This window comes from Podarcis melisellensis, assembly GCF_964234715.1.
Source record: "Podarcis melisellensis genome assembly, chromosome: 13".
NCBI lineage: Eukaryota > Metazoa > Chordata > Lepidosauria > Squamata > Lacertidae > Podarcis > Podarcis melisellensis.
This window is the reverse complement of record NC_138545.1, coordinates 12,014,310-12,086,398: the sequence shown is the minus strand read 5'-3', so window position 1 is coordinate 12,086,398 and position 72,089 is coordinate 12,014,310. Positions and strand designations below refer to the sequence as shown.

At 40.9% G+C, this 72,089-nt stretch overlaps 1 protein-coding gene and 1 long non-coding RNA gene across 2 annotated transcripts; both read left to right on the top strand.

Moving 5' to 3' along the window:
• Positions 1-36,084: 36,084 nt before the first annotated feature.
• Positions 36,085-36,984, top strand: LOC309354706 (vomeronasal type-2 receptor 26-like; the record flags this gene model as incomplete). The annotated part of the gene is made up of 1 exon (XM_081884971.1): positions 36,085-36,984. One exon carries the CDS (start codon positions 36,085-36,087, stop codon positions 36,982-36,984), a length of 900 nt encoding a protein of 299 aa, XP_081741097.1.
• A 4,834-nt stretch (positions 36,985-41,818) lies between these two features.
• LOC309355033 lies at positions 41,819-42,136 on the top strand. The gene is made up of 2 exons (XR_014162407.1): positions 41,819-41,885; positions 41,979-42,136. It is a non-coding gene; the product is annotated as an uncharacterized lncRNA (long non-coding RNA).
• The last annotated feature ends 29,953 nt before the right edge of the window (positions 42,137-72,089 follow it).

Genomic DNA, 72,089 nt, shown 5'->3' with positions numbered 1-72,089 from the left:
TGGCCACCCATCCCACCACCCACCACCCACCCCTGGCTCTGAGCCTTTTTCCATTGGCTGTTCCTTGGGGATTCCCCAGCTGACCCCTTCCACCACTCCTCTGCACATAGCCAGTCCATGACATTAATCTTATAGTCAAAATATGTAACTTCTCTTTCAGATCAGGCTCCATGCTTGAGGACTGGGGAGAGGCCAACATAACACTAACTATAAAAAAGGGATTCAGAGAAATCATGTAAATTACGTACTGGTTTGAGAGTGTCACCAAGTATAATGATATGATCCTGTTCTTGGTTTTTGCAAAATGTTAAAGTGGCTTACAATATAGTACCTCTCACCTGGAAGCTTCCCTTTCTTCTACCATTCTCTTAACCTTAACCTTTCCCTACCTGTCATTGAGTAGCCTTCCACCATCTATCTTAGGGTTGCCATATTTCAAAAAATAAAAACCACAGCACCCCAAAATTGTATGGCAACCCTAATCTTATCTGCTGCTTTCATGTAGATGTGGTTATTGGCTCCCAATGGCATCTCAGAAGGGAAGACACTGGAACAGTAACTGCATGTAAACTGCACACTTTATGAATGAGAATATTACCTTCCATGGTTCCCCATTCCAAGGACATGGCCACCCCCTGGCATCAGTTATTCTGTAGTTGTCTCTAGATGAGTACCTGAAGTGTAAGGCATGTGCCAGAGCATAGACAGCATTATAGATAGCATAACTGTGCCCCGTCATACTCATTGCAAAATAAGGAGCAGGAAGGCTGTCCAGCATCTCCTCTCCTGTACATGGGTTTGTGATGTCTGTTGGCTCCTTAGCGTTTGGAAATTTACAGCTGAATGCTTGTTCCCAGAAATCCTTGATAAAACCATCTTTATTTGTCCAAGAAGGACGTACATTCCGAAGAAACTCTTGGAAACCTTCTGGGTCACTGTAGCGAATTGCAAAGGATATAGCACCATGAAGCTCTTGTAAATCAATGCCAGCTATCTTTTGAATGCTAGATAATGTGAAGTCAATTTGGGCTGTTGTAATCCACACTTTTGCTGTAGATACCGTCTCCTGATATGCAGGATGCATTTCTTGAATTATTCTAGTTAATTCTATAGAAAATGGCAACCATAAAATAGAAGAAGTTTCTCCATATATAATAACTGCATCAGCTTTGCTCAGTGCAAAAGCTGGCAAAAGACTCCTTGTATCAGTACCAAACTTTCGTTCATCCAGGAAGTTATACAAATTTTCACGAATTCGTCTTATGAATGCTGAACAGATTTTATTCTGCAGAAGCATTGGCTCTATGGTCTGCAAAAAATGTCCTCCGCCTTCATCATCTATAGCCATCAGCCCTACCCATTTCCATCCAAAGTACAGAAGTAACTCAACAGTTCCTTGATACTGAAGGGCTTCATTGGGAACAATACGATAAAAGGAAGGGAACTTGATTTGATCATGCACTTCTTCTTGAAATGAACCATATGATATCTAAAACAAACAAATAAAAGTGCACCATTTCAGTGTGGGGGAGGAGCTCAGTGTCTCTACCTTACTAATGGGAAACTGCCTGGCATAACCTTCATCTAAGTCAACCATCCATCCATCCACACATGCATACCCAGAGATGCTGATGAGTTTGGTTGACTGGAGCCAGATGTAAATTTGCCCACCTAAAAATCTAACATCACTCACCCAGAAGACTTTACAGTGGTGCCCCGCAAGACGAATGCCTCACAAAATGAAAAACGCACAAGACGAAAGGGTTTTTCGTTTTTTGCGTCGCTTCGCAAGACAATTTTCCCTATGGGCTTGCTTCGCAAGACGAAACGTCTTGCGAGTTCTTGTGAGTTTGTTTCCTTTTTCTTTAAGCCGCTAAGCCGCTAAGCCGCTAATAGCCATGCTTCGCAAGACAAAAAAACTGCAAGACGAAGAGACTCACGGAACGGATTAATTTCGTCTTGCGAGGCACCACTGTATTTGGATCTGGTAACCATCTTTCCAAAATGAAATCCCCCTGTAAGAACAGGAGCATGAAACAGAAAGACATCAAATTTGACTCATTATCTAACCCAGGGGTAGTCAACCTTTTTATACCTACTGCCCACTAATGCATCTTTCTTGATGGTAAAATTTCCTTACTGCCCACTGCTCAACGGAAGGAGGATTCAGCTTGTGCCGTAGAAGCCCCTACCGCCCACCTAGAATCCTGAAACGCCCACTAATGGGTGGTAGGGACCAAGCTGACAAGCCCTGATCTAACCGGACAAAGATGCACAACAGCAAATCATCTAGTCCAAACCCTTGCAATGCAGGAATATTTTGCCCAACATGCGGCTTGAACCAATGACAGTCAAATTAACAGCCTCATGCTCCACCAACTGAGCCAACTTAGCAATCAACTACCTACTTCATTATGTTAGGTGACAAGATAATAATAAGGAAAAAAAAAGACTTTACTTTTTTGTGTCACCAAATTCCTAAACGAAAGGGGTAAATTCCCTTTGTTTTGATATTCAAACCCTACCTGTGGAATCCTGTATAGACCTAAGATGTCTGCCATTGCTGAGGAGGTCTCAGAGCTTAGTCCCCCAATGACTCCTATTACATTTTCCTGGATACCACATTTGTAGTTGGGTACAAAGTTATGTGAGTTAGACAGCAGGTTTTGGGTGTTGTGGTAGGTCATCCTTGAATCAGTATAGCTGTCATAGATGTGGAACCCCAGAGTGACGTTAGGCAATACCTTGGGATTCCCATTGATCTCTGCCACAGCAAACATCAGGGCTAGGATGTGCTGGTAGAACCTTGTCGTCATGCTGCAAATGAAGGGACTTTCATTGGAAAATTAAACAAAGTTATTTTAACACTGTTTTCATCTAGATATGAGAGCTGAAATTGCCCAAGTGTGAAGAGAGGACACAGCCAACAAAGTTAGTCATTAGCTAAATTCAGTTGGCAAGAAAACAACTGTGCTATGATTGTTAGAATTATATAATTCTGCATTTGGAGCTTCCTTCAACCAGAGTTTTAGTATCTCAGAGTACATCAATTGTGGAATTATCTATATAGATGGGATGGAATATTTCCTTGTATTTCACTGCCTTTGTTTGTAATATTTCATCCATTTCCCCCCCTTTAACACTATACAGTTTCAGCAATGAACATTAACTGTGCCACAAAAGTGTGATAATGAGTTTGGAATCACTGCTACTAAAAATGCACCAGTTTCACACATGTTTGTGTACCTTCAGCACCTTCCTTTAAAAAAATTGAAACCCAATTTTGAGTGGACATAGAACGGAATGCAGCCATCTAGCTCAGCATTTTCTACACAGATTACTTTCATGTTGCAGAGTGGGAGTCTTTGTCAGCCCTGCCAGTGGATGCCAATAATTTAAACTACAACCCTTTACATGAAAAGCATGTCCTGGAACACTTCCTTACTGCTGTTCCCTATAGGCAGACACAGACAGGACATACGTTCTGAATGGTGTGTGCATTGACCTCCACTCTGTGCATTTAACTTGACATATTTGGTGTTTCTAGCTAGTAATCTATTTAGGAATGAAAGCATGAACTTTATTTTTAATCTGGGATTTGTCTGATTCCCCCCCAATACACACACACACACACACACACACACACACACATTTCTTCCTGAAATGACTGCAGTAAACCAACAAAAAAGAGACAAAGAAATAACTGATGTGTCTGATTTCTCCAGATTTATGCTTTGTCTGATCTCTCCTGCTCTCTCATTCAGCTGATCTCTCTCCCTCTCTGCATGGTTTCTGCCTGAAAATGGCTGCTGTTGACCAGGAAAGAGCAAACAAGTGAGGAAGGAAGGAAGGAAGGAAGGAAGGAAGGAAGGAAGGAAGGAAGGAAGGGGGCAAGTGATGGCTGTTCAAATATCTGAATCTGCAGACTGTATAGAGAAGTTTGGACATAATTCTTTACATTCAAATCAGTGAATCTCCACTTAGAGAGTAGGCAGATAATGGGACCTTTTTCAAAGAAATCAAGGAAACCTGAATTCAAAGAAACATGCAGTCAACTGTACAAACATAAAGAGCCACTAACACATGCACACACCACAGTTTTATAGAAGGAAACAATTCCTTACAAAGGGTCCTGAATCAGTTCTGGGGAAGGTTGCTCCGTGAATAAAACTTTAGAGAAAACATAATGCATAAGAGTTGTCATCCCACCAATGAGAAGATCACCTGGCTCATACCAGTCATGTGGAACACGTACAGGTTTCTTTCTGCTGCAGCTAATACAATGCACTTTACACACCATGTTTGGAAGCAGAAGGAGAAAAATCACCATCCTAATAGTAACCTTCTGTCCACACATGAAATCTCCCATGTCTCTCAGTTTACCATATCATTAGAACTATTGACCTCATTTGAGCAAGATGACTTTATTAGCAGCTGACTCTGCCAACACACTACTCAAAGGGACTCCTATCCACCTTAACCTTAACCTCAACAATATCACGAAAGCATACCTTGAATGCCAATTAAACTACATAAATTTGAAAGGTGAGCTCTACACTGAAAGTGAGAATCTGGTCAAAATGACACAGCCCTAACTCTCTCTATTCCCTAATCTTAGCTGTCTATGGAACACTGGGGAACTTATAATCATTTCAGACTTTCCAGCTGAATGTTTTCCCCTTCTGTGAAGCCACTGGAGCTTTGGTCAATTGAATTGATTATACTAATTTAGATAATTGCAGGGGAAATAATAACTTCTGCAATGTTCTTGCCTGCTGAAAATTTGTTACAACACAGAGTTGGAAGGGAACTTCAAGGTTGCCCCTGGGTATGGGGGTTATTATTTTGTTTGTTATTATCTTAAGTGTTGTGTTTTATATTGCAAACTGCCCTGTGATCTTTGGATAAAGGGTGATATATAAATGTGATAAATAATAATAATTTTATACTTTTATAATATTTATTAATAGTCCAGCACCATTATGGGAATTCCGTAACCACAAAGTCCCCACAGATCCTGTGAACAAATTCTTTGTGATGAGAATTTGTGCAAGAACCTCTAACTTTGCTGCACTTCTCAAAGCTTGAACTTCTCAAATCTGAGAGCATATAATGCTACATTTTCTGCACTGGTTACTGGCATCTTTGAAGTGTTTCAGAGTGAAGCTGCCAGAACAGCATCTAAAACAAACAGGCAATGATTCTACAATCCAATAAAATAAAAAAAAGCAATTTGATTCATCTGCATATCTAGGAAAAGAACATAAATAAAGTTACAAACTATTCTATCAGTTATAACTTTTTTCGTATCAATTGCTCTCTGTTGTTCAGGTCAGGTCTCAGAAGAATGATGTAGCATTTGGGGGAAAAGATGCAACAAAGTAACCCAGCACTTGAAGCCAAGATAGAGAAGATCTCCACGGCCACCATGTATTTTCCTCTTGTGCTCAGGTAAGTTGGAACAAAAGTCAGCCAAACACTGCAAAAGACCAGCATGCTGAACGTGATGAACTTGGCTTCATTAAAAGTGTCTGGCAACTTTCTGGCTAGGAAGGCCATGGTAAAACTGACAATGGCCAGGAAGCCCATATAGCCCAAGACACAATAGAACATAGTAGCTGACCCTTCGTTACACAAAAAAACTATTTCTTCTGCCATTGAGTGCATGTCCAAATCTGGGGATGGTGGAGAGGTTGTCAGCCAGAGAGTGCAGATGCCCACCTGAATGGTGGAGGAGAAGAGAACTATGGAATAAGCCAATTTTTGTCCCAACCATTTCCTCATCCTGGATCCTGGTTTGGTGGCCATGAATGCCAAGACCACAGATATGGTTTTGGCCAAGATGCTAGAGAGCGCCACAGAGAAGATGATGCCAAAAGAAGTTTGTCGGAGAAGGCATGTTGCCTCATTAGGCATTCCAATGAACAGTAAGGAGCAGAGGAAAGATAAGAGGAGACAGATGAGGAGAATGTAGGTGAGGCTTCTATTATTGGCTTTGACTATGGCAGTGTCCTGGTGCTTGATGAAGACGCTAAGCACCAGAAGTGTAATCAGAGACAACAGAAGTGCAAAGGAAGTTGAAATAATTGTCAAAATGTCATCATATGCTAGGAAATTTGGAATCTTGAAAATGCATTGATCCTTGGCTTTGTTTGGATATTGATCTTCTGGACATCTGAGACAAGTTTCTTTGACTAAGAAAAGAAATGAATAAAAAACACTAAGTGTTAAGAACTGCCTCGCCAGGCATCTACCAAAACTAAGCATATTTCACAAGGGGAAAGGTAAACATTTTCTGACCAAGATGCTTGAAAAAATGCCATCCGTCATATTTTCAATTTACCTACGTTTCCCCAACCAAATTCTATACAGATTTTGCTATTGCATCATGACTAGAGCGATTACTAACAAAGTCCTGACAAGTGATATTTATCTTCCTTGTTTCCTGATAGTCCTATATACAGTACTTAAACTTTTACTGTTATTGTCACACTGCAGTTGTGACTGCAGTTGTGTGGCCACTAACAGATGTCACTAAGAAATACAGCATGACAACACTCTTAGAGGTTAGTGAGCAAGAGAGCAGTGTGTGTGTGGCTGAAGTTGCTGAGAGGGCAGGTAGTTGGGCAAAAGAAGCTGGCAAGTGAGTGGTGGTGGAGCCCATAGCAGTCAGGATGGGCAGTGAAGGCTGTCAAAAAAGTTGTGGGGGCAGGAGACCTCCAAACCTAACTGCTGTCTGTAGGAAAGGAGAGAGAAAAGTATTCACCACCCATCATATATATCCACTATAACTCCTTTCTGTTCAAAAGAGAGCTGATAGGGGAAATATTTCTGTATTTTGGATATCAACTCAGTCTTCTCGAATTCAGATTACCCGAGTTTGTGCTCCGGTAATCGTTTATTTTGCCTCAGCACTGCAATTCAGGAGTTTTGAGCGTATTGCATTATTGTCTTTTAAAATGATATTTATTTCTCTGATTGGTTAACCTTACAATTTTTTCTCTTTGGTAATCATTAACTATGCTTGCTTAATTAAATTGCCTAACTTTAGAAAATGAGACTCTTTCACGAGGCCTAAATATTCTGTTTTCTGAATACAGAGAGGAAGCCCTGCCTTCATTCCTCTCCACCGTGACAGTTGTTTCTAGGATAATTTAAGGTGCTGCTTTAAGCATTGAAGAAAATGTTAGATACGTAAAATGTATGCTTAAGATTTTACCCTGAGCAGAACAGATGTGGCATGGGGGTGTGTGTAGGTGTCACATTTTCTAAACAAGGGGAGATTTCCTAGAGAGGGCTGAAGCAAAAACTCCTCCTCTTCATTTTTACAGGTCACCTACACTAGGCGGAAACAGTTTCTGTTACTTTCATTTTTAAGCCATTGGATTTTCCCAGAAAAGTTTCCAAAGTTATTGCTTATTCAAAATCACACAGTTTCCCGAGTGTTGCAACTTCATTTTGGGGCATGAGTACAAATTCCTACCTTAACATGTTTTCTCTGTTATCTGTGATGCAATGACAATGGAAGGACATTCTATATCTTATGGCATCAAAGTTACATGGGAACTTTGTTATGTTAACTTGTGTCATTTGTTATTCTAGCAAGCTTCACCTTACTTTTTTTTAACAGAAAATAAGTGCTCATATCTATGTAAGCAGGAAGAACAAATATTATTGCTATCATTTCATAAAACGTACAAAGCTAATTAAAAGAAGCTTGCAGAAGAACTGGTCAGAGTTTACTGCAGTCAGTGGTATAGTTTGGTAAATCTTAGCATGACATCTCCTACCCTTCTCATTTGAGAACATCCCATCTGGACATGGAGCACAATCATAGCAGCAAAATTTCTCCCCCTCCTTCTTTTTCTTGCCATTACCAGGTTGGCATTCATCATTGTATACTGAAAGGGGTGGTACCTATCCAAGAAAGAAAGAAAGAAAGAAAGAAAGAAAGAAAGAAAGAAAGAAAGAAAGAAAGAAAGAAAAGTTTAGCAATAAAAATGTTCAGAGAATTCCTCTTACATCAGATGATCCTTCAGCACACAGTAATGTTGATGACATTGTTGCTGTGTACACCATACATTAAAAACATATATATATCACACCCACTCTATAGGATCCTGGAGACTATAGTTTCTTTAGGGTGCTGGGAATTGCAGCTCTGTGGGGAGTAAAGTAGAATTCTTTGGGAGAGTTATGTTGTTGGATGTGACTGGAGGCAACCTTATAATATTATGTGCATCAGGTTCAGGCCTGCTTTTGTAAATGAATGAACCTTAGCTATCCCTATGGATGGCATCTACAGTGAGGAAAACAGGGGGAGTGTGACCCTATTGATTCTCCTGGACCTCTCAGTGCCCTTCAGTACCATTGACCTTAGTGTCTTCCTAGATCCCCTCTGTGAACTGGGAGTTGGTCGCACTTCCTTCCAGTAGACTAATTGCCATTGGGGCAGAGAATAGCATTTGGAGATCACCTTTTGAACTCTTCACTCTTGCACAAAATAGAACAGGGCACCATTTTGTCTCCAGTGCTATTTTACTACCCACATGAAGCTGCTAGGGTTGGTCATTAGGGTTCATGAACCCAGTGTCCATCTAGTACGCTTTGGAGACATAGCTCAGTTTCTTGGTCTTATCTGATTCAGGAGTGCCTGCAGTAATGGGCTAGATTAAGGCTGGCAAAGTGAAACTGAATCCTGCGGGTAAGTGGTTTCCAGGTTTAGGAAATTTCCAAATTGTCTGTTCTGGAGTGGGTCACACTCCCTCTGAAGAATCAGGTATATGTGTGACATTTGTCCCATTAAACTTTAATTAGTTTAATGTAAATGCCCAGTGCACTTCCTTCTTTAAAAGTCTCACCACGGCAGAGGATTTCGCGCAGCAGCTAAGAAGGGCAGGAGAGGCAGCATCTTCCCAAAAAGGAGTCCTGGAGCATGCGGTTTGTAAATCAAAAATAAGGTTTATTTACAAAACACCAAAAAACAACCCTGGCGACGAACCACACATCTCAGCAAAACACACACCCAAAAGGGAGAAGGGGGAAGAACAAACAAACAGGGGGACTATTTATACAGACTCATGTTCCTGGAAGCCTAATGACCTCCAGCTGCTCAGTGATTAGAGCGTTTCTGCTACTCTTTTAACCCTTTGATAGCAACACCCCCTCTCGCTCGTAACACTGAGCTGTACCAACCTTAATACAAATTTAAACCTGAACAGAAACATTTATGAGATTGCGGACTCAAAGCTTTTGTAAAACCGTCTGCGAGATTTTCTTGGCTTGGACAATACTTTAGTTCAATTAAACCTTGTTTTACACTTTGGCATACATTTTGATAACGGATATCCAAGTGTTTTGTGTGCGCCTTGAATTGACCTGATTTAGCTAGTTTAATACAAGGTTGATTGTCTTCCCACACTCTGATAGGTAGGGAACATTCTCCAAACAATTCTTGTACCAGTTGCTTATAAAATTCCAGTTCTCTACATATATCTGATAATGCATTGAACTCAGATTCAGTTGAACTTAAAGCTATAAGTGATTGTTTTCTTGATCTCCAACCAATTAGTGCATTTCCAAATTTTATCGCCATTCCTGACACTGATTTTCTATCTGGTCCAGCATCTGCCCAACTGCTGTCGGCCCAACATTCAAGTTGTGTGCTGCCCTCTGCTGATAGTTTTAAGCGAAAGCTTTTGGTAGTTTGAAGATACCTTAAAACTCTTTTTACTCCTTGCCAAGCATGCATTGATGGTTTTTCAGCTTGTCTACACAGCATGTTGACAGCATATGTTATATCGGGCCGAGTCCACTGTGCAATGTGGAGTAGACTGCCTATCGCTGACTGGTAAACCCCGGGATTACAGAACTCTGCCTTTTGCTCAGTTTGAGCATCCTTTGTGTAACTTAACTCCATTGGGGTTTTAACACCAGCACAGTTGTTCATTTTAAACCTTTCCAGCAACTGCTGGATTTTAGCTTCTTGGCTAAGCCAATAGTTACCATTTTCATCTTGCTGAATTTTAACTCCTAGATAAACAGATACATTGCCTAGTGATTTTATCTGAAACCTTTCTCCAAGCTTTGTGGCAAATTGTTGTGCAAGTTTATCATCCTTTCCACTGTATAATAAATCGTCAACAAATATCAAAACTGCTTCTTGTTCACATCCCGAGCCTTTTAGATAAAGACACGCATCTGCTGCGCTCTTTCTGAACCCCATGCTCTCTAGAGCATCGTTTAAGCAGGAATTCCAATTACGGGCGGACTGTTTCAACCCATAAATGGATTTGTGTAGGCGCCAGACCTGGTTTGGCTTGTCTCCTTCAAAACCTGGTGGTGGTGTCATATAGACTTCCTCCTGTAAGTCTGCATTTAAATAAGCCACATTGACATCAAAATGAAACAGCTTATTACCCTTCTTAGCTGAAGAGGCTAGAAGCATTCTTAATGACTCCGATCTTGAAGTAGGGGCATAGATTTGAGAATAGTGAACACCTTTGCGCTGCGAAAACCCTTTTGCAACTAGCCGGGCTTTATATTGCAACTCTTCAGTAGTTGTGGGCTTTAAACGATATACCCATCGACAACCTACAGCTTGTTGCCCTTTCGGAAGCTCTGTACTTGTAAACACACCGAGAGACTTCATTGAAGCCATCTCTTTTTCCATTGCTTCCTGCCACTTTACGGCTTCTGAGCTTGGAAGCTGTTGTACTTCCATATAGCTTTCTGGCTCACACTGTGCCATATTTACGTATACACTTGTCACCTTAAACCGCTCTGGCGGCTTGCCCTTCGTGGCGCGTTTTGACCTGCGCAATTGCTCCTCTTGTGCCCCCTCTGACCGTTGGCTGTCAGAATCTGTCTCAGACTTTATGTCTGGACGTGCCTCTAGGGATAAAGACCTCCGTTTAGATACCTCCCTTGGGCTTGGTGTTGCAGGTGACCTGCTTTGCTTTTGCTGTCTGCTAGGCCTACTGACTGGCGAAGTTGGAGCACTCCTAGATTCTGGCTTTTCTACCTTAGGAGAAGAACCTCGTGCCTGATCAGAATCTGCATCTGAACCGTGTGCACCATCCCCTTCTGGCTCATCACTCTCTGGACTTTCTTTCTCAGCATGAATGCCTAAATCATCTCTCAAAATGTCAGGGTTAGCGTGTAAGTGAGTCCATCCGGACTGCTCACAAAAATCAGCGCTCCTACTGAGGACCACTCTTGTAGTATCCCCACCTGGGTCCACAAACCTCCAAGATTTGGCATGTGGTTCGTTCCCGCAAAAGATGAGTTTCCTAGGCCTTGGACTTCCCTTTTTCCTTAACGCTTTTGGGATAAGTACATAGGCTTGAGATCCAAACACCCGAAAGTAATTAACTTTGGGCTTCTTCCCATATAAAGCAAAATAAGGCGTAGTATCAATTACCGAATTATATACTCGGTTCAGAATATGAGTAGCCGCCTGCCAGGCTTCCGCCCAGTAACTCTGAGGAAGTTTAGCATCAAACAACATAGAGTTTGCCAACTCTTGCAGAACCCTATTTTTACGTTCGGCCACGCCTCCTTCTTGGGGGGAATAAGGTGTAGACAGACGATGCTTAATTCCCTTTTTCTTAAAGAAATTCTGCAACACAGACCCGGTAAATTCTGACCCTCTGTCTGTCTGAAAAGCAAGTACTCTAGTACCGAATTCAAGTTCTACCGCATGAACCCAATTTTTAACTGTTTCTGCAGTATCTGCTTTTGTTTTGAGAGGAAAAAACCATGTAACCTTTGTTTTGTCATTCGAGAGACACACTGCATACTTCGAACCTCCCATGCTAGCAACAGGCATTGGGCCACACAGGTCCATATGCACAAGTTGGAATACTTTGTCAGATTTCCTATCTGAACTGGGATAGCTGCATCTATGAACCTTCGCACTTTTGCATGCAGTACAATCCAAATACTTAGTACATTTGTTCAATTTGCACCCTTCTGATAATTCAGGTTGCCTTTTAACATACTGAAAATTAATATGCCCTAAACGGCGGTGCCATAAATGAACACAAGAATTATGGGTAGGCGTGTTCACACAACCAGCATGAACCTGTTCAACTTCATCTGGACTTGTCTCAAAATAATATAACCCATTTCTGCATTCCACCTGCAAAAGAGATACGTTATTCTTTGAAATAGTGCAAACCCCATTTTCAAACACAGTTTTAAACCCATTTCTATCAAGTTCTGACACAGACAAAATACACCCCTTCAGTCCCTTTAGCACGTAGGCATCAATTTCTGTTTGCAAACAATTCAAGAACACTGTGCCTACAGTCTCTAAGGAACGTTTAGTTGAATCTGCCATTGTCACAACTTTAGGGGTTTGCAAATGTCTGCAATTCTGCAAACGGACACTAGATGGCGCCACCAGGTGGTGAGATGCACCACTGTCGATCAACCAGCGTAGATTGCTGCCTTGGCCACGCCCTTGCATCAACGCCATTGCTGAAGCCATGTGCTGTGTGCTGTGGGAGTAGCCACGACCTCCTCCTCTTCTTCGACGTCCCCTGGAACTCCTTGTCTGGTAACTAGGGGTAACGGCCTTGTTGCTGTCTTGACCAGGTTCACGTGTGCAATTCCTGATTAGGTGGGAAGGGGAACCACAGCGAAAACAGTGTCTAGCTGCAAAAGCATTTACTGTGTGCTCAAACTCAGCATCAACACTCTTAGGCACAGCATAACTCCCCTTTAAAGACAAACCTCTTTCTCTTTGCCTTTTATCCTGTTCATCCGCAAGCCGAGAAGAAATGTATTCAAGGGTTAATTCAGTTGAAGGCATAGCTTCCAAAGTTAGAGCTAGAGTCTCATAGCTTTTATCAAGAGAAGACAACAATATGTATGACTGCTGCTCCATAGAGAAAGGAATGCCCAGCTGTCTTAGTTGATTAAAGGCAGACACCATTTTGGCAATATGTTCTTTCACACACGCTCCCGGTTGGAGACGTAAATCAAACAAACATCTTGTAGCATGGATCTTGGCCCCCGCAGTGTTTCTGGAATTTAACCGCTGCAGAACCGTCCAGACCTCATGCGTGTTCTTTAACTCAGAAACATAAGGCATTTGCTCTGGTCCCACTGCCAAAACTAGTAGACCTTGGGCTTTCCTGTCGCGTTTCTGTGAAGCTGCTGCTGCTGCTTTGGCTTCTGCAGACGCGTCTGCAGCTGCCTGTAAAGGCGGTGCTTCAGTACAGCTCCACAACTCTTTTGCTTGCAACCAAACCCTTACTCTAGCCTTCCAATCTTGCCAATTTTTCCCATTGAGTCGCGTAAACGGGACAGTAAAACTTTCCTGGGACTCTGCCATCCTCCCTGGGGCTTAGGAACGATACTCACACACCTGTAGACCGTCTCCCAGCTGCTGAGGTGGCTCCTTGAGGAATCAGACGTCTTCCAGCGAGTACAAACTGCGCAGTGCCTCTTTAAAACTTTTCTAGGCACGTTGCAGGACTCAAGCTGCTTTGGAGGCTTTCGTTGTCGGCAACCGCTTCTGTCTTCACTCCAGTCCTTGCATAAATCACTCTGAACTGCTCTCCTTATCTCCTTCTTGACGTACAAACATCCATAACCTGTCCCATTAAACTTTAATTAGTTTAATGTAAATGCCCAGTGCACTTCCTTCTTTAAAAGTCTCACCACGGCAGAGGATTTCGCGCAGCAGCTAAGAAGGGCAGGAGAGGCAGCATCTTCCCAAAAAGGAGTCCTGGAGCATGCGGTTTGTAAATCAAAAATAAGGTTTATTTACAAAACACCAAAAAACAACCCTGGCGACGAACCACACATCTCAGCAAAACACACACCCAAAAGGGAGAAGGGGGAAGAACAAACAAACAGGGGGACTATTTATACAGACTCATGTTCCTGGAAGCCTAATGACCTCCAGCTGCTCAGTGATTAGAGCGTTTCTGCTACTCTTTTAACCCTTTGATAGCAACAACATTTAGGCCCTTTTAGGCTAGGTGTGTCTTTAATTAACTTTGGCTCATGTGCCAGATCAAACCTTGTCTGGGTAAGAATAACTTGGGCATTGTGGTTTGTGTCCTTATAACCTCAAAGCTTGACTATTGCAATGCACTCTATGTAAGGCTGGCCTTAAGATTGGTCTAGAAGTCCCAGCTGGTGCAAGATACAACAGCTCAGGTGCTCCGTGGAGCAACTTATGATCCACATAGGACACTTCTGTTGAAACAGCTGCACTTCCTTCCAGTACGCTGCCGTGGCAAAATGAAGGTTGTGGATATGGCAGTAGCACACAAATCTGTATACAGATATGCCTGAGTGTATACCTAAGTCACTGAGAGACTTTCTTGGTTAGAACGTGGTTCTGGTAACACCAAGGTTGCAGGTTCAGTCCCCATATGAGACAGCTGCATATTCATTCATTGCAGGGTTTTGGACTAGATGATCCTCAGGGTCCCTTCCATCGCTGCAATTCTATGATTCTACTATTCTTCTCCTGAATCCTGCTCAGTGATTACAGTATGTTCACTTGGTTTAACAAGTCAGGTTGGCTTACGAAGGATCAGAGCCTTCAGCTGGCTTGTCCCCACTTTATGCAACTCTAACCGCATGTACACAAGGGAAGCCCGAAAGCTGCATACATACATTCCAGTGCCTGCTAACAATTGCCTTTTTTCCCTGTATTTTCTGCCACCTCTTAACACATTGTTCATGATGTTCCATATCAATATGTTTTGCAGCAATAGGAATTTGTGGTTCATGTTTTAACTTACTACGCACTTAATGTATTGCTTTTACTGCACAAAACTTAGATTCATTAGTTCACAGTAGTATATAATTTAATAATAATACTGACAACGATGATAATAAGGTCCAGCGCCGAGGGCCTTCTGGTGGTTCCCTCACTGCGAGAAACCAAGTTACAGGGAATCAGGCGGAGGGCTTTCTCGGTAGTGGCGCCCGCCCTGTGGAACACCCACCCTCCAGGTGTTAAAGAGAATAACAACTACCAGACTTCTAAGTAGTTGTTCTACTTAGAATTCTAAGACATCTGAAGGCAGCCCTGTTTAGGGAAGCTTTTAATGTTTAACAGACCACTGTGTTTTAATACTTTGTTGGAAGCCACCCAGAGTGGCTGGGGAAACCCAGCCAGATGGGCGGGGTATAAATAATAAATTATATTATTATTATTATTATTAGTAGTAGTAGTAGTAGTATAGCATAATGCATAAGTGAAAAGAATAAAAAATATCAAATACAAACCAAAGTGACATCCTGTGAACAACAAGTACAAATAAATCAAACCTTTGAAATAGTGCAGATCCTAGGTAAAGATAGCCATCGGTTCCAAATATTGCAAGACTAAAATGAACATTTTAGCAGCAACCTCAATAAAATGATCTCAGTTAAAAGCCATTTTGGTAACAACGGTTTTCAAAGAATTTTTGAAACAAGTAACAGTAAACACCAATGCAAACCCCTTAAAGGGTAATTTAATTGCATAGGGACCACTATTGAAAATGGTATGCCAACAGCTCCGAACATCCAAAGCTGATGAACTAATACATTCATATGGTTGAAGACAGTCCTTTCAATGGTGGCTCGTGTCTGTAGAAATGCTCACCTTCCACATATCCATTTACTTCATATATTTAACAAACATTTGTTTGTCAACACAGTGGGGTATTCCAGTGCATTTCAGATTTATACATTATATGAATGAATTCCTCCATCCTTTTATTTACATCTATTACCCTCCCAATTCATTGTAAGACCATGAATGCTGATACTTGAAACCTGAATCAAGCCTTTGTGCCATTCGACTCGGTCCTCAAAAATGGTCAGCTCTTTCCCAGGAGGATTGCGAGGATCCAGTGTGCCCACTTCCACTCTAACGTAGGATTTATTACGGAACGTGATCAAGTTTGTAATATCAAATCCAGCTGCCAATTCCCCGTGTTCGTTTAGTGTGATTAAATCTCCAGCACTATTATTGAATGAGATTCGCTGAAGAAATGAGTGAAGCTTGGTGGAGAGAGAAAGATAATTTTATAACATCGTAATATTAAAGGGAGGGGCTTAATGGGGGGGATGGGGAACCTGTGGACCAGAGAGCCAGTGTGGTGTAGTGGTTAAGAGCGGTAGACTTTTAATCTGGTGAACAGGGTTCACGTCTCCGCTCCTCCACATGCAGCTGCTGGGTGACCTTGGGCCAGTCACACTTCTCTGAAGTCTCTCAGCCCCACTCACCTCACAGAGTGTTTGTTGTGGGGGAGGAAGGGAAAGGAGATTGTTAGCCACTTTGAGACTCCTCAGGGTAGTGATAAAGTGGGATATCACATCCAAACTCCTCCTCCTCCTCCTCCTCTTTGGGGACTGCTAAAACTAGTTCCTTTTTAAATGGAATTTTCAATGATCTGGTTCTACACAAGGGTGGAACTAACTTCATCCTGTTCCATTTTAAAAAATCAATTCAGAAATTCAATGTATTTTTGTTCTCTGCAATGGGTTGTTGAGCAACCACAAGAAGAAATGGAATTAATTTCCTTGTGTTGTAAATTGTGGCATGCATTTAACTGCTTGCTGTGTGATGAGGCTTATTTCATTGAAGTCCTGCCAAATAATCCGAATCTGGTTGCACCGCACATAGAACTCAAAGGCTGTGCACAACATATATACCCCCTTTATTCTACCTCTCAGTGGTCCTGCTTACACCATTTGCATGAAGCATTCAATGTGTATATTTTTATTCTCTCTCTGCATGTACAATAAAGACCTCCATTTTAAAGCTGTATGTGTGCGTTTCAAGGTAAATCTGCCCCAAAGTGTTGCTGCCACTGTCAAAAGAAACTAATTCACAAGATTCGTAAAACATGGGTACGTAAAGCATGAGTCTACTGAGGAGTTTTATCAACAAGGAGTGAATTATGGTTGACAAAGGACAAGTGTGGTAGCAAATATAGGAAGAGCAAGAGAATCTCCAAAAGGAGAAACGAGGTTAAAAATATTGCTATTAAATGAGATCAGATAATGTTAAGGGAAGGAATTTGAGAATGAGAAAAGCAAGGAGTGTTCATATACTGTAAGAATTTAGTAGTCAATGTCATGTTTGCTACTGCATGTCACATCACTGTGACCCAGGGTTTGATTATTCATATTTGTCATTGAGGAAACACTACCTTCCAAGGTTCCACATTTCTAAAAGACAGGTTTCCCCAGGCATCCATTCCTTTATTGTTGGCTCTTTCTGAGTACATGATATGCAAAGCATGTGCCAGAGCATGAACAGCATTGTAGATACTGTAGCTGTGACCAGTCATGCTCATTTCAAAAAATGGTGCTGGAAGGCTCTCCAGCATCTCCTCTTCTGTACATGGAGAATGTCTGAAGAATGTAGACACACCTGCAGAATTTGAAACAGAACAACTGAATGCTTCTGCCCAGAAATCGTTGATAAAACCATCTCCATCTGCCTCGGAAGGATTTATTGTCTGAAGAAATGCCCGGAAATCTTGAATTTCCTTTGAGTGAATTGTAAAAGAAATGGAACCATGGAACATTCGGCTAATCATATCACTCATCATTTGAAGTTTATAGACTCTGAAATCAATTTGAGCCGTCGTAATCCACACCTTTACTGCAGAAAATGTATATTGACGATACCTTGTTCGATACAAATCGATTGCTGCTACAGTATTTGCCAACCATGTGATTGGTGCACTTTCTCCAGATACAATAACAGCATTGGCTTTGCCCACCAGAACAGCTGGGAGAATATTTAATCGATCCAACAACATTTTGACCACATTTTCAGAGAAACGCACATTTGTTGGAACTCTTTGTGTGAATTCAGAACAGATTCCATTTTTGGAAAGCATTGGCTCTATGGTCTGCAAGAAATGTTCTCCACCTTCATCATCCTGGGTAATGAGGCCAACCCATTTCCACTTGAAATGCAAAAGGAGTTGAATAATTCCTTTGTACTGAAAATATTCACTAGGAACCATTCGATAAAAGGAAGGGGACTTGATTTGATAACTGACTGCTGATTGAAAAGAGCCATATGAAATCTGAACAATAAAAGCCAGGCATTACTGAGTAGAAACAGGCGCTCATATTTCTCTCATTTATCTAAATATTTTCTTACAGTGCAATTTTATATATCCACAACTTTTAAAGCCACTATTCTGTCTTTTGCACATACATAATAACCTTACGCTATCTTCATCCATTTTTCCTCAAGCTATTCAGTCCTATTTGACTTGCAGCAATTCTTTTCTACACATCTAAAACACATTTTTTGGAATCTCTCCCATCTCATACTCATAGCTGGATGCCTAATTTATTTATTTTGTTTATGAGGCATGTCCCTTCTTACTAGCCAGATGGGAGGGGTATAAATAATAAATTATTATCATTATTATCATCATTACTACTACTACTACTACTGCTACTGCTACTGACTAATTTCATTTTTTAAAGAAAAACTCTGGCATGTGGAGACAGGGATGTTAAACAGGAAAAATGTTTTTATTTTACAACAAATTTGTTAAAACAACAGATGTGTCAGGAGATAGAAGTCCCCATTTCTCTGATTCTCAGATCCTACCTGTGGAATCTTGAAAAGACCTAAAATGTCTGCCATGCGTGAGGAGGTATCAGAGCTGAATCCACCGATGACTCCAATTACATTTTCCTGGGTGCCACATTTGTAGTTGGGGACAAAGTGATGTGATTTAAAGAGCAGGTCCAGAATGGTGCGATAGGTCATCCTAGAATCAGTATAGCTGTCATAGATGTGGAACCCAAGGGTAACATTGGGCAGGATATTGGGATTATAATTGATCTCATCAATGGCAAACACCAGGGCAAGGATGTGCTGGTAGAACTTGGTCACCACACTACAAATGAAGTTGACATGTCATCAGATAATTAACCAATGCACAAAACATTTTATCACGGTATTTGTCTGCACACAGTATTCACCTACAGTATTCAGTTGCCTGACTATAAGGAAAAGTTAAAACCAGAAAAGTTATTTATCTGGCAAGTCCTATTGAAAATAAAGAAAAGAGTATTGTTGGTAACTTTTGTATATTGTGCTTTTGGACTTCTACCTTACCAAATTAGGCAAGTTTGGTTCAGGCTTCGGACCAACATACATCATTTTGTATGTCTCAGAACTCGCATATTCTGGAAACTGTATAGTATGGGTCATATAATTTCTTGGGTTTTTTAAATCAATTTGGTTCTTTACTCTGAAATGATTACAGCTTGAAGCATCTAGTCTGCCACAGGATTATAGCTAAAGGTTTCTGAGAGTTCCTGAAAAGACTGACTGCACTACTAGGCTTCCATGCACCTTCAGCATCTAGGTTTTTAATAGTTTGAAACCACAACATTGGAGGCTGCTTTCTTCTGCGTCCCTTTATCTCAGCATTGTCTATATGGGAGCTGGGGAACTTTGGCCATTAGTTGACTCCGGCTCCAGCCATCATGGCAAATGAAGAGGGAATATATAACCTGTACTTCAGCAACATCTAGATGACAACAAGCACTCAATATATATGACCCATACTATACAGTTTCCAGAATATGTGTGTTCTGAGACATACAAAATGAAGACTGAATCAAACTTGCCTAATTTGATAATGCAGAAATCCAAAGGCACAATACTCAAACAGGTCCAGGCACTCACCAGGGTTCTAAAAAGGAGTCTTTCCCAACCCTGCCGACTTACATCTGGGGTTAAACATGGGAGCATTTGTATGCAAGGCATCTGGTGCTGTACCAGCAAATTGTTTGCTGCCCTGGTTGCAAGTTTCTCTTTAGCAACCTATTCCTTAAAACAAATGCATCATTCAAACTAGTCATTTGATATCATAAGCAGGTAGTAGTCAACAGTTTTGTTTTTTTGCATATCAGCTTTTCTTTGGAAAAAAATATATTCAATGGGAACAAAGTATGGACTGTCATTTTTCCCTCTCCCCTTATTTTCACTCTCTATTATGCTATGCATTCCCTAGTTAGTTGATAATGACAGTAGTAATCCAATCTTACCTGGATGGCGTGAGGCAGGGCAGGGATGTGATGTGAATGCACCAACAGATCCTCTCATTCTCTCACCTTTGTGTCCTCACCACCACCCTGCCTCATTCCTGGGACCTATTAAGCTGCAGCCATTCTGTCCCCCTTTTCTTTCTTAATTTCTGATATCTCCTCTCCCTCTGTCACACTTTTCTGTCTCACTGCCTTGCTCCTCCACTTTTCTTCCCATTGCCATCCACCAATATAGACCTAGGCTGGGGATTCCATAGAGTCCTCAGATTTCAAGCTGACTCACTCTGGGGTTTTTTAGCCACCTCCCTTTCCTCTATCCTCTCTCCTTTGCCACCAGTATAAAATTAGGCTGAGAACTACATATAACCTTCAGGTTGCAAGCTGCTACTTATGAAATACAGAGCTATATAGGTTGAATATAGCTGAATGTGTTCAAATTTGGTGAGGGGATGGAATGCTTCCCATTCCATATTTCCCTCATATACTGAGAAGACTCCCTACCTACATAAGATAATCAGAGCAGAGATTGATTGGACCATAAAAGGTTAATATTTCTAAATGTCCAATTGGCCATAAAGGCACAGTTTACACTCATGGGTGTTTGAGTATTTCATTTCCTTATCTAGCCATCTATCATTTTTCTTTAAAAAAAACTAATATATTTTCAAAGCAATACAATCGGCAGTTGGTGATACAAATATCAAGACTAAGCAACACTAAAATAAAATGCCAGGCAATTTTCTTACGTTGGGACATCAGACAAGACCTTAGAAGGGTGCTTGTTGAATACAAATTTAGGGAAAAGGTAACGCATGAATGATGCCATCCCACCAATGACGAGATTTCTGTGCTCATACCACTCATGTGGAATATGCACAGGACTATTTCCAGTGCATTTACTAGCATGCACTTTGAACACTGTGTTTGGGAGAAGCAGGAGCAGGAGCAGCACCAACATCCTGGTGGCAAACATTCTTCTGCAGCTGACTCCCCTTTTCTCTCAATCTCATGAAGGCTGCCGGCCTGATTTCTGCATCCTGTCTGGGATGGAAACAGACTCTGCTGGGACACCATCATCCAGATTGTCAAGGGACATAGTTGGAAACTTGAGATTTAAAATGAAATAGAGAAATTTACAGACACCCCCCTTCTTTATACCTATACTTGGCTTCTTCTTTTTATTTAAAAAACAACAACACAATATGGGCTACATAATGCAATTCCAGACTTGCTTGTTAATCCCCCACTATGGTTTTACAAGAAAGCCCCTGGAGCTTTGACCAACTGAAGCAATTATAGTTATTTATATAATAACAGAGGACAAAATTACTTTGCAATGAGTTTCAACTCAATGGTTCATCATCCATAGCATAACTGCTGGAGAAAACATGTCCGCTACATCATACAATCTTAGAACTGAAAACTATCTGAAAAATAACCTAGTCCACCCCTTGCCCATGCAAGTAATCCACTGCTATACAATTCCTGATTGGTAGGCACCCATCATCTACTTAATCTTTTATAACAAAGGAGAGTCTACCACCATCTGAGGAAGGCTGTCCCATTGTCCCACTATCTAAAAATTATTAGTTAATTAATAATATCTAGCAAATATACCTGTTTTATTCTGTTGGTCCATATTAGCAGATGATTAAACTGTGGATCATCCACCATAACATCTAGCATGGAAACATTAAATGGTACACCCTTGGGATAGAAATGTCAAGGCTGCTATACATCTTACAGCCAGAAACCCTAAATCAAGGAAACTGGCATAACTTGTATTGACATAAATTACACTGGCATATTCCAGACACCATTCAGAAGCCTTCAGGAGGGGCTACTACCAACTGAGGTGGTAGGTGAATGTAAACCCAAGTTTTTAGGATTGGTTCCTAGTTCCCAAGACCCAGCTGAATAGAGTTTAAAATTGATATAAGTCTCTCCATGTCCTGCCCAGCTCTCCGCGTCCCTGGAACACTGGTGTCAGTTGTTCAGAAAATCAATATCTAAATAAAGCTAAGGAACAATAGTCATCAGAAGCTGAAGGTTCTAGCATTTGTTGAAAGTTCTGTGGTTGTTTTGCTGCTTTCTTCACTTCTATTCCCTCAGAGCACTGCTCTGGTGCTTGATATCTCCATGGGTGTTGAGTTCTTACCCATTGCTGGGTTTCAGCTTTTCCTCAAATACTACTTCATTGTTCTGAGGCCTGAGCAGAACACAAAAGGATATAAATAATATCTACAATGAAAAATTGCTAAATAATGCAGTTTTCAAAATTAATATTTTTTCCATTAAATAGTAAATGGTGTTTTTGTTCCATTTATATCATTAGCCTACACAGAAACACAAAAAGAGGCACAACATAGTGCTGAATTCCTCACTTTGGTTGGAATGATAGACTAGATGGTATCTGAGGACAGTTCCAGCTCCATGCTTCTATGTGATGAATGTTTGTTTCAGCACTTCTGAAACAAACATTTTTTTTCAGGAGTCCAAAAACATTGAATATCCTCCTTCATAACCATCTAAATTACTATATTAGATTCAGCTTGCCCAAACTACAGACAGTGGCTTTCCAGACTTCTTGACTTGAGAGTTCCAAAGAGGATCAAATTGATAAACTGTTTAGAAAAACCTGTCCAGTTTCTGGGGGTGAGTTTTAACTCCTGACACATTTAATTTGGGTACCAGGAAGATGAAGCTGGTTCTCCCCAAGTTGAATATATATATATATATATATATATATATATATATATATATATATATATATATGCAGGTTTTGGTGTCCTCGGGTGTCTTCCCGTGTAAAAGTTGGGGTGTCTAGGCGACGTTTCGACGAGGTCTCACTCGTCATCTTCAGGCTGGTGCTTTCGGCTTCTTGTTACTGGAACAGAGCTCTGTTCCAGTAACAAGAAGCCGAAAGCACCAGCCTGAAGATGACGAGTGAGACCTCGTCGAAACGTCGCCTAGACACCCCAACTTTTACACGGGAAGACACCCGAGGACACCAAAACCTGCATTCCTGTACCCGTGAAAATCTACGAAAGCATATATATATATATATATATATTTGCTTTCGTAGATTTTCACGGGTACAGGAATGCAGGTTTTGGTGTCCTCGGGTGTCTTCCCGTGTAAAAGTTGGGGTGTCTATGCGACGTTTCGACGAGGTCTCACTCGTCATCTTCAGGCAGGTGCTTTCGGCTTCTTGTTACTGGAACACAGCAGGATCTCAGTGTTTTAGTTCCTATAAATACTGTTGAGGGGGTGTGGTGTATAGCCTCCAATGTTCTGGGCAGAGAGGAAGTTCCCAGGCTAGTGTGCCTTTTCTTCTTTTGTTCCTTAATTACTTGAGGGATATCCTGAGTGATTTCTTGAGTGATATCCTGAGTACCACTTAGGTGGGTCATTAGGTGTGGATTAGTTGCTAAAGTCTTTGTGTCTTGACCTCTTGAACTTTGTGAAGAGTTTTTCTGAGAAGATGGCTGTACTGCACTTAGTTGTGCTCTGGCTTGGCTTCGTGTATAGGGGCGAGCTGTGGTTTTGTGGCTTGTGTCAGCCAGATCTGTGTAGGGATTGCAGGGGGGTGCAGCATCCGGAGGTGCCTCCATGGTTTGGCTACTGGATGGTGTCTGTAATTTATCTGTGGAGAGGGTCTGGGTTTGGGTCTGGTGTGGTTGATTGGTGATGGCGTTCTGTGTGCCTCTGGATCTGGTGTCAGTTTTTGTGGGGAGGGCTAATTTCCAGATGTCTGGCAAGCGGGATGTGTCGTCACGCTTGTTCATGTTGTGAGGGTGTTTCTCTATCTCGATGGCTTCCATGATTATTCTCTTGTGGTGATGTTCCATGTTAAAGAGCAATTTGGAATCTGCAAAATTAATTTCGTGTCCTGTTTCTTTCATGTGTTGGAAAAGAGAGGAAGTTTTTTCTTCTTTTTTGACGGCATTCTTGTGTTCTGCGATACGTGCATTTATTCGTCTGTTTGTTTGTCCAATGTACGTGGCTGGGCAGACTTTGCAGGGTATTTCATAGACCCCTTGGTTTTCCAACTGGATTTTATCCTTGGGGTTTCTGAGGATATTGGCTATTTTTTGGTTGGTGCAAAAGGCTGTTTTGATATTGTGTTTATGGAGGATTTTGCTAATTTTATCTGTAGTGCCCTTGATATAAGGAAGGAGGGCCATGCCATTGTTTTCTTCTGTGTCTTGGTTTTTGGGGGGTGTTTCTTTTTGGATTAGCTTCGTAACCCTGTTTTGCTGGTATCCATTGGCAATTAACACATTTGAGAGATTCTGTAACTCAGTTGTCAAGTGGTCTTTGTCAGCCAGGCGTTTGGTTCTGGAGATGAGAGTCTTGGCTACGGAGTTTATTTGTGCAGGGTGGTGGTGTGATTGTGCATGTAAGTAGCGGTTGGTGTGTGTTTTTTTCCGGTAGATAGTGTGTCCTAGGGAGCCATCCGGTTTTTTGTAGATTAGGACGTCAAGGAAGGGAAGTTGGTTGTTGGCTTCTATTTCCATAGTGAATTGTATTTTGGGGTGTAGGCTGTTGAGATGTGTGAGGAAGCTATCCAGTTTTTCCTTCCCGTGTGGCCAAATTACAAAGGTGTCGTCAACATATCTGAGCCAAAGTTTGGGTTTGTGTTCTGACTTGTCTAAAGCATTGGTTTCAAAGTGTTCCATGTACAGGTTTGCGATGACCGGTGAGAGGGGTGATCCCATAGGTGCTCCTTCTATCTGTTTGTATCTTTGTCCATTGTGGATGAAGTACGTGTTGGATAGGCAGTGGTTGTGATGAACACATCGGACTACCAAGCAAAACTATCAAATCTACTCCAAGATCCTACCTACCAACCTATAAAAACAGATCCCACCACCTATCTGGAAAAAACCACCAAATCCAAAATAAAAGCCTCTCCTATCAGTGAAGAAATCCAGCTAAGAATCATCCCCAGAGAAAAATCATCCAGATGCCCCAAACTCTACGGCCTCCCCAAGATACACAAAGAAGGAACACCACTCAGACCAATAGTCAGCTCCATAGGCTCACCTCTACAAAATCTCGCTAAATTTCTCGCCAAGCAACTTCAGCCCTATGCAGAATCCATCTCTTCACACGTTCCAAACTCCTTCCAGTTCATAGAAACAATAAAGAAGCAAAACCTACATCCTAATGACCTACTTGTGAGCTTCGATGTTGTATCTCTCTTCACACAAGTGCCCATTAATGAAGCCTTGACAGCCATTCAAAACAAATACAATCCCCCCGAATACATCTTGGACCTGACCAACCACTGCCTATCCAACACGTACTTCATCCACAATGGACAAAGATACAAACAGATAGAAGGAGCACCTATGGGATCACCCCTCTCACCGGTCATCGCAAACCTGTACATGGAACACTTTGAAACCAATGCTTTAGACAAGTCAGAACACAAACCCAAACTTTGGCTCAGATATGTTGACGACACCTTTGTAATTTGGCCACACGGGAAGGAAAAACTGGATAGCTTCCTCACACATCTCAACAGCCTACACCCCAAAATACAATTCACTATGGAAATAGAACACCCGAGGACACCAAAACCTGCATTCCTGTACCCGTGAAAATCTACGAAAGCAAATATATATATATATATATATATATATATATATATATATATATATATATATATATATGCAGGTTTTGGTGTCCTCGGGTGTCTTCCCGTGTAAAAGTTGGGGTGTCTATGCGACGTTTCGACGAGGTCTCACTCGTCATCTTCAGGCAGGTGCTTTCGGCTTCTTGTTACTGGAACACAGCAGGATCTCAGTGTTTTAGTTCCTATAAATACTGTTGAGGGGGTGTGGTGTATGGCCTCCAATGTTCTGGGCAGAGAGGAAGTTCCCAGGCTAGTGTGCCTTTTCTTCTTTTGTTCCTTAATTACTTGAGGGATATCTTGAGTGATTTCTTGAGTGATATCCTGAGTACCACTTAGGTGGGTCATTAGGTGTGGATTAGTTGCTAAAGTCTTTGTGTCTTGACCTCTTGAACTTTGTGAAGAATTTTTCTGAGAAGATGGCTGTACTGCACTTAGTTGTGCTCTGGCTTGGCTTCGTGTATAGGGGCGAGCTGTGGTTTTGTGGCCTGTGTCAGCCAGATCTGTGTAGGGATTGCAGGGGGGTGCAGCATCCGGAGGGAAGACACCCGAGGACACCAAAACCTGCATTCCTGTACCCGTGAAAATCTACGAAAGCATATATATATATATATATATATATATATATATATATATATATATATATATATATGATTTTCTAATAAAAGCCTCATTATAACAATACCAATCTCATCCAATTAATAATCTTATTAATGCCAAATGCCAAATTATAGAATTTAATTAAACTGGCCCCCTCGCATGTTAGAGTTGATGATTTCATTCTTCTACATTTTTTCTGCATTCCAAAATTTTAATAATTTCCATTCCATTCAGATATAGTAATTCCTTCTATAACAGCTACAATCTTGTGATTCCAATTCGTGTCTGTGTAATAGGTAATTTATAAAGTTTCAAGTGAGAAACTTTAGCTGTAATCCTTATTCTTTCCAGTGTGTGATAATTTTGGTCCAGTGTTCCTCAATGTTATCAGGAAGCTCGGGAAGCAGATGGTCCTTAAAAGTCATTTGAAAGCAACCCCACTTAATAGGATCTTGAAGGGCTTGAATATTCATTTTGTGCCTTGGTTTCCTTCCTTGAAGCCTGTGTTGAGGTATAATCTTGATAGCCATCATGGAGAATATTAATCAGTGACCTCTCCAGCAGTCGTCGGCCCCCATCATAGCTCTGATAAAGAGCACATCATGGCGATCTTCAGCTTGGACAATCACATTGTCTAAGGGGTGCCAGTGGTTTGACCGAGGATGCCTCCACAACAAGGTGATGATCCACCAAGTGAAAAGTAGCATGTGCACTATATTTACTTGTAAGAAACCACTCTCTTTTTTAGCTCTTGGTGTGCAAGAATGTTTGCATGCCCAGGTGGAGACCCCCCCGGCCCCGTAAGACCACCAGAAGGAATAATGACTCATGACAACGGGTTATGGAATTAAAAATTGGGCACAACTTTATTAAATCTTTCAGATGTAGGAAGACCTTGGCTCAGGCAGAGGGCGTGTATCCCTCCCAGCCCCCCTGTTAGGGAAACGGGGGCTCCTCAAGGTGAATGAGATATGGGAGGGTGCACAGCAAGGCGCTTGTGTATGCTGGCAGCCCACCTCATATCCACACAACGCAGGAGAGTTCACTGACAAGCTTTCAGTGTATGGCCAGTGACTCCTTTAAGAGAGGACCCTAGAACCACTGCCGTGGGGGGGGGTGAGTCACCACTTCGCACACACACCCCATTTAGGGAAGATAGACTAAAGGATTCCTCCCAATGCCTAAAACTGCCAAAGTTGTGACAAATTGCTACAGGGAAGGCAAAACCTGCCAATGCAGGGAAATTTCTTCAACAGCAACCATCCAAAGACTATAGCAGCACCCGCTGAACAGAAAGGAAAATGGTTAACCTGCAAACAAGCATTAGACAAAGGGAGGGTTGGATGGGTGAACCTCCAGAGCCGACCGCATGGTTGTTGCTGACACCCCCACTTCCTATTTAAGCAACTGGCCCCGCCTCCTTGAAGGGCTGATTGGCTAACTGAGGTTTGGCGGGAACCTCCAATGACTAACACAGGGAGGCAGGCCAGCCCAACCAGCTGGTGGGTCCCAAATGCGTGCGGTCCTGCAAAGGGCCCCCACAAATGAAGGTGTTAGTGCTTATTATTGGAAATAAGAGTTGCAACAAACACACATTCAGACATGTGTTGTTTTTTATTACCTCCACACCAATAGTTATTCTATTCCTTGCAGAAGAGTATGTTGAGGTTCTTGTGTGCGGTATATGTGTATGAGGGTTCTGGTGTATACATATAACACTAGGATACCTTACCAAATATATCCCTGCTAGGTCACTTCAAGACAACCTGTTCATTGAGTGTTCATCCTGATTTGTTTGAGAACATCGCATCAAGCATATATTATTTTCTGATGTGTTTCCTCATCATTTTCCTTATCATAAAAAGTCGGATTTGAGGAGGGACAGTTTTGTTGAATGGTTGTTGCTGATGGACACAATATCAACATTAATTGTATAACCTTAATTTTCAGGTATGTGATTGGATCTTATCCAAATATAGTGACAGACTGGAAGCCCTCATAGGACAGTGGTGTGGTGGTTGCAAACTAAACTAACATAAATATTATATCTGAATCTAAGTGTTATAGATTTATGCTTCATTTTCTATTTTTAAAAAGGATGCTTTAGCTTTACATAGAGTGGGGTTTGGTATGCTCACCAGTGAGGATTTTAAACAGACGAAATTTTAAAGCAGATGGCCAACTTTTGAGTTTTAGTAATGTGGACCACCGGCATTGGCCTAGATGACAGTTGGAGGTCTATTCGAACACTATCATTCTATGCTATGACAAATATGTTTTCTGCAGTAGTTATAGAAACATATATTCAGCAGTCCAATGCTTTGCAGAAGTGATTATCTTCTCTGTAATTATCTAAAACACTATAATTGAAATCACAAGAAGAAAGTGCCAACGTGTATGTGTGAAAGGAAAGAATTCAAGTCAGAAATGGTTTTAAGTACTCCAGAAATCCATAAACTGCTAAGATTAGAGATATGTGTGTGTGTGTGTGTGAGAGAGAGAGAGAGAGAGAGAGAGAGAGAGAGAGAGAGAGAGAGAGAGAGAGAAATGGGGCCCTGTCATTTTGATTTTTTAAAAAACCCCATCCTTTCATAGATTGTTCAATTTCTGTCTCTTAATTGTCATTCAAACCATGCAAATTTAAACCATGATTTTGTTCGCTGCTGTGGTTATGGATAAGGTGCATTAATGTTTCTCTGAGTAGTGCATTAGAAGAGTTCAGCTATCACCCAAGGTGTCATGTTTAGTTCAGGCAGAAGAGAGCAGAATGGAGTTGTAGCCTGAAACAGGACAGTCCATGTTCAGGGGGGAGTTTAATGTCATGATGCTGCTTTGCCTGCTTCTTCTCTCAAATATGGTATGCAAAGTGAATACTATTAAGTGTGTGAAAAACAGTGCTGTGTATATTCCGCATGAGTGGTACGAGTCTGGAGATCTCCTCATTGGTGGAGTAGCAACTCATATCAATTACATTTTCCCCAAACTTCTTTTCAATGAACACCCACCTCAGTTCTGGGTTGATGTCCCATTGTAAGTAAATAGGCTTTTTCATTGTACTGATATTTGTAATTCTAAGGATGACTGTAATGTACTCTGATTGCTTTGAAAAAGAGGAAAAGACCCTATTTCTGATCAGAAAATGAAATGCTCAAAACTAAGCACATTGTCTCCAGGTTTTCAGAGAGGTGGCATTTTCAGAGAGGGGAAAGAGAGATGGCAGACAGAGGGAGAGAAAACTGGGTGTCAGAAAGAGATGAAATGAGAATGGAAGGCTCTGGCTACTTTAGGTTCTGGTCCAACCCTAAAAGCAGCTTTGCGGGGGAATTGTTCCCAGATGAGATGTCAAAAACATATGGACAACTTGTAATATCACCAATCTCTTGACCACACAAGTGCTTAAAAAATTGCAGTCTAACTTTGACTAACTTAGAAGATTCTGCCCTCTCTCCATACTTAGGCAGCTGACTTGTCAAATACTGCTAAATTGATGCAGAGTACACTGTTTTCATTCTCCCCTGAAATCACAAGTGACTTTATTTGCAGCATGGTGACCAAGTTCTATCAGCATGTCCTGTCCTTGGCATTTGCTGTTGACAAAATCAATGAGAATCCCAAGATCTTGCCCAACATCACTCTCGGGTTCCATATCTATGACAGCTATGCCAAATCAGGGATGACCTACCGTGCCACTCTGGACCTGCTCTTTAAATCACATCAGTTTGTCCCCAACTACAGATGTGACATCCAGGAAAATGTAATAGGAGTCATCGGGGGGCTAAGTTCTGACATCTCTTCCTGCATGGCAGATATCCTGGGTCTTTACAAGATTCCACAGGTAGGAAATGAGAATTTCACCAAAGGTTGCTCCAAACGTTAGAGGGCTGAATATTGAATGGAAAACTAATGTCTGGATGTAAAAAGTGTGGGACATCGTCCTAAACAGAAGAACATTGGGGATATATAGGACTGTAACTTTATGAAAATAATTGTGTAAATGAGAATATAATGACCTTTGATACCATTCCAAAATGTCTGTCTTTTTCTTTCCCTTTAGATTTCATTTGGTTCATTTCAACCAACACTGAGTTATCCAGCTCATTTCATTTCATTTTATCGTATGGTTCCTAACGAAGACCTTCAGTACCAAGGAATCATTGAGTTATTTCAGCACTTCAAGTGGAAATGGGTAGGGCTCATTGCTCAGGATGATGAAGGTGGAGAACGTTTCTTGCAAACGATAGAGCCAATGCTTTTCAAGAATGGAATCTGTTCAGCATTCACAGACAGAAGCAAAAAAACAATGCATTTGTCCAGCAATGCACGTGACTTGATTGACAATATACGCTTTAAAATGCCAGCTTTCATATCAAGCAAAGCCAATGCAGTTCTGATATATGGAGAAAGTGCAGCCATAACATTTACAGGGAATATTATAGCAGCATCTAGAATAATGCAAGTAATATTTTCTCAACACAGATCTAGACCTAAAGTTTGGATTACTACAGCCCAAATAGATTTTCCATTATATAGGTGGCAAAGCTTAATTACCACAGATATACAGACATTTCATGGTGCTATCTCATTTGCAATTCACTCAGAGGAGATTCAAGACTTCAAATACTTTCTTCAGGGTGTATATCCTAATTGGGCAAAGGGAGATGGTTTTATAAAAGATTTCTGGCAACAAGCATTCGGATGTTCGTTTTCAAACTCCACTGTGTCCACAATCACTGGAAAAATATGTACAGAAGAGGAAATGCTGGAAAGCCTTCCTACACCTTATTTTGAAATGAGCATGACTGGCCACAGCTACAGCATCTATAATGCTGTGTATGCTCTGGCACATGCCTTACATATTGCATACACAGCTAAAGCCAGCCACAAGGAGGTCAGAGGCAGCTTGTCTCCACAAAATATGGAAGCCTGGCAGGTATTGATTTAGCTTAAGGCATGCGTCCAGCTTGTATACAAGTCTGAATGTTTACATGTAACTCTCACACATCTGTTTTAAGGACTTTTCACCACTGACCTTCAGAAATGTTCGAGGATGAATATAGTCAATGATAATAATAATAATAATAATAATAATAATAATAATAATAATAATAATAATAATATTTATATCCTGCCCTCCCCAGCCGAAGCCAGGCTCAGAGCGGCTAACAACAGTAAAATGATAAAACATTCTAAAATCATTTCATTATAAGATTAATTCCAATCAAATTAATGGCAACCATTGGGCTAGAAGTTCTGTGAGGATTGCCAAAGGAGGGAGTTAGGCTGTGCCCTGGCCAAAGGCCTGGTGGAACAGCTCTGTCTTGCAGGCCCTGCGGAAAGATGTCAAGTCGCGCAGGGCCCTAGTCCCTTACGACAGAGCGTTCCACCCAATCGGAGCTACAGCCGAAAAAGCCCTGGCTCTGGTTGAGGCTAGCCTAACCTCTCTGTGGCCTGGGACCTTCAAGATGTTTTTGTATGAAGACCATAAGTTCCTCTGTGGGATAACAAATGATAACAAATATAATCCTAATTGTATAAAAATGGGAATTGTTATATTTCTTATATATATAAAGAGATATGAATTGCTGCAGGTTTCCATATGCAACACATCAACAACTGGCAGCAACTCCCAAACATCTGCAGAGAGTCCATCTAAGGGCAAAGCACCAATAGGGGGAGCCCTATGACTTACATTAAATAGGGGCACCCCAAGGGTCCCCACAGGGGTGGCATGGACCTAGCCCATGTCTGGGCATCAGACAGAATCCACAGACCCAGATCCCTTTAGCAAGATACCCTTAATGAGAAGGTGAAGGTGAAGGCTACAACCTCCTCTCCATGCAAACAAGGACTTACCCAATGCCTAACCTCACAAAGTTGTGATTATTGCTACAAGGTAGGTGAAAACCAAATGTTGTTGTTGTTGTTTAGTCGTTTAGTCGTGTCCGACTCTTCGTGACCCCATGGACCAGAGAACGCCAGGCACCTCTGTCCTCCACTGCCTCCCGCAGTTTGGTCAAACTCATGCTGGTAACCTCGAAAACACTATCCAACCATCTCGTCCTCTGCCGTCCCCTTCTCCTTCTGCCCTCCATCTTTCCCAACATCAGGGTCTTTTCCAGGGAGTCTTCTCTTCTCATGAGGTGGCCAAAGTACTGGAGCCTCAGCTTCACAATCTGTCCTTCCAGTGAGCACTCAGGGTTGATTTCCTTCAGTATGTAGAGGTTTGATCTTCTTGCAGTCCATGGGACTCTCAAGAGTCTCCTCCAGCACCATAATTCAAAAGCATCAATTCTTCGGCGATCAGCCTTCTTTATGGTCCAGCTCTCACTTCCATACAGGAATCTTAAACTGTGGCACAGGAATCTTAAACTGTGGCACAGGAATCTTAAACTGTCACACCCTTCACCAGATCTCCCACTTTTTATGCTTTGCTATGACACAACCTTTCTATGGACAAATGTCAGCTGCCATATTGTTGGGTCTGGGTAGAATTTTTTTTCCACTTGGCAAATTGGCACCAGCCATTTGGTTTTAGTGAAAACCAAATGGCTGGTGCCAATTTGCCAAGTGGAAAAAAATTCTACCCAGACCCAACAATATGGCAGCTGACATTTGTCCATAGAAAGGTTGTGTCATAGCAAAGCATAAAAAGTGGGAGATCTGGTGAAGGGTGTGACAGTTTAAGATTCCTGTGCCACAGTTTAAGATTCCTGTAGCCACGCCTCCCAGCAGTGCTGATTGGACAGTGAGGCCACCTTTAGGTGAGGCCCGTCCAGCTCCAGTGACACAACCTGGACAGTGACTGGGGGTGAGCAATCTCTGCCCGCCGCCAGATCACTGCAGGGGCCCTGATGCCTGGCTGCAAGGCCGCCCACCCGAAAAGGTGAGTGGAGTTTTTGGAGTAGTACAACCCAGGATGAGACCATTACAACACATTTTAGTGCTTTCCCTTTTCTTTCCTAGCTCCATTCATTCCTGCAGAGGATTTCATTCAACAACAGTGATGGAGATGATATTACATTTAATGAACATGGAGAATTAGTAGCTGGATTTGATATTACCAACTTGGTCACTTTCCCAAATCAGTCCTTCATCAGGGTCAAAGTGGGAAGGCTGGATCCTCAGGCACCTCCTGGGGAAAAACTCACCATTGATGAGGGCAGAATCAAATGGCAAAGAGGCTTGACTCAGGTGAGGAAATACCCGCACGGCCTGCCAAATATCAACATTCATTGTCATTTATGGAACTAGATGGCAAGAGACGCAAAGAAAGCTAAGGCAGGACTCTTAATCTGCCCATACTTTAAGACTAGACTCTGAAACCTACTTCTTTGGCCTGCCATTAAACCCAATTAGATTAGCAGCCATTATATATGGGAACCCTACCTTATGGTGGAGGGATGTGGGTGGCACTGTGGTCTAAACCACAGAGGCTAGGACTTGTCGATCAGAAGGTCGGCAGTTCGAATCCCCGAGACAGGAAGAGCTCCCATTGTTCAGTCCCAGCTCCTGTCCACCTAGCAGTTCGAAAGCACATCAAGTGCAAGTAGATAAATAGGTACCACTCCAGCAGGAAGGTAAACGGTGTTTCCATGCGCTGCTCTGGTTCACCAGATGCGGCTTAGTCATGCTGGCAACATGACCTGGAAGCTGTCTGCAGACAAACGCTGGCTCCCTTGGCCTATAGAGTGAGATGAGTGCACAACCTTTAGAGTCATCTGCGACTGGACCTAACGGTCAGAGGTACCTTTACCTTTTTACCTTATGGTAGTCCCTAGAAGAGGGCATGCATTTACCTGTATTTTCATCCATCAGAAATTATTTGACAATACATCTCTTCAGCCGATTTTCAGTTAAAATTATTCTATTACATTAGCTTCTGCCTTTTCACTAATTTTATTTAGTTTGTTTGTTATTGGATTTGTTAATTCTATAATGAGCTGTATTCATTCCTAAAGCAAGAAACTAGGATGGTTATAGTGCAATGAATGTATCTTAAATTTATAGTGCGGCTATGATTCCTGCTTGGTGGTAGATCTTAAGACTAAGATGAATTCCTCAAAACACTTAATTAATTCTAAATGCTTCCTCATTGGATAGGTGCCACCCCTTTCAGTATGCAATGACTATTGCCCTCCTGGTTACAGGAAGAAAAAGAAGGAGGGACAGAAATTTTGCTGCTATGATTGTGCTGCATGTCCAGATGGGATGTTCTCAAATGCAGAGGGTACGAAATATTGTATTCAGATATACCTAAAGAAACATTTCCTCTTTTGCAAATTTGCTGTTGTTAACATTGCAGTTTTTTTCAAATTATGGTACTATGTATTTTTCTCATTGTTTACATAGATATGTTTTATGGGTATTTCATGTTAATCATCTAGAGTAAATTATTTCCCTTTTTTGTAAAAAAGAAAAAGAAGAAGAAAAGAGGAAGGAAGGGCTGAAACTTGTCATGTGATGTTATGTTAACAGATTAATCCATCAGTTTACAGTAAATTGAAATGGAAGAATAGGAAACACACTTACTTCTTTTTGAGGTGACTTGGTCAAGTATACATTAGGTGGGTAACTGGTAAAACAGATTCTAAATTTCCATACCCAGAAAATTTTTGTCCAGAAGATCAATATCCAAACAAAGGGAAAGTTCAATTCATTCCAAACATACCAAATTTCCCAGCCTTTAATTAAACTTCAGTAAAGGTTGGAAATTTCTCTACACCTCTTCTCTTTGGTAACAGTCCTGATGCTTGGCATCTTCATAAAACACCATGACAGTCATAGACAAAGCCAACAATAGAAGCCTAACCTACATTGCCAACAGACCCAACAAGACTTGAAACAAGAAATATGGGTTATATTTATGGAAATAAACCAGCTATGGAATCTGCTATCAGAATAAATCAAACAAATTAACCCAAACCAATGAAGTCTACAAGGTGAAGTGGATTCATGGAAGGATTTCAACCGTCCAATCTCCTGAGCCAGGTGCCATTCACACTGTGATCATGCAGGAAGTCTCAAGGAAACTCCCCCTGGGTGTTCCTTGGGTATATGAACCTGACATGCACACTGTGGCACCCTTGGCCAGCGCTCACCCTAATGCACCTGACAGGCCCAAACTCTACTCTGGCTCTGATAATTTCCAAAAACCACTCACCCACCCAGACCAAATGCCAGTTTGGCAAACTCAAACAAAGCACTACTCCAGTCATGCAGACAACACTCAGTAATGAGAAGTAGGCAAAACAAACAAACAAACAAAAACCACCTTGACACAGACCAATTAGTATCATCCCCCAAATCAGGTGTCTCAGTGAAAAGAGGGGATAGTGTGGTGTGGGATTGGATTAAATATTCTGATCTCCTCTCCTATAGGGCAAATTGTCCCATTACCCATGCAGGCGGGTCTTCTCTTCTTGCAGGGGAAGAGGGCATGGCAAATGTGTCCACCATCCACATATGGGGGAAAGGAGTGGAATTCTCTGCATCTCCTCAGCTTCTTCTGCTCATCAGAATGCCTAATTGCTGCAGAGCTTCTCTCTTTTCACTGTATAGTGGTTGTTATTCCCAAAGGTGGCTGGAAGATGGTCAAAAAACAATACACAAACCCACAAATTCCTGTGGAAAATTCTGGGTTTGATCTCTGGCATGTCTTTTTTGAAGCAAGAAATGTTCAGAAGTTTTTGCAACCTTCCATGGTGATTGTAGGCTAACCAGACATATCTAGATCTTCTTGAGGGCAATGCTCTTTGAATTAAACTTCAAATATTCTGTTTTCCCCAGACATGGAAACTTGTGTTACGTGTCCAGATGATCAATATCCAAACAAAGGTCAGGATCAATGCATTCCTAAGATTCCAAATTTTCTAGCTTTTGATGACACTTTGGCTATTATTCTAACCTCCTCTGCAGTTTTGTTGTCCCTGATCACAGTTCTGGTGCTTGGCATCTTCATTAAATATCGAGACACTGCCATAGTCAAAGCCAACAACAGAAGCCTCACCTACATTCTCCTCATCTCCCTCCTCCTGTGTTTCCTCTGCTCCTTGCTGTTCCTTGGAAAGCCTACTGAGGCAACCTGCCTTCTCCGACAAACTGCTTTTGGCATCATCTTCTCTGTGGCCCTCTCTAGCATCTTGGCCAAAACCATTTCTGTGGTTTTGGCATTCATGGCTACCAAGCCAGGATCCAGGATGAGGAAATGGGTGGGGAAACGACTGGCTTATTCTATTATTCTATCCTGCTCCCATATTCAAGGGGGAATCTGTGCTCTCTGGTTGGCAACCTCTCCACCATTCCCAGATTTGGATGCACACACAATTACTCATCAAATTGTATTCTTATGTAATGAAGGGTCAATCCTAATGTTCTATTGTGTCTTGGGCTATATGGGCTTCCTGGCCACCATCAGCTTCACTGTAGCTTTCCTAGCCAGGAAGTTGCCTGACAGCTTCAATGAAGCCAAGTTCATCACCTTCAGCATGCTGGTCTTCTGCAGTGTTTGGCAATCATTTGTCCCAACCTACCTGAGCACAAGTGGAAAATACATGGTGGCTGTGGAGATCTTTTCCATCTTGGCTTCCAGTGCTGGGTTGTTGGGTTGTATCTTTTTCCCAAAATGCTATATTATTCTAGTGAGACCTGAGTTGAACAACAGAGAACAACTTATACGAAAGAAGAGATAAATTACAAGTCTTTGTCTTCCTAATTATGTACTAGATCACCTTCATGGAAATAAAAGAGAGAGAGATAAAGTGTATTGGTCATTTTGAAGGAAATAAAATATTTCATAAATTTGATTTTTGTTTTGATGCCATGAAATTGTTTTATTTATTTAGTCACTGTCAAATCATTTCTGGCACGGAGAATAAAAGAAAGAAGAGAAGGATATGAACTTCTGCTCAAGTAGTCTACTTTTTTTATCTTGATGCATTTTCCTGCGTTTAATTTGCCACATTGTTTAGCACATGGGTAGGCAAACTAAGGCCTGGGGGCCGGATGCAGCCCAATCGCCTTCTCAATCTGGCCCACGGAATTAGTGTGTTTTTACATTTGTGGGAGCTGCCTGGTGTTTTTACATGAGTAGAATGTGTTTTTATTTAAAATGCATCTCTGGGTTATCTGTGGGGCATAGGAATTCATTAATTCCTCCCCCCCCAAAAAAAAAATAGTCCGCCCCACACAAGGTCTGTTTGACAGTGGATTGGCCCTCTGCTGAAAAAGTATGCTGACCCCTGTTTAGCACATGAATCTACAAGAAGAGCACTGCTGGATCAGACCAAGAATGCCTGTATAGTTCAGTTTTCTGCTCTCACAATGGCCAACTAAATGCTCAAGGGAAGCCCAAGAATAGACAGCACTCTCCCCACTTCTGAATCCCAGCAACTGGTATTAAAAGCACGTTACCTTCAAAGGTAGTAGCCATTGATAGCTTTATATGCCATGCATTTGTCCAATTCTCTTTTAAAGCCAAGTTGGTGGCCATTACTACATCTTCTGGGAGCCAATTCCTTGGTTTGGTAGGGGTTTTTTTGAGGCTAAGTACTATCCTTTGTCTTTCTAAATCTAATATTCACCTGCATTGGATAGTCCTGAGTTCTAGTATTATGAGAGGGACAGAGAAAGAAATTTACCCCTATCTGTCAAGTTGAGTTGGAACAGCTATGAATCTCTCCAGGTCAAGTTAGATGTCTGGGTCTGTCAAGAAGGAAGCACAGTCATCATGCTGGAAAACCTGTGAAACGATCTAGAGCAAACTGAGCTCTGAATGTGTCTTTCCAGGGGAATGTAGGAGACTGACTGATTCTCCTTCCTGCCTGATGCCCTACCCCATAACACCTCTGCTCCCCCCCACCCAGTTTTGAGAAGGAGGCAGGAGGGCTTCTGGATTGTGTCAGAGCCTTAGAACCTCCTTTCCAAAGCCTGGGAAGCTTGTGCCCAGGTTAGGGAGGGAGGTGCAATGCTCTGAGGGGGTCTGAGCACCCTCCTGCCACAGTGCAGGAGAGGGACAGGACAACAAAGGACCATGGATGATTTAGGCTGGGGTGGTATAGCTTTCAATCAGTTAGCGGGGCAATAAAGGAGAAGTGGGGCCAGGAGCATCTGGGGTAACTGTGGCAGGCTATAACAAAGAAACAGAAAGCATGGAGGATTTTCCTATTTTTGAACTCAAGCTTGCTGTGCCTGTGGGAAAAGCGAGGGAACTTTGTGGCCAGGTGTCCCAACTTGAATAAAATATTGGAGGGTGGGCAGGTAAGCCCCTCCCCACATAATTTATCACATAATGTGGTGCATGCACACCATTTGAATGGCAATGTCCATCAATTTTGGTGAGGCCCAGCCCCCTCAAATCTTTTAGAGGGGGGGCAAAGTCCCCATGGTCCCTAGGAGTTGGTTCCTATGTTTGTGGCATTTAATGCTGGGATTCCCCTCCACCTAGACTAAAGTTGCTTATATGTGCAAATAAACCATGTATAATAAAAACACCACAGTCTACGCTGTGCCTCATTGTCTAAAAAGAAACACAGGCCCTGGATAAAGTGTGAATGCAGCCTCTGGAATCTTGCAGCACTCATGGCGATTGGGGTAACATAGCAATATTCCAATCACACTCTTCCTTCACATTCATGTCATCCCTGTGAGTCTGTTTGAATTTCAGTAGTATTCCTTTTTCTGACATTATGGAACATCAGCTTGAATCAAGGGAAATGCATGACCTTTGGATCTGACAAATAGGTTTGCTTTTGCAACTCAGGATGCATCGTAGATTTCAAAAACATTGCAGGCGTGTGATTATCTCCTTGTAATTATCAAAATCACTATAATCCATTAACCTGATCAAAGCACTAGTGGCTGTCTTGAAGGTAGTAGCTGGTGGGTAAAGCTCTGTAGTATTCCACAGACCTCCAAGATTATGATTAATAGAAAGGCAGATGCCGTCATTTTGATCAGCTTCTCTTCTCTGTTTGTATGGAGTAAGCACCAAGTTGGTATTTCTTCCCTAGCATTCAAAGCATTCTTTAAAGAGCTGATTTGTTGAAATCAGCTAGCACCTTATGTCATCTTATTCAAGTGTGGCTAATGTTAGAATTGATGCTGTAGAAAGGAAGTAGGAGAATTTTTCTGTGGAGGAAGATTTGTCATCAGGATGTTTTCTCTGCATCTCCTACTGCTTTCAAGCGTGGTTTGCAAAGTGCATGCGCAGAAATGCACCAAAAATGATCCTGTAAATTTTCCACACGAGTGGTATGAGCCTGGTGATCTCCTCATTGGTGGGATGGTGTCTCTTATCCATTATATTTCCCGCCCAGTCCTCTTCAAACAACACCCTTCTCAGGGCTTGATTGAAATCCCATTGTAAGGAAATGGCCTTTAATTTAATGTAGTTGTGTGTGTATATATATATATATATATATGACTGCATCAATTCCATATGTTTTAGATATGATGATAACTATATCCTTTGTTTCATTACCTTCTTGTTGTTTAGACATCCTTCCATCCCTCTTATTCCCCCCCCCCTTTCTATTTCCCCTGACTGCCCAGACTCTTCCAGAGTGGCTTAATGTTTTGTGCTCCATATAGATTTTCAGTGTAATCCTTCTAGATGAAACTTTGCAACAGTGACACCAACTTGGCCTGCTGTGTTGAGACCTGCCAGCTCCTAACACCAGAGAGCTTAGTTTTCAGGCAAAACCACCTCTTTAGAAATGGGCTTCGGACTTCCTAATTCTTTGTTGCTGATTTTCTGTAGGATTTGTTTTGAATTGCTGTGGGAATGAATATCCTTGCCTCACTTAGCTATTGTGCATTTGCTCAATTTTCATTAGTCTGCTTATCCCTGTTAGTGGAATGATGGTGACTAATGTACCTTGAGTTATTTATAATCAACGGGTGATATCAAATTTGAAAAGGAAACCACAGCAGCAAGCCATTAAATAGAAACTGTTCTTCTTTTACATGACTTCAGTTTTAAATGTATTTCCAACAATAAAAAGCACAACACTGTGAAGAAATACACACATTGTCTGAATTGCATTCTATATTTTTCTGATACCTCCAACAGCATGTGGTAACTGGTAAAGGGATATATTTATATAACAGAAAGAGACTCATTCATGCATCCTAATAGGCATTTGACTTTTAGACAATTTCTGTTATGAAATAATCTGCTAAGGGACTAGGGCACCAAACCATTAGACAAACAATTTTTATATTTCTAATTTGTTGCAATGGTTTTACAAACTTCAGTGGATGTTTGCAATTGGAACTTTATAGTGATAAACAACACAATAAATAGAAACTCTGAAGACTAAGAAAGTGAAATTTAGGGAAATGCCTCTGCCAATCTATGGAGATGTCTTCAGAATCTATGTGTTTGGAGAAATGAAGATTATAATTTGATTTCAAGACAAATACAAATACTCCTTTAGTTATGATGCGCAAATCTAAAGGAATACAGGAAAAGGTAGCCACAATACATTTTACATTCTTACCACTATAACTTAGTTATGCAGGCTGTGTTTTCCCTTCATGTCAGGAAGCTGAATCTTCAGGATGTAGAGTGGACAAATAATGTGTTAAAATGACTTTGTGCACTGTTTAATACTCACAAGAAATAGCATGTGACTTTCTTTGCAGTGTTATGACCAAGTTCTACCAGCACATCCTGGCCTTGGTCTTTGCTGTTGACAAGATCAACGACAATCCCAAGATCTTGCCCAATGTTACTCTTGGGTTCCACATCTCTGACAGCTACTCTAACTCAAGAATGACCTACCGAACCACCCTGGACCTGCTTTTCAAATCACATCAGTTTGTCCCCAATTACAAATGTGGCATCCATCAAAATGTAATAGGAGTCATTGGGGGGCTTGCCTCTGTTACCTCCTCACGCATGGCAGATATCTTAGGTCTTTTCAAGATTCCACAGGTAAGATCTGACAGTGAGGGCAATGGGGACTTCCCTTAATCTGCTGCATAATTTTCTCCGTTCTTTCCAGTAACTATTTGAGTACTAGTTAATGGAGAAATATAGAAGCATCTTAAATATGTGGAACTGCATTGTGTTATAATATGGGTATCCAAAAAGTAAGAGCATCCTGAATCAGAACTATGTTTTCTGATTTACAGTTAGATATAGATTACTGGCTACAGTAGGTTGAAGTTGACAGTGGTTTGATGTTAGTATATGTACTTTATTTAGTTCTAGATTACACCCCTCTCCCAAAAAATTGATTATATCTAATGTACTGGCAATTTGCTTTTTATATTTCCAAATCATTCAGAGATTATCACAGACTTATGCAACAGGGCAGTAATTATTTCCATATTTTAAAGGATATAGTCCATCCCAGTTAATTATAAATTTATTATCTTATGATCAATTGACAGGAAAATGTGTGCAGTTTGAGCCTGGAATTACAGTGGTGCCTCGCAAGACGAAATTAATTCGTTCCGCGAGTTTTTTCTTCTTGCGAGTTTTTTGTCTTGCGAAGCACGGTTTCCCATAGGAATGCATTGAAAGGTCTCTCCGCCCCACCGCCAGCCTTTGGAGCAGCCTTCCGAAGGCTGGCGGCGGGAGGAGGTCTCTCCGCCCAACCGCCAGCCTTCGGAGCATACATCCGAAGGCTGGCGGCGGGAGGAGGTCTCTCCGCCCCACAGCCAGCCTTTGGAGGAGGTCCGAGGACAGTGGGGAAGATGCGCTGCGCTTCCCCGCTGTCCCGGAGATTTCCCTATGGGCTTTCGTCTTGCGAAGGAAGCTCATAGGGAAATTCGTTTTGCGAAGCACCTCCAAAACGGAAAACCCTTTCGTCTAGCGGGTTTTCCGTCTTGCGAGGCGTTCGTCTTGCGGGGCACCACTGTACACAATTTAATATGCTACAAAATTAACAGGAGAGTTTTAGATCTTGCTGGCATCTTCTCAATACAGCATAGTTTCAACACACCAAGCTGAAAAAGATTCACAGGGACACAGTCTTCAATTAGCTGCAGGATTTATTTATCTGAAAGATGCTTTCAACCCCACATTCCCCAAAAATTGCTGTGGGAGAAGGGTTTGTTTGTTTAAATCACAATAAATAAGATGCTTCTCAATTGCATCTTTGAGTGGTAAATTTGATCCAACTGGTCTAGTCTTGCTTGTGTTGCTTCTATTCAATCTATCTGTAAATTATTCAAGTTCTTTTCTGGGGGGGAAATTAATCATTTCAACATGCCATTATACAGATACATCCTAAAATATTCCACCGTAATCCAGAAATACAATACATACAAACTAACAACATAAGCTCTTTTCCCATACTACTATATGCAGAGAAGATGATAAACAGTTTAAGTTAACCATAAAGATTTATAATGTGTGGGGAGGAATTGCTTTCTCTATTCAGTGGAATTGGTTCACTCCCAGGCCCCAAACTAGCTTTTGTGCAAATGCCATTTATCATTGTATGCCTAGTATATGCTTAGTGAGTAGTAATTTGGCAGCTCTCTGAAGTTTCAGTTGCACAAAAAGTGCTCATTCAGTGCCTATTTCCTAAGCAAAGAAGAATCTCAGCCTTTCTATGGGGTAGCCATACACATATAGAATATTAAGAAAGACATTAAAACAATTCAGTCTCTCTAGAGCAATGCCAGTTAACCCTAGGTATGTGCCTACGGGGTTATTATGCCCAATAAATGGACTGAAGCTAAATAGATACAATATTAGCTAGGTATAAAATATTCTCCAGCAACCACAGGACTATAGTTACCACATTAGGAAATGTGAGGATTCATGCAGAAATACAAGGCTGAAGGCTGTTCAATGAAGCACTTCAGCATTTCTTCGCTGTACTTGCTATGTTTAGTTGACAAGATTTCAAAGAATATATGACAAACATGAAGGGTGGTGAATCTGCTGGATCTGGGCCAGCAAACTATTTTTAAACACCTGAGTGCTGGTTATCAGTATGTTGTTTCCTGTTTCCAGTCCTGTTTACTGACCATAGCAAGCCCTTCCATAGATTTTCAATGTGTTGTTGTTGTTGTTTCGTCGTTTAGTCGTGTCCAACTCTTCGTGACCCCATGGACCAGAGCACGCCAGGCACTTCTGTCTTTCACTGCCTCCCGCAGTTTGGTCAGACTCATGTTTGTAGCTTCGAAGACACTATCCAACCATCTCGTCCTCTGTCGTCCCCTTCTCCTTGTGCCCCCCATCTTTCCCAACATCAGGGTCTTTTCCAGGGAGTCTTCTCTTCTCACGAGTTGTCCAAAGTATTGGAGCCTCAGCTTCACGATCTGTCCTTCCAGTGAGCATTCAGGGCTGATTTCCTTAAGAATGGATCGGTTTGTTCTTCTTGCAGTCCATGGGACTCTCAAGAGTCTCCTCCAGCACCATAATTCAAAAGCATCAATTCTTCGGTGATCAGCCTTCTTTATGGTCCAGCTCTCACTTCCATAGATCACTACTGGGAAAACCATAGCTTTTACTATACGGACCTTTGTTGGCAAGGTGATGTCTCTACTTTTTAAGATGCTGTCTAGGTTTGCCATTGCTTTCCTCCCAAGAAGCAGGCGTCTCTTAATTTCGTGGCTGCTGTCACCATCTGCAGTGATCATGGAGCCCAAGAAAGTAAAATCTCTCACTGCCTCCATTTCTTTTCCTTCTATTTGCCAGGAGGTGATGGGACCAGTGGCCATGATCTTCGTTTTTTTGATGTTGAGCTTCAGACCATATTTTGCGCTCTCTTCTTTCACCCTCAATAAAAGGTTCTTTAATTCCTCCTCACTTTCTGCCATCAAGGTTGTGTCATCTGCATATCTGAGGTTGTTGATATTTCTTCGGGCAATCTTAATTCCGGCTAGGGATTCATCCAGCCAAACCTTTCGCATGATGAATTCTGCATATAAGTTAAATAAGCAGGGAGACAAAATACAGCCTTGTCGTACTCCTTTCCCAATTTTGAACCAATCAGTTGTTCCATATCCAGTTCTAACTGTAGCTTCTTGTCCCACATAGAGATTTCTCAGGAGACAGATGAGGTGATCAGGCACTCCCATTTCTTTAAGAACTTGCCATAGTTTGCTGTGGTCGACACAGTCAAAGGCTTTTGCATAGTCAATGAAGCAGAAGTAGATGTCTTTCTGGAACTCTCTAGCTTTCTCCATAATCCAGCGCATGTTTGCAATTTGGTCTCTGGTTCCTCTGCCTCTTCTAAATCCAGCTTGGGATGTAGACTGATCTTCTCCAATCCTCTGGCCACTGCTGAGTTTTCCAAACTTGCTGGCATATTGAGTGTAGCACCTTAAGAGCATCATCTTTTAAAAATTTAAATAGTTCAGCTGGAATACCATCACTTCCACTGGCCTTGTTATTTGCAGTGCTTTCTAAGGCCCATTTAACTTCATTCTCCAGGATGTCTGGCTCAAGGTCAGCAACCCCACTACCTGGGGTGTGCGAGACATCCATATCTTTCTGGTATAATTCCTCTGTGTATTCTTGCCACCTCTTCTTTATGTCTTCTGCTTCTGTTAGGTCCTTACCACTTTTGTCCTTTATTATGGTAATCTTTGAACGAAATGCTCCTTTCATATCTCCAATTTTCTTGAACAGATCTCTGGTTCTTCCCATTCTGTTGTTTTCCTCTATTTCTTTGCATTGCTCGTTTAAGAAGGCCTTCTTATCTCTCCTTGCTGTTTTTTGGAAATCTGCATTCAATTTCCTGTATCTTTCTCTATCTCCCTCGCATTTTGCTTGCCTTCTCTCCCCTGCTATTTGTAAGGCCTCTTTGGACAGCCACTTTGCTTTCTTGCATTTCCTTTTTATTGGGATGGTTTTCATTGCTGCCTCCTGTATAATGTTGCCTCCATCCATAGTTCTTCAGGCACTCTGTCCAGCAAATCTAAATCCTTAAACCTGTTCCTCACTTCCACTGTGTATTCATAAGGGATTTGATTTAGATTGTATCTTACCGGCCCAGTGGTTTTTCCTACTTTCTTCAGTTTAAGCTTGAATTTTGCTATAAGAAGCTGATGATCTGAGCCACAGTCAGCTCCAGGTCTTGTTTTTGCTGACTGTATAGAGCTTCTCCATCTTTGGCTGCAGAAAACACAATCAATCTGATTTCAATGCTGCCCATCTGGTGATGTCCACGTGTAGAGTCATCTCTTGTGTTGTTGGAAAAGAGTGTTTGTGATGACCAGCTTGTTCTCTTGACAGAACTCTATTAGCCTTTGCCCTGCTTCGTTTTGCTCTCCAAGGCCAAACTTGCCAGTTGTTCCTTTAACCTCTTGATTCCCTACTTTAGCATTCCAATCCCCTATAATGAGAAGAACATCCTTCTTTGGTGTTACTTCTATAAGGTGTTGTAAGTCTTCATAGAATTGGTCAATTTCAGTTCCTTCCGCACCAGTAGTTGGTGCATAAACTTGGATTACTGTTATGTTAAAAGGTCTGCCTTGGATTCGTATCAAGATCATTCTATCATTTTTGAGATTGCATCCCAGTACTGCTTTTGGCACTCTTTTGTTGACTATGAGCGCCACTCCATTTCTTTTGCGGGTTTCTTGCCCACAGTAGTAGATATGATGGTCATCCGAACTAAATTCGCCCATTCCCGTCCATTTTAGTTCACTGATGCCCAGGATGTCAATATTTATTCTTGCCATCTCATTTTTGACCACATCCAACTTACCCAGGTTCATGGTTCTTACATTCCAGGTTCCTATGCAATATTTTTCTTTACAGCATTGGACTTTCCTTTCGCTTCCAGGCATATCCGCAACTGAACGTCCTTTCGGCTTTAGCCCAGCCGCTTCATCAGCTCTGGATCTACTTGTACTTGTCCTCCGCTCTTCCCCAGTAGCATGTTGGACACCTTCCGACCTGAGGGGCTCATCTTCCAGCGTCATAACTTTTATATGCCTGTTGTCTTTGTCCATGGAGTTTTCTTGGCAGAGATACTGGAGTGGCTTGCCGGTTCCTCCTCCAAGTGGATCACGTTTGGTCAAAACTCTCCAATATGACCTGTTCATCTTGGGTGCCCTGCTCGGCATAGTTCATAGCTTCTCTGAGTTCTTCAAGCCCCTTCGCCACGGCAAGGCAGTGATCCATGATGGGGGATTGTCAATGTATAATGCCATTATTGCCAATATATTGCTCTCTACGCAGAGCCAGAGAGTCCTAGATGCCCAGAAGTTCTATATTTTCTTCATTCTGGCTCATAAAAATGTCCATTCAGCTACCATATTAAAGGGGAGATGCAATTAACTATCCACTTTGGATACATTGCTTTATTTTATTCTGGCTTTTTAAAAAAAGACAAACCAAGAAACATTAATTCATTTTCTTCTTTCTGGCTTTCAAAGTAGCAGAAACAGTATATTACTGTTACTGAAAAGGTACAAAGTGTTTTGGTTTTCCCCACTGCAATTAAAGTGAGAAAAATAAGAAGCACATAGGATTGGAAACTGTTTTATGTGTATGAAGCACCTGAATTTTCATACCTGTTTACAGTTTTAGGCTATATTTCTGATTTTGCTTACACCTATCTGTTTGGAAATAACTTGTCCTTTATTTATTTTTAAAGTGTTTTTGCATACTATATATTGTGGTATTTGATCACAAATTGCTTAGAGATTAAATGAAAAAACCAAGGTTTAAAGCAAGAAATGAAAATAATTAAATAAATGAGACTAGAATGAGTGAAGAGGCAATATGTTTCACCTGTTTCCAGTTTCAATTGTCTGGACATTCCCCTCTTCTTGCAGTTTTCATACGGCTCATTTCCACCACCAATGAATGATCCAATCAATGGTCCCTCCTTTTATCGCATGGTTCCCAACGAAGGCCTTCAGTACCAGGGAATTGTGCAGTTACTTCTCCATTTCAACTGGAAATGGGTTGGGCTCATTACCGAAAATGGTGAAGGTGGAGAACAATTTTTGCAGATGATGGATCCAATACTCTCCAGGAATGGAATCTGTTCAGCATTCACAATAATGCTTCCAGAACATATGCATATCAAGAATGCAGATGGAATTATCAAGAGCGCAAAGGAGCTTTTGCCAATTATCAGTGCAGGCAATATCAACGCTGTTGTTATCTATGGAGAAACCTCATCAATTATAACGTTGGCTAGCATTATAGGAATAACCAAAGTAATGAAAGGAATATTTCTTCAAAATAAAAAGGTGTTCTCTGCAACAAAAGTGTGGATTACCACAGCACAGATTGACTTCACATTACATAACTTTCAAATGTTATTTGAAATTGATATTCAATTTTTTGAAGGTTCTATCTCCTTCTCAATTCATTCCAGGGAATTACAAGCGTTCCAAGAATTTGTAAGGAATATCGACCCTTCTTGGTCAGAGGAAGATGGTTTTATGAACAATTTTTGGACACAAGCATTTGGTTGTTCATTTTCAACCTCTGCATTCATCTCTAATACATGTACTGGAGATGAGAAGCTGGAGAGCCTCCCTACACCTCTGTTTGAAATGAGCATGGCCGGCCACAGCTACAATGTCCATAACGCTGTGTATGCTGTGGCACATGCCTTCCATATCTTGATGTCAGTTAGATCCAAATACAGAACAGTGGAGGGCATGCAAACATGGTCTCCTTTGAATGTAGAACCCTGGCAGGTAATGTTTCCTCACTGGCCAAACCCAACTGTGAGTCATGGCCCCATCCCCTGCTTTATGATGAAATAATACACATGGACACAAGTATTTTAAGTTAAAGGGCTAAAAAAGGCCACAACTTTATTGGTTACATAATGTGAGTGGTATTGGCTTAGGCATTGGATTCGACCCAACTACACTTGACTCCTGCCCGCCCTGCAGGAAGTCACATGAGGGTTAACAACCTATAGGGGGAGCTTGTTGATGCAAATCAACTGGAAGCTCTCCCCTAGAGTTACCGGAGGGTACTGCCATGGCCCTAGCCACCACCTGGGCATCGGACAGGAACCATGAACATCAGATTCCTTTAACAGAATACCCTTCAAGGGGAGGGGTAGGTGATGGCCACAACCTCCCTTCCAACACACAAAGCATTTTCCAATGCCTAACCGCCAAACCGTATAAAGTTGTGACGATTTGCTATGAGGCAGGTGAAAAACCAAGTGACTGGTACCAATGTGCCGAGAGAGAAAATTCCTACCAGGCCCCTTCAAAACGTGACCAACTGAGGTCCAAAGCATGGTCAGGTGTTGAATGCCTGACATTAGAAGGCGGGAGGGCAGGAGATCCGTGCTTGCAGGAACCAAACAGGCTGAGCCCAGGGCCCAGGGCTGCTGAAATGCGTCAAAACCATGACTCCCAGCTAGCCAAGACTATAAGAGAGTGGTGTGTCATGCAGTAGCCAAATGCCAAGGACCTATTTCTCATCCATGAATTCTCATTTAATGTTCTGTTGCATTGATACCAAGCATCAATGTTGTTGTTTTAAGTCTGGCTAATATTTGTTCAAGCTTTCCATAGAAAACAAAACAATAATGTCTCCATTTTTCTTCTCTTTTCTTAATGATTTGCTACGCTTTGTCCATAACTAGTAACTAAAATGGCATGTTTTCTATTAGTAATGGTAAAAGTCTTCAATTCATAAATACATTGTTTCCCAAACAAAAATAATTAAATTTGTGAAAGAAAACTATTAGTGATTATATATAATCACATGAACACTTTTGTTAAGTCTATCTCTCCACCTAGCTGCACTCAGTTCTTCAGAGGATCTCCTTCAACAACAGTGTGGGAGATGAAATTACATTTAATGAACATGGAGAATTAGTAGGTGGATTTGATATTACAAACCTGGTCACTTTCCCAAATAACTCCTATGTCAAAATCAACGTGGGAAGACTGGAACCTCAGGATTTTCCTAGCAAAAAGTTCACCTTTAATGAAGAGAGAATCAAATGGCACAGAGGATTGACTCAGGTAGGTTCCGGCAAATATGTCAAAATCAACGAGGGAAAGCTGGAAACTAACACAAGGATGACAATTTATGAAGAAGGAACCAAGTGGTACAGAGGGTTGACTCAGTTGGGGGTTAGAAATAACTTCACTATCGCTCCTAGGAAAAGAAATGGCCATCTGCTGATTCAGGAGTCCAGGTACATTTCTCTGCACTTTTATTTTCTCTGACCACAGCTCGGGTGCTGAGCATCTTCATTAAGCACCAGGACAATGCCATAGTCAAAGCCAACAACAGAAACCTCATCTCACCTCAATATATTGTCTAGCATCTTGGACAAAACTATACCCATGGTTTTGGCATTCATGGCTACCAAACCAAGCTCTTTCTTCCACTGTGTGTGCCACCTGTGAATGCCAAGATCTTACATTCCATTTCACTGGCCTCCTGGTATCATGTAACACTAGATAGATTTTGCAGGAATCTTTGAAATAGTAAACTATTCCTTCTTCTTTGGATAGGTGCCACCGCTTTCCTTATGTAATGACATCTGCCCCCCTGGTTCTGGGAAGAGAAAGAAGGAGGGAAAGAAATTTTGCTGCTATGATTGTGTTCGATGTCCAGAAGGAATGATCTCAACTAAGGCGGGTAGGATATGTGTATAGTACATACCGTATTTTTTGCACCATAACACTCACTTTTTTCCTCCTAGAAAGTAAGGGGAAATGTCTGTGCGTGTTATAGAGCGAATGCCTGCGGGTGGCGGGGGGATCTGCTGCAGTCGTGAGCAGAGGATCCATGGTTCCCCTTCCTTCCCTCCTCCGTGGTTACAAAGCATGGATCCACATGGATCCTCAGGATTTTTGCATTGGGCTACTCCAAACTCACTGTCAGATCACATGTCTGGGGCCACAGCATGAACCACAAAAATCATATATCCGCTATTTCATTTAGAATATTTTTTTTCTTGTTTTCATCCTCTAAAAACTATGTGTGTGTTATGGTCTGGTGCGTGTTATAGAGCAAAAAATACGTATACCAGTTATTTAAAAGATTTACTTAATCACCCTTGCTTTTTCTGATACAGAGTAATATTGCTCATGTGTCTCTTGGCTGGCCATTGCTCGCCCCCCCCCCCCAAAAAAAAATACTGCTCAAAACACATACACCTGTAGTTATGTTAGGGTACAGCATTACTTGTATTTTTTATAAAGCATGTATATTGGTCACATACATAGTTTTCTTTTAAAAAAATTGGAGAAATTATAGCTTTCAAAGATGCTTAAAGTAAAATAGGCTTTAGATCACATACAGTTTTCCTTTGAAGAGCTTTCAAATATGTTTAAAGCAAGGATCTTTTCATACATCAGAATGGTGGTATAAATGTTGAGCAGGATGTCCACAAACCATTAGATACCAGAAGGAAAAGAGAAAGGATATGGAACACAAGAGAAGTTCTAGATTGGGAGGGAATAGAAGCAGAGGCATCATCCTTAAGAAGGATGTTGTTTGGGGAGATAGAGAAGAATGTCAACAGATTAACCAGGGTTTTTCCCTCGTTTGTGATCTTTGGCTGAAGGTTGGCATAAAATTAATTAATTAATTACAAGAGAGGTGGAAGGGGTTGAGAAAACATACCAAATGAAAATTAATATAGATATACAATGCTTGGCAGTGATTTTAAGGCTCTTCACCATAAAATTTTAAAGCTTTCCTTTCTTTAAAAATGGTGGTTAGCTCATTTTGTGATAAGATTGTTCCTAACCCTGAAAATGATCTTGATTGTTCTTAGTTTATCATAATAAATTTACATTATCAGGTGAAGAAACTTGTGTCAGTTGCCAAGAGGATCGTTACCCAAACAGAGGGCAGAATCAATGCATCCCTAAGATTCCAAACTTCCTTGCTTCTGATGAAACTTTAGCCATTATTTCAACTATCTCTGCACTTTTGTTGTCTCTGGTCACAGTTCTGGTGCTGGTTATCTTCATTAAGCACCGGGATACTGCCATAGTCAAAGCCAACAACAGAAGCCTCACCTATATTCTCCTCACTTCCCTCCTCCTGTGTTTCCTCTGCTCCTTGCTGTTCCTTGGAAAGCCTACTGAGGCAACCTGCCTTCTCCGACAAACTGCTTTTGGGATCATCTTCTCTGTGTCCCTGTCTAGCATCTTGGCCAAAACCATCTCTGTAGTTTTGGCATTCATGGCTACTAAACCAGGATCCAGGATGAGGAACTGGGTCGGGAAAAGACTGGCTTATTCCACTGTCCTCTCTTGCTCTGTTGTTCAAGAAGTGATCTGTACTCTGTGGCTGGCAACCTCTCCCCCATTCCCAGATTTGGATATGCACTCATCAGCTGAAGAAATCATATTGTTATGTAATGAAGGGTCTGTCCTCCTGTTCCATTGTGTTTTGGGCTACATGGGCTTCCTGGCCACTGTCAGCTTCATTGTGGCCTTCCTAGCCCGTAAATTACCTGACACTTTTAATGAAGCCAAGTTCATCACCTTCAGCATGCTGGTATTTTGCAGTGTTTGGATCTCCTTTGTTCCTACTTATCTGAGCACACAAGGAAAGTACATGGTAGCTGTGGAGATCTTCTCCATCTTGGCTTCCAGTGCTGGATTATTGGGTTGCATCTTTTCCCCAAAATGCTACATCATTCTGGTGAGACCTGAGTTAAATAACAGAGAAAATCTAATACGGAAAAAAATATAAACAGCAGAACAGATTATGTTTTCATTTATGAAAAATTAATTAATTAAATTATAGTAGAGACTAATGCTAAGTTTCTAATTATGGTACTTTATGACAGAAATGGGTCTTTCCCACTAAATCCAACATGATTGTTGCAAAGTCTGAGTTGAACAACAAAAACACCTAATAAAATCAATATCTGTGGCTTCATTTATTGTGTTATTATTCTACATACTTCTATGGAAAAAGGTATAAGTGATTTGGGACCCTGTCATGTATTTCAGATTATTATTATTTTGTTATACTTTTGCACTGTGGAACATTTACTTTTTATGTTTTTCTGCTGACAGCATTGCATCATACCATATAGACAGGAAACAAAAAATAAATAATAAGAAAAAGAAACACACCAATATAAATCAATACATCCATATTACTGAACCTGGCATGGATGGTGACTATTGAGCAAAGTTCAAAGCATAGGAAATAAAATTCCATCAGAAATGATCTTGGTCCTTCATTCCCCCTGGATGCATACAATTTATATGTATTTTTTTCAGCAATAGCCAAATTCCATATGTTCTTAAACCATGCCGCCAAATGTGGACTTGTCAAGGTTTCCCATTCCTGGAAATTGGTACTGGAAGCTACTGCAGCCACCTAGTGACAAAGTAGACTCAAGCAGTAGCACTGGGTACAAACCCAATATAAATCAATTAAAACTTCACACAACTGATTAAGTTTAGATTATCATCATCATCACCACCACCACCACCTTTGTGCCTTTTTGGACTAAGATTTCAGATGATAAGTTCTCTTTGTTGCTCTTTTTCTCTTTGAGCTAAGGACTTGGCTAATGATTACCTTGATTGGTTTTTATTCTCAGTCACCCAGCAGTAACACTCAGATCTAGAGTGACTAAATACTGTGCTAAAACGATTTTGCGTATTAGTTCTCCCATGAAATAGCCGAGTTTGCCTGTGCCTGGTCTACACTGACTGGGAACAGCTTTGGTTTCAGACATACCTCTTACCCAGCCGTATGAAGTTGATGGGGATGGAACCTTGGACCTTCTCTTCCACTGAGCTATAGCTGTTCTCCAGCATGGTCTCTTGGGTTTCCCTTGTGGCACATAGGCTATGAAAGGCATGGCCACTGCCTCTATTGGGTCTTGTCTTGGGTTTGGTTAATTTTGCCGAAAGGTCAGGGAACATTGTCATCTGAGCTAGATTGTGCCCATACTAACATATTGGTTCTTTGCCTTGTAGCAGATCTAAGTTAGCACATTAATAATAGTAATGTTTATTCCATTTATGTCTTGTCCTCACTCCCATCATTATAATCACAAAAAGCCCAGTTAGTATGTCATTGATCCCTCCTGACTTAGAGAATTTCTCTGCCCAGACTATTTTTTGATTGACTAATTATGTGAATTTGGTTGTTTGCAGATCCCCTATGTTGTTATAATTGAGTAAATATAATGTTGTTGTTTTTTCATTGTAGTTATGGTTTCCTAAGTCCTTCAAGGGTGTCAAACTGATTTCTATGCTTCCCTCTCTTCATCTGGTTGATGAAGAAATGGAAGGGGAAAGACTTGTCTATTCCACTGTTCTTTCCTGCTACAAGATTTTAAAATGGATCTATGCTCTTTGGCAAGCAATTTCTTAGCTGTTCCCAGATTTCAACATGCACTCACTGACTCCAGAAATTGTACTTCATTATAATAAAGGGACATTCACTCTGTTCCATTATATCTTGGACTATGTGGGTTTCATCATTATTGTAACTTGTACTGTGGCCTTTCTAAACAGAAACATACTAGGTTTGGCAGACTCCTGAATTCTTACCCTTTCAAACCCATGATGCTGAAATTAAGAGTCTCATGCTCTACTGAAAAGCCAGGGAAAACATAATTTGCTAGGTGTTTATGCTGCGCATGATGCCAAATAGTTTTCAATGCTCCAGAGACTATGGACTATGATAATTACTGTGAAACATGTAGTTATCTGAAAGCACTGTAATTCAGCCTTCCTTTGGCTATATCCACATGGCACTTTGATGTCCACAAGCATATGCCAGGGTGAAACTTCAGAATGTACATAAAGACCACCCAGTGTCAACAAGAGCTTATTTGCTATTTATACCCATAGCCAAGAGCTGCCAAATTTTAATGTAGGCTGACAGTGCAGGATGCTAATGAGTTTAAGCTGAAACAGGGGCTTAATTGTTAAGAGGTATGAATTTTCAGCTCAGGGTGTTAGTGTTGCTCTTGTTGGTGCTACTCATAGAGCTTCCTCTATTTTTGGTACATCCTGCTTTGCACTGTGTGACTAATCCCATCCATGTCCAACACCAATATTATCAGCCTGGGCACTTCATCATCGGCGGTATCACTTCACAGCTGTTCTCACCCTCCTTCACTGAACTACGCTTTGAGGAGAAGCCAAAGGAAAAGCATCCTGATGAATATGCGTAAGGATATTTGTCTTCATTGGGGTAAAAAAAGTCTCATGCTAAGAAGTTAAGTTAGACAACAGAAGCAACATTGTGTTGAAAAAAGCAATTGATTCAGCAGTGGCAGGTGCCCAGAGAGACTGGTAGGACTGAAGGCAGGGAGACTAATAGTCAATAACAGGCAGGGCAATCTTCTGAGCTGACTGTAAATAAGGATGGGGGAGGAGTTATGACCTATCTTATGCACACTTGCTAAAAATAATTCACACTTTTCTGAATTTTGCAATGCACGTCTCTAACCAAATAATGTGTGCAAAAATGTAAATGATATGTTGCAGGGTCAATATGAATTCATCTTTTATTAAAAACAACAAACAAAGAGCGCTGTAAAACTGTGTCTATTATGCAAAATTCATACAAACACAAGTATATAAGGATAAATTTACACTGAACTTTTGACAAATTCTCATGTATAAGCTTCTGTAACAACAAAAGATGAGAAGTGGGGAAATCCATTGACTAATCCTCAGGATTAGTTTTGTCTATGTATCCTCGCTTTGTGTTGAATGGCTCTCTCCTCACGTCCTTAATATCACTGTGATTCTGTATTGTGCAAATCAATCTGAAAGAAATAGTCCCAGCAGAAGACAGAAAGTTGATCATATACATAATCTCTCTCTTGCTTTAGCACAGTGCCAAAGAACTATCAGCATGTCTTATCCTTGGTGTTTGCTGTGAATGAGATAAATGAAAACCCCAAGATTTTATCCAACATCACCTTGGGGTTCCAGATATATGACAGCTACTTTAGTGCAAAGATGACTTATCAGAATACGTTGAACCTCATCTCTCGCCATAAGAAAACTGTCCCCAACTACAAGTGTGGCATTCAGAAGAACCTGATAGCTGTCATTGGGGGCCTTGAGTCTGAAACATCTCTCTATATGGCAACCATCTTAACACTCTACAAGATTCCACAGGTAAGAAGATTGTGAATAGAATGAGAATTCATAACTGCAGCATAACAGGTATTCTCATGGTATATTCCCTGTCTTCAGGTGGGGGTGAAGGAAGGAATAGGTGTGAAGGACTGTAAAAGATTAGTTACAGAAACAAAGCTTATGATTCTTGTGCACTCGCTCCAGGGTTTCCCAAGCAAGGCAGACAGCAGGGAATGTTGATTCCTGTTTCTTCCTCATAGTGGGAACATACCTGAAAAATGGATATTTGGTTAACGACGCATGAGCTCAAGTGATAAAGTTTTGTACCCTAGTTCAACCCATTTACTATACCTCATGTCCACAGCCTGTGATGTACAGATGAGTCACCAGTTACAGCAAATAGGATAATGGGCCACTAAATTTTGCAATTTGGTGTCTCAGAAAAGCTACTGACAAAAGCAGGGAGAGCAATTGAGATATTTGTTTCAATTGCTTCAGTTAATCCCATTTCAATATTGTGTATGAGGTTTTAATTTATGTGATAGTTCACTGTAAGGACTGATGGAGTAGAAAGAGTGTTAGCTTTAGAACTAAATGAAACTCTTTGGTGGGCCAACCACCACATGTCTGCCTAACCTACTTCTTGGCAGGTTTAACAGAGCTTCTTAGGAACAGGATTATCATTAGGTTGAGCCTACAGGTCCTGAGCCTCAGCGCATTGAACATTCATCTGCAATGCAAGCCTATTTCATTACTCTGATCTCAGTAGTGCTGCCTTCACTATAGAAAACCTAAATATTCATTTTCTTAGCAGAACACTAAGTGGGGCTAGTATGAAGGAAGGAGTCCCTTAAGCTGCAGGACAATGTTCTCAAACTTCCTTTAGCACTAGTTCTTTAATTTATAAAGTTCTTAAAATGATTTCTCCCCACCCTTTTCATCTGTCTCTCTGGTGTACCCTGCTCAAATTAAGTATGTGTTTGAATATTTAAGCACAAACAAATATCCTACAAGGTGATTATTATTATTTTTACATTGTTCCTGTCTAGGTCACCTATTCTTTATTTTCTGAAGCAGTGGGTGAAAAAAAGCATCTTTCTTCCTTATACCAGATGACGCCCAATGAAGCAGATCAATACAATGGGATTGTCCGACTTCTTCTGTATTTCCAATGGGTATGGGTTGGGATCTTTGTCACAGCCGACAACAAAGGAGAAATGTTTGTGAAGACATTGGCACCCCTGCTTTTCCTGAATGAAATCTGTGCAGCCATCATCGAAAGAATGCCAAATGCCAGTAAATTTTTCAATGTGTTTGCGATGGTAGAAAAATATCAGGTTATGGCCATTTCCCTGAGCAAAACCAATGTCAATGTGTTTGTTGTAAATGCAGACACTTCCACCATGAAGTGTTTGCAATGGTTGCTGATAGCGGCATCAATGTCTGCTGTGGGGCCAATAAACAAGGTCTGGGTTCTGACTGCCCTTTTTGATTTCTCATCAGAGACATTTCAAAGAGATCTAGATATACAAAACTTCCATGGTGCCTTATCTTTGGCCATTCCTTCCCATGAGGTTGACGGGTTCCACCCTTTCCTCTTGAACCTGAATCCCCATTCTGAGGCTGATGGCTTTATCAGCTTCTTCTGGCAACAGGCATTTGACTGCCAGTTTCTAGATGTGGAGACAGAGGAGGAATCCTGCACTGGTGAGGAGAAGCTGGAGAGCCTTCCTGGGGCTCTTTTTGAAATGCAAATGACCAGCCAAAGCTACAGCATCTACAATGCCGTCTATGCTGTGGCACATGCTTTGCATGCCCTGTTTGTATCCAAAGCCAAAATTGGAGGGATGGTGCTTGGGCACTATGTGGGAATTCATGAGCCACAATATTTTCAGGTAATGTCTAACATGGAAAGCAATTCTTTATATATATTTCTTAATGAAAAGCTTATGTGTATGATTGAGAGTGCGCACGCATACTTCCACATCCATAGTGGCTGTTGCTTTTTCATTGAGCTCTTTGTATCTGAAATGCATTTATTATTATTGGGTCTCAGTACAAAGTTCTGTTATAATAAGCTTCAAAAATATATTGCTCATAAAAATTGCATCTGTTCACATACTAAATAATATTTAACAAACATGATCTTCCAGATGCTGTCAATACATGTTTCAGATTTTAAAGACATAACCATATATACAATGTCTGAAAATTCTTGATAATCCATTTTTCCAGGGTTCTCATTTTCTTCTCATGTTCTCATTTTCTTCAGGCTATAACAGATGAATATTCTAGCAGCAGTCTGTAACTATTTGCATGATTCTCTATATTATGTGTACACACACACACACACACACACATGCCAGATAACATTATTAAATTATCCTTCAGCAATATGACCCTTATATAGGTCTTCTATATGGGTTCTAAGTGGTTGTAGAATTTGCAGCCATTTCTTTGTCTTGCATACCTGCACACATGAGATAACTGGAGGTGTGTGCATACAGTCATACCTCATGTTACGTTTGCTTCATGATACGTTTTTTCAGGCTGCGTCCTGCAGCAACCCGGAAGTACCGGAAAGGGTTTCTTCTGGGTTTCGCCGCTCGTGCATGCGCAGACATGCAAAATGACGTCATGAGCATGCGCAGAAGCGGCAAATTGCAACCTGCATGTGCGCAGACATGCCGCTGCAGGTTGCGTTCTATTCATGTTGCAAACAGGCCTCCAGAATGGATCCCGTTCACAACCAGAGGTACCACTGTATATGTTTGCCTGCATGTAAGCTGCAAATGCTTCTTACGGTTTCCTTCTGCAATACTTTTTTAAAGTTTGTTGCAAAGTTGTTACCAAAAAAAAAACCACTTTAAAAATGTGAAGGTGTTTCTGCTGTCCAATTTCTTCCCCAGAATTCAAGGAAGATAACAGAATGGGATGGTGGTAATAGCTAGTATGGATTCAGGAAGCTGTCATTACTGGACATTACTGGATGTGGTTTTTCCTTCAAAGGAAAGAAAACCAGGGGTTTCAAGAAATAGTCTGATTTTATTGCAGTATGAGAAAACAGAAGCTTGGTGCTATGTGCTCTATTTTTACCCAATCTACCATTCTCTTTCTTCCTCTTTAGCTTCAACCTTTCCTGAGGAATATCTTGTTTAACAACAGTGTTGGGGACACTGTCTTTTTTAATGAGAAACGTGAGCTAGAAGGTGGATTTGATATTATCAACTGGTTGACTTTCCGCAATAAGTCCTTCTTAAGAGTGAAAGTCGGGAAAATGGATCCCCAAGCTCCACTGGGCCGAGATTTCTTCATCAATGAGAAGATCATTAGATGGCACCAGAGTTTTAACCAGGTAGGATCCAACTGCACCTTCTAAGGTCCATAGTTAGATATTTTGATAATTCCTTAAACTATGCTGCATATATTCTTGTTTGCTTCATTGAGGATTGTTATGCTTAGGAATGGTTTGTGAACATGCCACTGTACTGATTCTGGTACCCAGCATTACTACTCTGCAGCTCTGTCCTGATTAGCTGACTAAAATTCCAAGACTCCATCATAGAACCAAGAACTAATGGCAGTTGGCTAATGGAAGGCAGTTATCAGCTGACTTTCTTAACTGATATTTCTCTCAGTTGACAGTTAACTATACTTTATTTATTTATTTATTTATTTATTTATTTATTTATTTATTTATTAAATATATATCCTGCCCTTTCACACAAAGGAATCTTTTTTTCACCGTCTCGAATCACTATTTAGTTTGCTGTTTTCCTGATCAATAAAAATGAATTTACCTCATCTGCATCCCATGTATTTATAAATAAACTAAATTCTCTACCCCCCCATGAAATCTTTAAACACACAGCTACTGCTCAACATATCTGTAACATACTAACAGCACAATGACAACTATACTCTGAAATCAACATTAGTCACACAAATCATTTCGACTCTTATTTTGTACAATTTCTATTCCCCATTACCTGTTCACAAACACAATCCCTATCAGATTTATGAGCCTTAATATGCCTCAGATGTTAACGAGAAAGAGCATGATCATTGACATTTATGTCCCACAGCCATGGAATTCAAGCAAATCAGGTCATTCCCACTAATAAGGACGCACAAACAACCAAAACAGCATTGAGAACGTATTACAGTCATATCAATCCCATAGACAAAAACATCTCATTTCAATAGAACACCCTGTTGATCCAAAGTCAAAGAACAAATGAGAATACAATAGAACACAGTTTCTACCATCTGTTTTAAAAAACAGGTTGTACCCCTTGCCCTGTGTAATGACCACTGCCAACCAGGTTACAGCAGACAAAGGAAAGAGGGGGAGCCGTTTTGTTGCTATGATTGTGCTCCATGTCCAGAAGGGAAGATTACAAACCAGACAGGTAGGAGACAACATAGTATTCTATAATTGCTATTGAAAACATGTTCCTAATGCTGTGATAGAATTTGTTATGTCAAGAGTGAGGGAGATAGTACAGGATCCCAAATAATTTTTTTTGTGTATGAGAAACAAGTATTTCATATTTATGAAACAAGTATTTCATATTTTTAAAAAGAGGCACCATATTCTGAGTAACACTGAGGGGGCCTGAGTAACATATTCTGAGTAACACTGAGACATCCTGATACCGTGTGATGTCCTGATGTCACTGCACGCACAGCTCAGTGTTTGGCCTCAACTATAGGGCATGGTCTGTCCCCCTCAAAAAAGGATTGAGGTGTCCAACAGAGCCTTGGCTTCCTGGAATTGGTGCCTATGATTGAAAAGATAATAACAAAGCCCACCACAACCCACCCATTAGCTTCTGGACATAGATGCAGAGTATCCCACCTGGTTTCCTGGTTTCCTGCCAACCACATTTAAACTGATCGCAGGTGACAGGACATACACCTTCCTGAGACCTTGGAAAGATACTCTTAATCAGAATGGAAACACTGGGCTAGCTCATCTAATTGTCACACTCAAATATAATTGTTGCACTCAATATATGCATTCAAATATAGTCTTTCATTCAAGGAAGATACAGTCCTTGCACATTTTTTCATGGTTTATCCAGTCACCATTACCTGTAACTGAGCTGTCTCAGACAAGAAATGTGAGTTGAACCAGGGCACTATCATTTTTACAAATGAAGATCTTCTACTTCATTGTATCCAGCTTACTTCCTCATCAGAGCACCAGCTCAGTCAATTTGAAAGCACCATGCAGTTGCTTGATGGTATGGGTATGTTGAGTAGATTATATCAACAGCATTAGTCCTTTAGTCCTTCCTTGGTGCTAAGCTTTATTTAGGGAAATAGTGGAAATGATTCCACTATTGCTGTTAATGTATCAGATTCCCTTCAACTAGTAAGCTGTGAAACATTGCTTTTGATAAGAAATACTTCTCCATCCAGATTCCTTGGCAGTGTTTACGCATGAGCATAGAAATCACTCTCCCTTTAGACCAAAACTGCAATCCTATGCATACGTAATTAAAAATAAAGCCCACTGCGAACTCTGGGGCTTATCCTTGAGACAGTGTGTACATTTATAATGGAACTTACTTAATGTAACGGTTGACATGTAAACACTTGGAAGGAAATATCTTTCCTATGCTGTACAATAATCCTGTGTGATCTATACTATGCACTATATGAAAATATATGGAGTAAAAAGGTGTATTAAAAAATTGAAACACTATGATCATGCACAGTAAATAAGTTTATTTTAGCCAGACCCAGAGTTCTACATATCTGGAATAATGAACTACTCTTATTTATACCCCCGATTCAAGATATGAATGATTGCTTCCACTGCCAAGAAGATCAGTATCCTAACAAGGAGCGAAATCAGTGCCTTCCAAAAGATGAAAACTTTCTTTCTTATGAAGAACCTTTAGGCATCAGCTTGGCTCTTTTGGCTCTGGCTTTTTCTGCAACTACAGCCTTGGTGTTTGGAATCTTCATCAAACATCAAAACACTCCCATTGTCAAAGCCAACAACCAGAATCTCACCTACACCCTGCTCATCTCCCTCCTGCTCTGCTTCCTCTGCTCCTTGCTATTTATTGGGCGCCCCCAGTTGCTGACCTGCAATCTACGACAAACTGCCTTTGGTATCATCTTCTCAGTGGCTGTTTCTTCTGTTTTGGCTAAAACCCTCAATGTGGTTCTGGCTTTCATGGCCACCAAACCCGGATCCAAGATGAGGAAATGGGTGGGGACAAGATTTTCCACCTCTATTATTCTAGGCTGCTCAATTATCCAGGCAAGTATTTGTATGCTATGGCTCTGTACTGACCCTCCTTTCCCAGATCTGGACATGCACTCTCTGCCTGAAGAAGTCATAGTGGAATGCAATGAAGGCTCAGCCAACATGTTCTACTATGTTCTTGGTTACATGGGATTGCTGGCTCTTGTCAGCTTCGTTGTGGCCTTCTTTGCTCGGAAGCTGCCGGACACTTTTAATGAAGCCAAATTTATCACTTTCAGCATGTTGGTGTTTTGCAGTGTGTGGCTTTCTTTTGTTCCAACCTACATAAGCAGCAAAGGGAAATACATGGTGGCTGTGGAGATCTTCTCCATCTTGGCCTCCAGTGCTGGGATTCTGGTTTGTATCTTCTCCCCAAAATGTTATATCATTGTCCTCAGGCCTGAACTCAACAAAAAAGAGCATCTGAAGATGAAACATTAGTAAAAACAGCTGCAAGTCTGGTGGACGTTTCTCATGCCTATTGTGTGTATTTTCTATTGTATTTTCATATTTTGTTATTATATTATTATTATTATTATTATTATTATTATTATTATTATTATTGTAATTTTCTAGTTAATTTGAGGAGAGGAAGTGACTTACATGTTTGCTGCATGCTAACTATTCTGTAGATATTGGAACAGATATATCTCCACATAGGTCTATTTCAGAAATAAAGAGCATGTGTTTGAAAAGATTGTCTCATTGTCTTATGCCACAACATTTTGTATCTCAATTTTTCCCGAAAGGGGCTCAAGGTTGTGTACATGGTTCTCTTCTTTGCCATTAATCCCTACAACAACCCCATGAATTAGGTTAGACTGAGAGGCAGTGACTAGCCAAAGGTCATCCAGTGAGCTTCATGGTCTAGTTGGGATTCAAGCCCTGGTCTCTTAGGTCCAATCTGATACTCTTACCACTATACCACACTGGTTCTCAGTGGATTTAGATTTGTACTTCATAAGAATGGACAAATATGGATCTTGAGCTCAAACCATAATGTTATGATCTGATTACATAAATTATTGTCAGGGTTGGAGTCAGGTGCAGGTAAGCAGGAAGGAGAGCCAGTTGTCAGTGAAGTTAACTTTTTATTCAAGTAAACAACTTAGCAATGCTTCCCAGCAGGTCTTGCCCCTATGGAGCAGTTGCCAGGACTGATGGTCCCTGTCTTCCACATTTTCTAAGTTGTCTCCTCACCTGGCTGTTTCCCACACATCGAACTGTGTAGGCATACTCCTAGCCTCTGCTTTGATCTCCTCATTACTCTGTGCATTCTTAAAAAGCGGGGGAAGGGAGCTTGTCACAGCAAGAGAGGGAGACTCGCTGGATTCTTCAGCAGTCACTTGACCCCACCCCTTCATTTTAATAATAATAATAATTTATTATTTATACCCTGCCCATCTGGCTGGGCATCCCCAACCACTCTGGGCGGCTTCCAAAAAAAATTAAAATACTGTACTACATCAAGCATTAAAAACCTCCCTAAACAGAGCCGCCTTCAGATGTCTTCTAAAAGTCTGGTAGTTGTTGTTCTCTTTGACATCTGGTGGGAGGGCATTCCACAGGGAGGGTGCCACTACCGAGAAGGCCCTCTGCCTGGTTCCCTGTAACTTGGCTTCTCACAGTGATGGAACCGCCAGAAGGCCCTTGGTGCTGGACCTCAGTGTCCGGGTAGAACAATGGGGGTGGAGACGCTCCTTCAGACATACTGGACCGAGGCCATTTAGGGCTTTAAAGGTCAGCACCAACACTTTGAATTGTGCTTGGAAGTGTATTGGGAGCCAATGTACGTCTTTCAAGACCGGTGTTATATAGACAACATTTAATTTCTATATCGTTATACCACCCACCTTCAAAGTAGCTGAGTTTGGGTTGCATCATTCTCCCATGCTCCTTCCATCTTTACTATAATTTGAGTTTCCCAGCAACCTGAAAAGCCTATTCCAGATTTGTCCAGTCCCAGCTTTCCATGCTGATATATTTCACTGGCTCTCCAATTAATAATGGACTAATTGAAACAGCCACATATTAGCTAGAAGCCATTGTTAATAGAACAACAAAGGGCAGCTTTCCAATATAGACTCGTTAGTGTCATTCAAAATAATCCTTGTGACATAAGAGCAAAATAAAATCATACGTAGTATAATTCAAAAGATGGAAGGTACAGTTCTTGGTGGCATCTAAAGGTACCGAGTGTTGGAGCAGGTGGTCCTACACAGAACAGACTACTAGAGCTCTAGACAGATTACAATGGTACCTTGAGTTACAAACACTTCAGGTTACAGATGCTTCAGGTTACAGACTCTGCTAACCCTGAAATAGTGCCTCAAGTTAAGAACTTTGCTTCAGGATGAGAACAGGAATCGTGCGGCGGCAGCGGGAGGCCCCATTAGCTAAAGTCGTACCTCAGGTTAAGAACGGACCTCCAGAACGAATTAAGTTCTTAACCCGAGGTACAACTGTACAGTAATTTTGATAACTACATGGTAGAGAATGATTTCTGCAATGCTTTTGGTCGCTGTTATGAATCCATAGTAGCAAACCTCCTGATGTAAAATCTGAATTCATTCCTTCACAGGGCCCCACCTCACATCTCTTTCATAATCCTATGTAGAATAAAAATATCATAACTGAAGCTACAGATGTTGAAAGATACATTTTGTTCTTCAACTCAGGCTTTGCAACAATCAGGTTGAATTTAGGGGGAAAGAGCCATTTCTGTCATGGAAGAATTAGTCTCTACAATAATTGAAGGAAATAGTTTTATTTTTTTCATCAATTAAAACAGAATCTCATCTGCTGTTTATATTTTTTTCCGCATTAGTTGCTCTCTGGTGTTCATCTCAGGTCTCACCAGAATTACAAAGCATTTGGGGGAAAAGATGCAGCCCAGTAATCCAGCACTTGAAGCCAAAATGGAGAAGATCTCCACAGCTACCATGTACTTTCCTTGTGTACTCAGATAAGTAGGAACAAAGGAGAGCCAAACACTGCAAAATAACAGCATGCTGAAAGTGATGAACTTGGCTTCATTAAAAGTGTCGGGTAATTTACGAGCTAGGAAGGCCACAATGAAGCTGACAATAGCCAGGAAACCCATGTAGCCCAAAACAGCTGATTTCTTCAGCTGATGAGTGCATATCCAAATCTGGGAATGGGGGAGAGGTTGCCAGCCACAGAGTACAGATCAACATTTGAATAATGGAGCAAGAGAGGACAGTGGAATAAGCCAGTCTTTTACCGACCCAGTTCCTCATCCTGGATCCTGGTTTAGTAGCCATGAATGCCAAAACTACAGAGATGGTTTTGGCCAAGATGCTAGACAGGGACACAGAGAAGATGATACCAAAAGCAGTTTGTCGGAGAAGGCAGGTTGCCTCAGTAGGCTTTCCAAGGAACAGCAAGGAGCAGAGGAAACACAGGAGGAGGGAAGTGAGGAGAATATAGGTGAGGCTTCTGTTGTTGGCTTTGACTATGGCAGTATCCCGGTGCTTAATGAAGATAACCAGCACCAGAACTGTGACCAGAGACAACAAAAGTGCAGAGATAGTTGAAATAATGGCTAAAGTTTCATCAAAAGCAAGGAAGTTTGGAATCTTAGGAATGCATTGATTCTGCCCTCTGTTTGGGTAACGATCCTCTTGGCAACTGACACAAGTTTCTTCATCTGATAATGTAAATTAATTATGATAAATTAAGAACAATCAAGATTGTTTTCAGGGTTAGGAACAATCTTATTACAAAATGAGCTAACTACCATTTTTTAAGAAAGGAAAGCTTTAAATTTTTCTGACCAAATTCCTTAAAATTACTGCTAAGTGTTGGAGCTGGACATTTCTATATTAATGACACTATATTTTGGAGGAGTTTTAGGATCCCTCCACCTGATTTTTATAAAGGTTTCTATTCATGTATTTATTAAATTTCTATACCACCCTTCATACCAAGATCACAATTTAAATATAATTCCTAATCCTAAACATTGAAATGTGGGAATCATACCAGCAGTCATCTAAATCTTGGGAGCAACTCTAGTTCATTTGTTGATATCCTTCATCATCTCTCCAAACAACTTCTTTCTTTTAAAAAACAGATACATTTTTTTCTATTCCCTCCCACTCTAGAGCTTCCCTTGTCTTCAGACTTTTTTTATCCCTTGTTATATTTTGCCTGTGGCATATAATGATTCACGGACTTCCAGTTCCACTTTCATGTTGATTTTCTGTCGTTTAGTCATCTCTGACTCTTTGTGACCCCATGGACCAGAGCACGCCAGGTACTACTGTCTTCCACTGCCCCCCACAGTCTGGTCAGACTCATGAAAAATACATCTCTGGAAGCTATAATTTATCCAACTATTTTTATAAAGGTTGCATGTGGAATAACACTACTGCTGTACTCTCATATTACCATGGGTGCATTAATTTTTTGGCAGCATTTGTGGAGGTTTTGATAGGAAAAATCAGCCAAGGGGCTGTATCAAAAAAAATAGTTACATAAATATCTTAAATAGCTGACTTATGTACTAAACACAGAAAATTGATATTTGGCTTACATCACATGGTGTGTTTTGAGGGGAAGGTCAATATTGCAACTTTTTGCAGCGAGTGAGAAGAAAGTATGGTTAAAAGTCATGTTAACCGGGTGAGAAACTGGATGGATACATGGCTTTAAACTATGGTTGTGCCCAACTCCTCAGTAACTATGAAAACAATGAGAACAATACATAAATCCATTAAAAAAAAAGAAACCCACAAGATTAATGACAACAAAATTTCAAAAAGCTGCTCACATTTAATTGCGATAAAATGGATCATTTAGTATATTTTAAGATTACATGCCCTACCCTTCTCATTTGAAATCGTTCCCTCTGGACATCGAACACAATCATAGCAGCAAAATTTCTTTCCCTCCTTCCTTTTCTTCCCGTAACCAGGATGGCAGATGTCATTACATACTGAAAGGGGTGGCACCTACCCAAACATATAGGAACAGTTTAGTATTTAGAAAAAGTTTGCAGAATTTATTTAAGACCAGAAGATGTGCTATTAAAAACAGAAGTCAAATGGAATGGAATACAAAATCCTTACATTTAAAGGTGAAACATTGTCAGGGAGAATTTGGAGGAGCAAGTGACAGAAGAGGCGGAGCAAGAGCTCAGGGATGCTGAAGAGCTCTTCAACCGCCCAGAGGCTCAGGAAGGGAGCTCAGACTCTGGAAGGGAGGGGGCTTTCAAATCAGCATAGAAAAGGAGGGAAATGAAACATAAGGATCAAAGACATCTCACGCGATTCCCACGCCTACTTTGTTGGTGCGGGAATCGAAGGAAGCCACTCCCCGAATCTGACTCCACAGGTTCAGACGCTTAATCCTGAACTGTAGCTGTTTCTTGTACATATGTAATAAAGACTGTAAATATGAAGCTGACTGTGCCGGAGTGTTAATGCAAAGGGGAGACACCACCTTTAAACACATAAAGTGGAAGCAAATGTTAAGGTAGAAATAGCTTCCTGATGATTATTAATTGCTATTGCCCACCTGAGTGAATCCTCTGTGCCATTTCATTCCATCTTCCTTAATGATTATCTTTTTGCTAGGATCAGCCTGATGTTCCAGCCTTCCCACTTTTTTTCTGACATAGGAGTTATTTCGGAAAGAGACCAGGTTTGTAATATCAAATCCAGCTACTAATTCTCCATGTTCATTAAATGTAATTTCATCTCCAGCACTGTTGTTGAATGAGATTCTCTGAATAAATGAGTGCAGCTATGCAGAGAAAGAGAGACAGAACCAAAGTATTGTTAAGGTGTTGAAATATTCAACCTGAATTTATCATATACAGTGGTACCTCGGTTTACGAACTTAATCTGTTCCAGAAGTCTGTTCTTAAACCAAAACTGTTTTTAAACCGAGGCACACTTTGCATAATGAGACCTCATGCCGCTGGTGCCATTCCACCATTTGGATTCTGTTCTTAGACCGTGGTAAAGTTCACAAACTGGGACACTACTTCGGGTTTTGTGGAGTTCGTAAACCGAATTGTTCGTAAACAGGACTGTTCTTAAACCGAGGTAGCACTGTAATTTTCTTTCATTACTTTATATTTGGTTTTTGTACGAGACAAAGTATTCATGAATTCCAGAGTTATGCCGTTATGATAGACCACAGTGTGGCAAAAGATTAAGAAGTGTGCACTCAATGTAGACATGATGGTTGATTGTTTTGTTTTCTATGAAAAACTTGAATAACTTCTAGTTGGATTTAAAACAACAACAATAAGATTTATCCACGGTGGTAATGCTAAGAGAACATTGAACAAGAATGCATGGAAGAGAAATTGGTCATTGGCATTGGCTACTGCATGCCAAACGATTGTCCTGTGGTTGGGTATTGGCAATTGAGTTGGGCTTGTGAGGAAACATTACCTGCCACGGTTCTACATTCCAATGAGACAGTGTGTCCATGGCCTCCATTGATCTGTGGCTCGATCTAGAGGACTGCAAGGTATGTAAGGAATGTGCCACAGCATGGACAGCATTATAGACACTATAGCTGTGGCCGGTCATGCTCATTTCAAAAAATGGTGCAGGAAGGCTCTCCAGCCTCTCTTCTCCAGTACATGGGTTAGAGATGAATGTGGAGTTTGAAAAAGAACAACTGAATGCTTGTGCCCAGAAAGTTTTGATAAAACCATCTTTCTCTGACCAAGAAGGGTGGATAGTGTGAACAAATTCTTGAAAGCCTTGTAGCTCCTTTGAATGAATTGAGAAGGAGATAGCACCATGGAAAACTTGAATTTCAATATCTATTAACTTGTGTAAGTGATGTAATGTGAAGTCAATTTGGGCTGTGGTAATCCACACTTTTGCTTCAGAGAGCCTCTTTTTATATTCAGGAAAAAGTCCTTGGATTATTCTGGCTGACCCTATAATGCAAACCAACCACATAACTGATGAAATTTCTCCATGTGTGACAACACTTCTGATATTGCTTACACCGAGGATTGGCCAAATACTCTCTGCATACTTCTTGAATTGATTTATTGTGGCATCATGCATATATTCTACAGCTCTTTCTGTGAATGCTGAGCAGATTCCATTCCTGGAGAGTATTGGCTCCATTATCTTCAAAAAATGTTCCCCACTTTCATCTTTTTGTGTAATGAGCCCGATCCATTTCCAGTTGAAATGGAGAAGCAATTGGACAATTCCCTGGTACTGAAGGCCTTCATTGGGAACCATGCGATAAAAGGAGGGACCGGTGATTAGATCATTCACTGCTGGTTGAAATGAGCCATATGAAAACTGCAAGAAGAGAGGAACAGCCAGACAATTTTACTTTTTCATTTAGAATATTTCCAAGGCAATTTAATCTCTTGTGATCAATGACCATCTATACTAAAACATTTTAAAAATAAATAAATCCCAAAATAGTCAACACTCTTCAGATTAATAGACAGTTGTAAGCAAAACAGGTAGTCATTAGCTAAAATGTACCAAGACTGCCACCATGACCATTCATTCATTCATTTTTTAAAAAAGTATCTTAAGTGCTGTACACTATCAAAACAATATCCTTTAACATCAAATAGATCCAGGTATTGCAGACGCATAAAATAGGTTCTGATCTTATGTTCTTGTAAAAAACAAAACACATTTGGGCAGCTTTTCAATAACAGTAAGATACAGTAAGTTTCCCCTGGGTGTTAATATTGCGAGAGGTTTCTAACTTTATTGCATCTGTAAAGGCATGAAGTACTTGCAATTGAACCATGTCTTATCCTTGCCATCTCCTGACTTGTGCTTCTTCATAAGCGGTATCTTAACAGTTAATTCCTCCAAAAGCTATTTTGAGAAAGTCTCTTAGGTAGTTAGGCATTTTATAATGCAATACAACTCCAAATATTACAGCTCCTTTTCTATTTCTACATCAACTGGTACTCAAATTGCACTGGAAAGAAAGGGGAGAATAATGTGGCAAATTGCCCTCATACTCAGATCCTACCTGTGGAATCTTATAAATGCCCAAGATATCTGCCATGTGTGAAGATGTAAAGGAACTAAGTCCTCCGATTACTCCAATTATATTTTCCTGGATGCCACATTTGTAGTTAGGAACAAACTGATTCGATTTGAAAAGGAGGTCCAGAGTGGTTCGATAGGTCATTCTTGAATCAGAGTAGCTGTCGTAGATGTGGAACCCAAGGGTAACATTGGGCAAGATCTTAGGATTGTCATTGATTGTGTCAACAGCAAAGACCAAGGCCAAGATGTTCTGGTAGAACTTGGTCAAAACACTGCAAAGAAAGTCACTTGCTATTTCGTGGGTGCATTAAACATGGCACAAATTCATTTTAACACACTATTTATCTACTCTAGATCTCAAAGGCTCAGCTGATAAAAATCAAGATGAGCAATAACTTAGTTATACAGTGGTACCTTGGTTTAAGAACAGTCCTATTTACGAACAATTCAGTTTAAGAACTCCTCAAAACTGGAAATAGTGTCCCTGTTTGCAAACTTTACCTCAGTCTAAGAACAGAATCCGAACGGTGGAAGCGCACTGGCGGTGGGAGGCCTTATTGGGGAATGTGTGCCTCGGTTTAAGAATGGTTTTGGTTTAAGAATGGACTTCCAGTATACGGATTAAGTTCGTAAACCGAGGTACTACTGTACTAGAAAGAAAGTAAAATGTATTGTGGCTAGCTTTTCCAGTAATGTGCTTTCATACTTGTACAGTGGTACCTTGGGTTAAGAACTTAATTCATTCTGGAGGACTGTTCTTAACCTGAAACTGTTCTTAACCTGAAGCACCACTTTAGCTAATGGGACCTCCTGCTGCTGTTGTGCTGCCGCTGCATGATTTCTGTTCTTATCCTGAAGCAAAGTTCTTAACCTGAGCTAATATTTATGGGTTAGCGGAGTCTGTAACCTGAAGCGTATGTAACCTGAAGCATATGTAACCTGAGGTACCACTGCACATCATAACTAAGGGAATGTTTGGATTAGGCTTTAAACCAAACCACATTCGTAACATAAATGCTGTATATTTCTGTATTGATTAGCTCAAGCATTTCCCTAAATTCCACTTTCTTAATTTTCAAAATTGCTGCTAAAGTCTGTAGAACAATTGCAAGAACAAAGAAAGATAGCAAGTGTTTGTCTAATGCTTTGCTGCCCTTTTTCCTAGCTCAGCTTAACAAGCTATTTCATGATACAAATGGTCCAAAAATCTATTACCTTTTAGACTGCTTTAATGAATCTATTTCTATTCTATAGTATACCTCTTTGCTAGTCAGCACTTACTGCTGAATATATCCAATAAACATACCGTGTGAAATGAGTCAATGTGTGTATTTCCTCACAGCATTTTGTTGCCTCTTAAGGTGCAAAGGCAAGTAAAAGCAGAACAATTGTTTTTTAATTGTGTGCTGCTGTAGTTTGCAGTTTTCTTTTAGAATTAACTTATTCAAGATAAGAATGATTAAAAATCTACTTTCACCTTGAATTAATTTCCATCATGGAATGATTTAACCACACACACACACACACACACATTTTGCATACATCCCTTTTCCAGTGGCCATCTGTGGTGAGATTATATATATATATGAGAAACCAAAGGAGATGAGGTGAGATTATATATATATATGAGAAACCAAAGGAGATGAGGTCTGCCTTTTTCAGTACAAAGTATATTTTCATGCTGTTGAGGATGGAGAAACTCCATTTGCTGGATTTCTGTCCATATTCCCCCTCTTAGCTGACATTGTTGACTGTGAGATGTCATTTTCAATGAATAAAGGGCTGTCATCCAATTATTACTACGTGCCTTTGTCACCTGCCTTTAGAAAGTGGTTTTGAGTGCATGCTTTTGCATGCAGAAGCTGCCAAGTTCAATTCCTGGCATCTCTAGTTAGGCTTGGGATAGGCTCCTTTCTGATGTGCTGGAGAACGACTGATAGTCAATCTTGGCAATTCTAAACTAGATGGTTCAATGACCGCACTCAACATAAGGCAGCTTCCTCTATACAAATATTATTTAGTGTGAGCTTTAAAAAGGTGAAGGACCCCTGACAGTTAAGTCCAGTCACAAACAACTCTGGGGTTGCTTTACTGGCAGAGGGATTTGTCCACAGACAGTTTTCCGGGTCATGTGGCCAGCATGACTAAGCTGCTTTTGGCGAAACCAGAGCAGCATAGCGTGAGCTTTAGATCTGATTATTTATTCCCTATGCTATAAACACAACTTTTCATTCAATGAACTTTTCGTTCAAGGATGGTATGCATGTTTATCCCCTTCCTTCTGTCTTCACAGCTTGTAAACTGAGAAATATGGTGAATAGCCCAAATGAAGTATATGCAGTGCTATTTTTCTAGAAAAAGAGACGCCAGAATTCACCTTGAACACCTCCCTCATTCTCTTAAAATAGAAATGGCACCCACCTGAGAGGTGGCAGAACTGAATTTCCCCAAGATCCTGTTGGAGAAAGACCTGACTATGTGGGAATTTGAACTCAAGTCTCCA